Below are 60,948 nucleotides of genomic sequence, written 5' to 3'. Positions count from 1 at the left end.
ACGCACAGAATCTCTCTATTTTGTAGCCGTTTTTTATTCTTTGTAAGGTGTAAAATATGATCTTTTCCACCCGGGCGGAGAAGATCTGGTCTCGTTTTTTTATATGTTTATTTACTTTTTTAATGCTTTTGGAGAGTTGGAAACTCCTGGAAAAAACATGTTTTTTCGCATATAAACACGTTCATTGCAGAAACAAGGGCGAGCTGAGAGAACTCAGCTCCCCGCAGCTTGATTTTGGATTTCTAGTTCCTCCTCTTACCAGTAAAGTGGATAATATCTCACTTCTTTTGTTTTTCTCAATTCTCTGCTCGGTTTTCAAACACAAGTGAAAACTGAAAATCCGAAGTTTTTTTTAAAGAACTCAAAAGCATATAGAACATAAAGGATCTCTGTTGAATCTCTCAAAATATCCCTGTTTTTAGGTAAAAAGACATTTTTTGGATCCAACCTACCCCAAGGGCTTACACTTATAGTACTGCAAAGAGATAACTATCAACGAAGAGAAGTCTATCAAAGGAAGAGGCGTCCACTAATGGCCTCAGTTATAGGATTCAAAGATACACAAAGCCTAAACAAAGGTTCGCATGTCATTGAGAATAAATTTAATAAATCCTATTCCATGAACAGAGTACTTGTCCAACTGATCCTAAAGAGAATCCTTCTTACTGAAGAACTCGCATCAGGATTTGATTATTAAGACAGAAACTTCTATTCTTCACAATGACTGCATTCATTGCCTCAATCTCAGAAGGAAACTGCACAAGCGCCATCCTAACTGGGTCTGGAAATGATTGCCTGCACAAAATTACCAAACATAGGTATGTACCTGATTTCCAAAATGACTTCAAGGTATTAATTATATAACAACGAATTTACCTGAGAAAAATATGAAGGCTTGATGAATTGAAGTCGCAACCACACAAGAAGCGCTCAATATCCTCTGGCAATGCATTGCGAGGAAGTCCCTGCAACAACACCTGATAAAGACAAAACAAGTGATCTGGAAATTAGGTTTATGGAATGTTGGCAAAAATCACAAACGCAATAGGCAATATTAAATATTTATTTCTATATCACACAGTTTTTCTGCATATACGATGCACCACTACCAGCTATCATTGTAGATGTACAATTCTAGCATTTACTTGCAGCACCAAGGAAAATAACAGATCCAGGACGAACCCAAACAACATTACATAACAGCGACAGTGAAAAACATAAGAGTAGGAACTTTCGTCAACATCCACAGAAGAACTACTACGTTAAAGCAAAAATAACTCCACAAATGAACCTGGCACTGTCAACTTGAGGTGGCACATAGCAAGGTAACATTCATTAGCCTCATCTCCTCCTTTAATTGTATGTAGAATGATGTCCCCAACAAACTCATGCAGCCTTGCACCATTTCTGACTGCAACAATCCACATCATTCCGGCCTGCACCGTCTCTTTTGAGTTCTTTGAGGGAAAACCTATTAACAGCCTCAAATCTTAGTCAAACTTTTTTTTGGGATTGGTCATACGCAAAGGCTTACTTCTGCAGCATTCACTTATAAAGCTAGTTTTCCTTCAAATGTGGCATCGTCCCAGATTATTCAACGAATTAACTAAATCCCAAAGCTCTCTCCTTCCAGTGGATCAAAACAATTATACTCGGCATAAAGAAACGTCATACGTGGCAAGATGAATGCAAACAAAAGGTCAAACAATGAAAGCATGGTATTGACCAACCTGTGCTTTCTCCAGTGCAGAACAAGTCTTTGTTTAACTTTTCTTGCTAATATAGATTGCTGATGTCACAAAACGAAACATTTCACTAAATTGTAACTAACTAGAATTGGTGACAGCTTAGTGAAGTATTAAAATCTTGTAACCTTGCAATTACTAGAAGTCTAAACAGATAAAATTAAAATTCTTCCGACATTTTGACACAAATGTTGGTCAAGAGTGTCAGACAGAGCTAACGAGAAGCCTGCAAAAGGATCTCACCTCTACTTTGCACATTTTATACTCTAGTAGTCAATTTGTAAGCATCTCTCACACACAGTATTTCTCTTTCTACACCATATTCTGCGAACTTTACAAGATATTAGAAATACAATAAAAGTATAAAACAAAAAATCGTGAGATATATAATCCAAAATCGGATTCTGCAGTTCTACAGTACCAAAAAAATTTGAACGTCCACCCTCCACAATAGAATACCAAAGAGTGTTTAACAGTATTACAGAATAAAATCAAATCAAATGACAAAGGAGTGGTGATTTGCTACCGAAGAAGGCCTACTGTTCTTGAAATACATACAACCAAGACTTAAGTGCATGCACAAATCTCTGGCTAGCCTTCATCAGAACATAACTATGACCACCCAAGCAGGTAGGAACCACCTCCTCTGAGGCAAGATAACCCATAAAACCGAATGAACATCCATCTTTTAGTATTTACATATCCCCACATGGAAGCGATTCAAGCTTCCCAGGTCCAGACCCGGCAAAACCCTTCTTTCAAGTCTACCCCTAAGGCCATCTGTTCTTCATTTCCATTTGATGATCCTCACCAGCTTTCCCAGCAGCTAGCTAGCAACCTCAGAGGGTTAGTATGCCCCACTAGAAGCTATTTCACACCCTTCACCAGGAAGAAAATACTTAGTTCAACATCTAGCAGCGACTGAGAAAGCATATACTACTCTTCATCCCTCTACTCAATACTGAGACCAAAGAAAAACAAACATGGAGTTTAGCTGATGGATTTCTCTTTGCCACCATCCTTTGGATAATCTATTCATCTTCTTCCTTCTGGTCAAAATGGGTAGTTTCATCCATCTTGATCTCCAAGAGGCCAAAACAGTCAGTCCATACATAGATTTTTCTTTTAAACCAGGTACTTCTTTCCATAAAAGCAATCCAAGCATTGGCATGCCAATCCACTCCCCAAAACAACAGTCCAACACACACCCCACCCTCCCCTCACAATTCCTCCATCTGGACGTAAATCTATCAATACGATTCAGCAATGGATTATTTGATCCTGCAAACCAAGTAAAAGGGCCGTGTCCCATCAACATATCCACAGTGTTATTACAATTTAGACATTAACAGAGCCTCCCATATCTCTATCAACTTCCAAATTGCCACTTCTTTCCCATTTGTACTGTTGTAAATTATCATATTCACCAATGCACTAGATCCTCATACCAGTCTAACATCTTCCACCTCCTGAAATTGATCCTCACATACGTAATCAGCCTGCCCGTAGATGTTGAAGGTTAAACATCAGTGTTGCCCCTCATTAACGACATTTAACTGTACGAGAAAAAGTTGATTGTACTTCATTCACCTACACAAATCCTTTATGCCAAATTTTGACTTAAATAGGAAAGAGGAAAAATCACAAATAGAACCTTATGCGTTAATGCTATTAAATGTGACTTGAAATGCAACCTTTAATTACCAATCTAAAATTCTACATTAAAAATACAAAACAAATGTCTTCAGGTGAGTAAAGAATATATCTGCTTTGTAATGAATGTATCTGCTTTCTAACGAGATGCCTTTCCTCGCTACAAAAGACCATGGAAATATATCCCAAATAGCTATTATACAGTAAAGTAAAAACACACTGAAACTCTGTAGATAGTACATGCTACATACCTATACAATGGGTCCTACCCTACCCCTGATTCTCCAACAATAAAACATGACAACTGAACACTTGACTTAGACTGATAATCTAAGTAAACAATAAAATGATTGATCTACACGAAACACAATCCCCCCCCCACCCCCCTCCCCGCAAATTTTAAGAGAGGTGTCCAGTGGCCTACTGGTCAAGACTTGGGAAGTTGGCCCAAGGTCTTAGGTTCGATTCCCACCTTCACGGGGAAAAGGGTATTAGGGAATAAAATAAAATTTATAACTAAAGAAAAACAAAAAAACAACAAAAAAATGTGTAAATCATGATTTTACAGAAAATATTATGGTATCTATGTCCTATGAGTTTCTAGTTTTTCCCCAACAGTGTCCTACTTATTAAATATGATTATGCTTCATAGATGTATGTGTTGTAACTCCAAAGGAAAGTATATATTTAACATATAATGATTAATACTATTAATCAAAACTAAGCAATCTCTTTTATTTCCCCACAGAACTCTTGAAGGCTCATCCAGACAACAGCAACAAAATTGATGCATGGAAAAACAGAGTACACAGTAATAAATAAAAATACTTCTAATCAGAAGAATAAGCTCAAATAGCTAAAATAGTATTGGTAACACACAAGAGAATCCAAGTCAAATGGAAGACATATCACTATCATTGGAAATCATCTACACGACTCTCCTATTTATAGCTTACCACTATGCCATTATCCAAAAGGCACGGCAAATTTTACGGAAAACATATTGTGAAATGGAATGTTCTATGCCATCCCATTAAGGATGATATCTTCAAATGATAAATGATATGTTAATGGGAATAAATCCAAATTATGAACAAACCCTTGTTTGGAAATGACCTTTGGAATATAGGGAAGAAGTTAATAATATTCGGCGTAAGGTGATAATACTCAAGTACCACTTGGAACCATGTTTTCCAGATTGGAAAGATCGACATAGTAATGTTTGTAATCACTGAGGGGAAGGAAAACTCATAAGCTTTGGAATGACATTTGGTTTAGCAACAACCATTCACGCATCTCAAATAGATATTTCTAAAATTTCTAGAAACACGAGGGTTTTTGCTGATGAGTTTGTGAGACATGGTGAGTTAGTTAGTTTGAATCATCTTTTTGATGCGAAATCTTAAAACTGGTTGGAAGTGTAAAATAGATTTCACATAGTAATTCACAATTGGACATTAGGGGGAGACAGTAGGAAATTTTTCCTTGAGAACCACTTCTTTCAGCAAAATTTATTTTATTACGATTAACGATTTGTTAAAACAAGATAGAAAAGACCAAGTTAGAAGGAACTATATACCATACAATAAGCACTTCCTCTTAAACCATACCAACTGTAGACTGGTAGATCGTCCTTATCTACAACAATCACATGGTACTAGCACAGCCCTATTTAATTAATTCTTCTTGGGGATTCTTTTCAGGATCACATCTCTCCATACGGATTCCTTGATATTCGCTCCAGATTGACCATACATTCTGTCTGCCTTAATATCATCATATGTTTCACTGTCTTCATCTAATTGTCCATCAGATCTCACTTTGTGAACCACATGTTCTACACTATTAAATCTCAGTACTCCTGGCTAGACAAGAGTCGTTCTCATAGCAAGCTGGACAGTTATTTGAACCAGTTAGCATCTCACCATAGCACGTGGATAACTTCTATTTCCTATTGCATTGGCATTTCACTACAGCTTGTGGAGAAGGGCGACGGTACTCCCAATGAAGTTTAACACTGTAATGGAGGTGGTTGAACAGATTAAAAGGGTCCTTTTTCTACCAGCAATACGGTTCCCACAACTATCATGAATTTCTTGAATTTGACTTTACAATCTAGTAACTTTATCCTAGTTAACACAGTCCACATAGAGATAGCCATTCTCCTAGTTAACATAGTGCATGTACACAACTTAGTTAACACAATGCACGTCAGATTGAAAACACTGAACAAATTAGATTTCTACTACTTACAGTTTTCCCATCATAGTACTCAACAGAATCCCACAATCTGCGATCCGCCTGTAAATTCAATAAAAAAAAGGTTACTCATAACAATCACAATTATCATTTTTTTTTTAAAACATAACCTCGTACAAGACAGAAAATCATCATACCAATTCCAACCGGCACAACCGCCCCTTCCTACTATTAGCCTTTATAGCATTATCAAACGCAGACCGATTACAAAACTGCAACGCCCTGTATAAAAAAAACACAATATAAAAAACAAATACACAAATAAATAAAGAAAGAATAAAAAATAAATACATACATTCCCTCCGGTTTAAAATTAGGAGCATAAGAAACTCTAATATCGTGAGGCGAAAGATGAGATCCTTCCAGTAAATGAATAACATCATTCTTCGTTGTATATTTACCAATTTGGAAGAGTTTGGCATACACAAAACCTCCTTCTAAAACAAACAATAAAATAAAACGTTAAACACCAATAAAACCCTAGCTTAGAATTACTAAATAATTAATATACCTGCATTGGGATTGAGGGACTGAAGAAATGGGTCCACCGAGTTTTCAGTAGGCGGCTGTTGTGTGCAGAAATGATTGTGGAGAAGGAATGATGGAAATGGGTTTGGCTTTTTGGGATGAGGATTTGATTTTGTTAGGATGTTTTTCAGCAGTCCGCTCATCATTCTTCTTCTTCTTCTTCTTGTTTTTGTTTTGGACTAGATTCTTTTTTTTCAGTGCAGGACTAGAAGTCTAGAACTGTACGTCGATATATATCGGAAAATCAAAGTCCCGATATGGATTCGATGGGCTGGGCTTCTTTAGTGGGCTTACATCTTTTAATACTTTAGCTTATTTGTCAAAGAAAAACAGAGTAAGTTATAAAGAATTAATTAGTCAATTGGATATTCGGGAGCCAAAAACCTGTTAAGTTAATTTGAAAATTTATATTATACTATATTAGATTAGTTATTAGATTTTTAATTTTGATGAACGTCATTTCGTTTTCAGCAATTCATAGAATAATTAATTGGGAACATACATATCAATATGCATGGATCATACCCTTCGTCCCCCTTCCAGTTCCTATAGCAATAGGGAAATTTTTTTCCAGTATCAATGACCAGTACCAATGAATTCCTCGGAAACCCCCGCCCACATCACCATTCAATATTTCTTAGCCCACTATTGACCAAACCACCTGGGCACTAGGTCCAATGTGAGTATGATCACTTAGCCATGCTTCATAATTGGAAAACCGGGCACCGTGGAAATACATGCCACTTAGCCAAAGAAATATAATGGAGAGTTGACCGAAATGGGCACTTTCTTTATTCTATAGATACAGATACAAATTTTATCCGTTTTACACACTAGCTAACAGTCCGCCCCGGGCTACATCATATGCACACTAGGAGCGTAGATAATTGTAACCATATACATATAAAATAGCAGCAATGGAGTGCCAATCCTCGGGCTTTATTTGTAAAGTTTCTATTCCTTGGTAATCGAAGCCCAAAGATCTATGAACTAGCCTACGCTTGACTAGCCAAGCAGACAAACGACCCTGCATCTTTTTGATCTCCCCCAGATTGAAATTTGTATAAATAAATTAAGTCGAAATGCTTCATAACCCTATTGATTGACCAAACCGGGAAAAAAGAAGTTACCCTTTTTTTTTATACGTTCCTAGTTGATCGAGAAATTGCAATAGAAAAGATAATATTTGCTACTATGAGATATGAGATATGAATATTATATTATATTAATTGCTCATTCAAATTTCTTGTAATGTGAAAACTCCACTCTCCATAAAAAGAAAAAACCCATCCATGAAAATCATCGTAATCGGTTTTGGTTTTGGTTCGGGTACCCATCGGTTTTTTACTATTCAGTTCAAATGGTTTCGGTTCTTGAAGACCCACTTTTAATGGGTCTAACATTTTAAGACCCATAACTGCTATAAACGATTCCGATTTCGGTTCAATTTCTTGTAATTGGGTACCCATGCACACCCCTAAGTTCAATGCAGTTGTATAATTTTTCCGATTTACCGTTAATTATTCTTTATGGTTCTAATTTTCCGTTAACTATTATTTGAGGTTAGTTAGTTCAATGCATTTGCATCTAGTTTTCGATTTTCCATTAATTATTTTTTCAGGTTAGTTCGATGCAGTTACATCTAGTTTCCGATTGCATTTGTATCTGGTTTCCGATTTCCTTTTAATCATTTTTCAATGCAGTTGCATCCAGTTTTTTATTTTCTGTTAATTATTCTCTGAGGTTAGCTCAATGCAAATGCGCCCCGTTTTCAATTTCTCGTCCATTAATATTTGGGGTTAGTTCAATGCATTTGCATCCCATTCCCGATTTTTTGTCAATTATTTTTTGTGGTTAGTTCAATGCATTTGCGTCCAATTTCCGATTTTCTATTAATTACTTTTTGAGGTTAGCTCAATGTATTTACATTCAGTTTCTGATTTCTCGTTAATTATCCTTTAAAGTTTGTTCAATGCAGTTGCATCCAATTTACGATTTCCCATTAATCATTCTTTGAGATCAATTCAGCGAAATTGCATCCATTCAGTTTTTGAATTCCCGTTAATTATTCTATGAGGTATCCATTTTTCGTTAATTATTCTTTGAAGTTAATTTATCAATGCAGTTGCATCCAGTTTCTGATTTTCCGTTAATTATCTAAGATAGTGTGTAATACCAACTTCTAATGATCATTTTGTAGTGTCTTTACAAACATGGCACCAAAAAAAAATTTATAAATGATTCACTGTATGGGATCAACAAAGATACTCTAATTTCTGATTTAAATTACTAATACTACATTCCCATCTAGTGATAATATGCATCAAAGGCATAGGATTCATGTGCAACTACATTGTCAGGTACGTATCATGGCTGCATGGTTCCCCTGCTTTAATGCCGAAAGCCCGCACGCCCAATCTAATGGTGCATGCAGCATGTTGGGGAGTTGGGGTTAGAACCATCCTTGGCAATGCAAAACATTTGGTTTGTAGTGTCATTCACATTCATTCGCCAATAGTTACCCAGATCCACTACATTGGAAATGAAAGCATCGACTACTCACTTTTGTGATCCATACTATATTGTTACTGCCACATACAACTATATCCCCAAAGATAATGATATTGAGCAAAATAATCCGTTTTGTTAAACATCAAGTATCCTATTACTTAACTGTTCCAGTAAAAGTAAGATATTTGTCAAATTATTGGGCCAATCTCTGTTTTTTTCCGCTATCAATTATTGGGTCAATCTCAACCTTTATATAGTTGAAAATCAAAGCACATAATATTTACAATGAATCAACATGAAAAACCTCAAATATTTAATTATTAGAAATAAGCTCTCATTCAATGTTAGAAACCCTCTTAAATAAAGGATATGATAGTTTCTACACCAAATTAAGGTGGGGAACGTTGAAAATGTTTTGCTATATTAGCTTCATATCTAGCAGAACGTGAATGACATAATATTAGGACAAAAGTAACTTATACTTGATAAACTTCTACGTCAGTTAAAAATGGGATTATACTTGTTGCATGTAATATTTTTGCCTTCGTCACAACTGCCCTTCCATTTTTCAGTGGAGGACCAAAGCCTTCATCGTTTAAACTCTCTACTTCTGGCCAGATTCCGGTGTCCATGACGCCCACTATGACGTTGCTCTCGTAGCCACTCTTTCCCCATTATGTACTCGAACCCCATGAAATCTGATGATCTTGTCGTGTGAAGACTTATTGTTCTACTCAGAAAGACGGATACAATCCCTCAATGCCTAAAGATGCAAATGTGTCAAAGATATCACTTGAATAATATAGCATGCAAGATGCTATGCTTTAATTATTAAAATCGAATTTAAGTACTATACTAATTGTCAAGCTTTTTCCTCTCTCTATCAGTGAGTTTGGCTGCAAATCCATTGAAACTTCTTTTGTAGCTATGAACCAAGGAATCTGAGAGCGAACTGGAAACCCAAACAAAAACTATAGAAAAAATAATCACAGGTGATTAATCAGGATACAAAAAAGTAGAGAAATCGCCAAGTAATGTGAAGAATTAATTAACTAATACACTGTAGTGGCAGGATGTATCAACGGAATAAGAATAGTGAGTTAAATTTTGAATCGGTAACCGAAGTCCGCGATCCACCGATCGGCCGACAAAGATGGGGTGTGATACGGAAACCCTACACATGGAGCTAAGAGGACCACGAGATGGAGAGCGGTGGAGGGCCATGATGGATGGAAAGAAAGGTATAAAAAGGGTAATAGTGGGTGAGAGAGAGAAGGGGAGGGATTCATTAACCTAAGGGTGAGAGACCAGAAGAGAGGGTGGTGAGTGAGAAATTTGAAGGAGGGAATAGTGTGTAAGGGTCGGGAAATAGGCTCATAAGAGAAAAGGTTGTAACATTTTAGCGCCGTCGTGGGGATAGTAGAAATGGCACCAAAAAGGCCGGGTAGGCCACGAAAGATAAGGGTCCCGAGCAGATCTTGGGAAGCGGAGGTAGAAGAAAGGGGAAGGGCGAGAGGAGGGAAAAGGAAGAGGAGGCGGCGGCTTATGCGGGGAAGAGATTGAAAGGCTGAGGGAGGAAAATGAGGAGCTGAGAAGAGAGAGAAGGAGAGGGTAGAGGAGGGACCGAGGAAGAAAGCGAGGGAAAAACAGAGAATGAAAAGGTGGAGGGCGAAGGGAACAAGGACCAACCTTGGTGGATAATCCGGTGATCGGGTTAACGGTGAACAAGTACAACAAATGATTAACGTGTGACCGGTGGCGAATCTTCATCAAACAAGGGGTCAAACAAAGCGGTACCAAGTGGTGGCGGGGCTGAACCGCGAACCCCACTTGCAGATGCGATATAGACTTCGGAGGTACCAAAACGCTTTAACCAGCCGAGATTTGAGAGATATGATGGAACGGGGGACCCGGCAGATCACATCCATCATTTTAGACAGCAGATGCCTCTTTGGCAAGAGGCGAGGTATGATGGTCTGCGGTGCATGATGTTCTCGGCCAGTCTTAAGAGTGGAGCTTCCGACTGGTACTACCGGTTGCCTTCGAAGAGCATAACCAATTTCCAGGAGTTAGAGCAGGTGTTTGTTGACCACTTTATACATAAGAAAAGGAGGGTTGTGGACATCGCTGCCCTATTTAACGTCAGACAAAGATCCGCAGAATCGGTCAGAGAGTACTTGTGTTGCTTTAAGGCAGAGACCCTAAAGGTAGAGAATCTGGATGAGAGGACGGCGGTAATAGCATTCGAAAGGGGGCTGCGACTTGGAACAGCAGTTCACCAGTCCGTGGCAAAGAACGAGATAGCAACACTGCACGAGTTATATCCGAGGGTAGATAAGTATATAAGATATGAAGACACCATGCAGAAGGAGTCGAAGAAAGGAGCCAAGACAGTATCGGCGGTAGAGAAAGGGGGTGAACGCAGAAAGACCGAGGGAAATAGCCGAGGCGGGGAGAGCTACCGCGGACAGTCCTCGAGGCCAGAAAGAGGAAGGGAGATAGCGCGGAGAGAGCAAAGGGAGCGGAAGCCATACCGCGAGGTGGAGCACGTCCCGTTGGTGAAACCATTGAGTGAGATACTACCCCTGATTAAGAATGTGCAGGGATATGAAGGGCCGCGAACCATTCCGGCGGAAATGCCCAACAAGCCATACTGTGAATATCACCAAGTGCGCAATCACGAAACCAATGATTGTTATGCCTTGAAATGGTTAGTCTAGAGACTAATAGAGAAGGGGATGCTGAGGGAATTCGTGGGGGAAAACCCAAATCGGGAGCCTGGGCCTGCCGCGGGGCGGATATTGGGGACCATAAATGTTATCTTCAGCGGGGAAGCGCTGAGTCACAATGCTCACCGGGATAAGGTTAGAAGGACGGCGAGTATCCAGCAGGTCAATGAGACCCATAGCGGGCAGAGATACAAGGCAGATTCAATGAGCGGGGAGGAGAAAATCACGTTCTCCAAAGCAGACCTTCGAGGTGTGGATACGCCACACGAGGATGCGTTGGTTATTACAGTGGCGATGGGCAATTATGTGGTCAAAAGGGTCCTGATAGACGGTGGTAGCGCCGTGGATCTGCTATTCAGAGGAGCTCTTGAGGAGATGGGGATCAACCCGAGGCAACTGAGGCCTCCGCGGACAAATTTATATGGATTCAATGGGAGTGTGAGAGAGCCTATGGGAGAACTTCTGCTGCCGGTAACAACGGGGCCCGTGACAGTATTCTCAAGGTTCATGGTGGTCGACTCCAATTCCTAATACAACGCAATCTTGGGAAGGAGATGGATACACGAGATGAGGGCGGTGCCGTCGACTTACTATCAAGTTATCCGATTCCCCACCCCAACGGGAACATATGAGGTCCGCGGAGATTAGGTGGCATCCAAAAACAGTCACCAGAATACAATCAAGAGGATGGCCCGCGGACCAGAAGAGGAGTCGACGAGCTCTAGGAAGAGGCCGTCATAGCAATTACAGTGCGGGGCCGTGGAGGAGGGAGGGGAGGTCGAGGAGGATCCCAAGACTTTAGATGAGATAGAGATAGTAAACTTGGGAGAGGGCGATGAGGAAAAGTTCACATCGATAGGGTCGAGTCTTACAGAAGAATGGAAGGATAAGTTGGTCCAATGCTTGATGAGGAACAGAGACGTCTTTGCGTGGGGGATAGAGGATGTCACTGGGTTAGATCCGGAGTTTGCGTGTCATCGCTTGCACATGAGGGAGGATGCGAAGCCAGTGAGACAGAAGATGAGAAGCATGAGGCCCAAATATGCAGAAGGAATCCGAGAAGAGGTGGCGAGGCTAAAGGGTGCGGGGATAATAAGGGAGGTGGAGTTCACAGACTGGTTGTCCAATGTGGTCGCGGTGCCGAAGAAAAATGGAAAGGTACGGATGTGCGTGGACTTCACGGACGTAAATTCAGAATGTCCGAAGGACAGTTATCCAATGCCGTGAGTGGATGAGTTGGTAGACAGGACGATGGGGTTTAGCTTCTTCTTGTTTATGGATGCATCTATGGGGTACAATCAGGTGGCAATGTATGGGCCTGATCAGGAAAAAACGGCCTTCATAGTAGAGGGGGGCACATACTGCTATACCAGAATGCCATTTGGATTGAAAAATGCGGGGGCCACCTTCCAGCGCTTGGGGGAGAAGATGTTTGAGGGCAAGATCCAAAAGGGCATTGAGGTATACATTGATGATATGGTGGAGAAAAGTATGTCCGAACAGGAGCACTTGGAAGGGTTGGAGGAGACATTTCCGGATACTACTTAACGACAACTTGAAACTCAACCCCGAAGTGTATGCGTTTGGAGTCACCACGGGGAAATTTCTGGGGTATATTGTGACACAGCGAGGTATGGAGGCCAACCCAGAGCAAATAAGATCGTTGGTGGAGATGCCATCACCCAAGATGATGAAGGAGGTGCAACGATTGGTTTGGAAGGGTCGCGGCTCTCAACAAAGTTCATATCAAAATCATCCGACAAATGTAGGCGGTTGCATACGGACTATTGAGAAACACCACAGATTTGGATGGACGGCAGAGTGTGAAGCGAGCATTTCGAGTGGTCTTAAAAGGTATTTAGAAGGTATGCATTTGTTGTCGCTGCCCGAAGAGGGAAAAATTGTATTTATACCTGGGGGTCATAGAGTATGCAATCAGCTCGGTCCTCGTTCGAGTAGTGGATAAGATAGAAAGGCCAGTATACTTCCAGAGTAAGGCGTTGTTGGATGCGAAACCCGGATATCGGGTGGAGAAGTACGCCCTCGCCTTGATATTTTCAACTCTGAAGCTGAAGCCCTATTTTGAAGCCCACGCAGTGATCGTGGTCACGAACTTGCCTCTGAAGCAGGCTTTGAGAGCAGAGAAGTCGGGAAGAATGCTAAAATGGGCCATGATGCTAAGTTCGTATGACATCCAGTATCAGGTGAGAACAGCAGAGAAGGCCCAGGCAGTGGCGGAGTTCTTGGCAGAGTTTCCCGCAGAGGATCCTACATGGGGGGAGGAGATGGTTTTGGAACCAGAAAGGGAAGAGGAGCTGGATAGCTTGAACCCCTGGGACGAACGAAACGGTTGGAGAGTGTTTGCGGATGGGTCAGCGACGGATGCTGGCAGCGGAATTGGTGTAGTATTGGTCACGCCAAACAACAACAGGCTAGAGCTGACAATGAAATTGGGTTTCGCAGCATCCAACAACGAAGCGGAGTATGAGGCGGTAATCGCCGGCATGAGAATGGCAGAGGGCCTGGGGGTGAAGGAACTCGCTGTATACTCCGACTCCAATTTGGTAGTATGCCAGGCGAATGGAGGGTAAAGGCAAGGTGTCCCAGGATGGCGAGATATTTGGGAGTCTTGCGAAGCTGGGCGTCGAGGTTCACAAAAATCCGCTTTGTATATTTGAATCGAGGGGAGAATCGCCACGCAGACGCTCTGGCGTATGTAGCGGCAGCCATGCCGGGGTTCGAGGAAAGGACCCTCCAAGTAAAGAAGTGGGACAGGCCGAGTGTCGAGGAAGCATGGGGAGTGATGAACACCGCGGAGGGTGATGATGGATGGATGATGCCAATCAAGCGGTTTTTGACAGGGGGTGAGGGGATTTGCCCCAGAGAAAGACGAAAGCTGGAACAGATATCACGAAGATACATATTGGTGGGAGGGGAATTATATCGGAGGAATTTCAATGGACCTTTGTTAAGATGCTTGGGGCCGAAATGGGCTCAAGAGGTGCTCAGTGAGTTGCACGAAGGGGACTGTGGGAGCCACTCGGCAGGCAGGACAACGGTACACAGGTTGCTAACACAAGGCTACTTCTGGCCTCACATGAAAAGAGACGCCGTAGAATTCGCCAAAAAATGTGAGAAGTGCCAGAGGTTTTCTCAGTTGATATTGGCCCCAGCAGAGCCGCTGCACAGTGTGTCTAGCCCGTGGCCGTTCGCGATGTGGGCCCTTGACATAGTGGGACTGCTACCCATGGCTCGCGGTAAAAGGAGATTCTTATTGGCCGCGACGGACTATTTTACAAAGTGGATCGAAGCGGTGCCATTGCAGCAGGTAAAAGAGGTGCAAGTGATCAAGTTCTTGTGGGAAAACATCATATGCCGTTTCGGGGTGCCCTATACTATCATTGCGGATAATGGAACCCAGTTCACGGGATCAAGGGTTAAGAATTTTCTGCAAACATATCATATCAAACAGGGGTTCTCGGCCCCCTACAACCCCGAGGGGAACGGGCAAGCGGAGTCCTCTAACAAAACCATACTTAACAATCTCAAGAGGAAACTGGAGGGCAAGAAGGGGACCTGGGCCGACGAACTAAATCGGGTGCTTTGGGCATATCGGACAACACTGCGGACCTCGACCAAGGAGACCCCTTTTGCATTGGAGTATGGAGTAGAGGCCGTGATACCGACGGAAATGGTGGCAGCAACCACTAGGACCGCGGCTGTAAATGATGGATCAAACTGGGGCATCCTGGGAAGAGACATGAATCTAGCGGAAGAGAGGAGGGACACTGCGCGCGTCAAACTGAAAGAATATCAGCGCCGTCTGCAAAGGCAGTACAACAAGAAATTGAGAGTGAGGAAATTTATGGTGGGAGACAAGGTGCTTAGGCGAGTGACACCCAGCACCAAGAAGGCCAGCGAAGGGAAATTGGGTCCGACCTGGGAAGGGCCATACGTGGTGGTCGAGGTGGGGGGAACAGGCACTTACAGGTTACAAACTGTGGAGGGCACAGCTGTGGATAAGCCGTGGAATGTAAGGTTGCTGAAAAAATTTCACGAGTAGATATAATGGAAGAAATGGGGAATGGTGTGAGCTATCTGTACATATATAAAACCATAACACTTTTGAGTTAAATATTATTGCTTGAGTTTTCATTGCCCCTCAGAGTGAAGGGAAGGGAGGGGGTGAGCCCTCCAAGGACGAGAGGTCCAAATTTTAGTGAGGCACAACTAAGTGCCTCGCGAAGATGAGTTCCCCGCAGTGCCGGGGTGAGAGGAGTTGCCCCGGACCTATGTGGGATAAAGGCGAACGGAAGCAAAGAGGCTTCCACGCGCCGCAGGCAGAGTGCCTGCCAGAGTTAGAGAGAGTGGCGGAGGCCTGGTCTAGGCGTGGGGCAAGCAAATCAAACATTCCCAACCAATGGGGGCGAATACACTAATAGAGTCCTGTTATTGCTCATGCACGAGCAAGGGTATCAACAGAAACACTCCAGACAAACAAACATAACATAATATAAACATCCCAACAAGAGGGGGTGGAAAGACAGCAAACGGTAGCAAAAATAGTGTTACAAAGCAAAGATCAAAGGAAAGCCTAGCGGGGCAAAAACAAGCTAATTTCAAGCCGCAGTGCTTTCGCGGATCACGGACTCGGCGGCCTCGGCTATAATTTCATCCGCCGCCTCATCTATCGCCCCAGAGACCAGCTCAGCGACATCTTGTATGGCAGGAGGGGAGTCCGGGATGGGCACAGAGACCTCGGGTAGGGGAGCAGCGGCAGGGGCTTCGGGAAGGAGACGACCCTCTTTGGTGAGCCGGTCAAATTCCTCCTTGACCTTCTTGGCCACCCTCTTTTCGGCCTGGGCCCGAAAGCTGTCCCGGAGCTCGTCCATATCGGCTTCGTGTTGATTCAGGAGAGCCTATACCTCCTCTTGATGCTTCTGGGAGAGGGCGCCCGAGGGCGTGTTTCACTTGGAGGGTCTCGCTGATTACTCAGCGGTCGTTAACCTTGTCCATGTAAGCAAGGTGGGCGGCTTTCGCGAACTTTAAGCTCATCCCGGCCCCGAGCTTGTCCATGTCCGCTGCAGACTTATCCTTTTCCGGCGGGCGACCTCCTTGTCAGGTTCATCGATCCGCGCCGGCACCAAGAGGCCGCGGATCATGAAGGAGATATCCAAACTCATCCGTGGAAGAGAAACGAGAAGTTAGAATACTCGAGGAGAAAGGGAAGGGAGATACTTGAGTGAAAAGAGAGGTTTACCTTCTCCCGGCCATTAAGAACGAACTAAGTCCGTGAAACTTAAAGGTGCCACCCTCAACAGATGCCATATCTTTGGGGAGATGAGACCCAAAGAATAGGGGAGGAAGCCACAGCTGGGTTTTCAAAGCGCGAGAGTCGTTGATGGTGAGATGGCGGTTCGCGGGTTTGAAAGCGGGCAGAATGGAGGAACGGACCGCGGCCCCCTTCGGTCCGGCGCCGCCCTCTTTCCCCGCACTACCACCCGAGGAGGAAGCGGTAAGTGGGAGAGGCGTTTGTAGCTGGGGGACCCTCTTCAGGAGCCAAGGGCCGTGAACGTTGGAGAGGGGGGGAGAGAGGATGAGCAAGCGGCAAGGGGGGGGCAGTAATGGGGACGACATCCTCGTCCGAGTCGCTGTCGAAAAGTTTGCGTTTGTTGGCACCCATGTCTGAGTCTTGAGAGGCGGTGGAAGGGGAATGAGAGGATGAGTATTGGTCTTCCCAGGTGGTCAGGGATCGGTAAGGAGTAGGGGCCGTGGAGGAGAAGCGGTTCTACGAGCGGACTTGGGGACGGAGTGGGGGTTTTCGTGGTATGGCGTTTTTCCCTTAGTGGGTGGATTGTCACGTGGTTTTCTTTCTTTGGGAGGAGGAGGACGGAAAAATGGGGCAGTATTTTCCTATGGATTTCAATTCAGGATCGGACAATAGGGAGTGGCGGTGGCGTGGTCAATCCTTAAGTATCACGGCCCGAAAGGTGTCCTGTGTCGCGAATTTTCTGGAAGGTGGTGGAGGAAATGTGGTCGTAAGGTCGCGACTTGGAGTCGGGGCGCCAACCTGAAAAAGAGAGCCATCAAGTCAGTTGAGAAAACAAAAGATATACATCAAGGGGTGAAGATAAAGAGAGAGACTCACCACTAGGAAGAAAAGCCAAGTGGTTAAGATTCAGTTCGGATGGAAGATCTGCGGAGAGGAAGTTGCCTGAGATATAAATAGGGTAGTGGTGCCACAGTTTGTCGGAGGAAGTGATACGAAGAATAAAGTGGTGCTTTCTAGGACGGACACAGAAGGAGTGATATCCGACACCGACCTCCTTGGTGCTCTTTTTAATGAAGAAGTGAGCGGTCATATCGCGAACCGTTATCTTGGGTACTTCAGAACGGTTGTAGTGGTTCGCGGCATACATGACCCTCCAGAAGTTGCCGATGCCTTGGCAAGGGGGGATGTTAAAGTGATTGCACACCTCGACATCGAGACGGGTGAGGGGCAAACGCAGGCTGGCAACAATTTGTCCTACCGTGGCCACAAGGCACCCCGACCTGTAGGGAACTAGATGGGGGAAGTGAGTTAGGTCAGGCACATGTTCTAGGATGACGTCAGCGGGTATCCCATAAGCCGCTTTAACAGCCTCAAGATTAGGTCTACGGCCGCGCGGTGGAGGCGGCGGGAGGGTAAAAGCTTGTCCAGAGGTTGAAGGGGCCTCGGTCTGGTCGGGGAGAGGGGGAAGCAACGGCTGGGGACGGGAAGAGGAAGAGGTGGCGGATCTCGCTGCCGACATCGTGGTCGGAGTGGAAGACAATCAGTCACAACAAGGCGGAGAAGGAAGGGAAAATGAACAGACTCTAACGCCAAGAACCAAGGAGAAATGCGCAATATATCAATTAAAGGGAGCTAGAGAGAAGAGAAAACCAACCTGAGGTAAGAGGAAAGTAGCCGGAGTAAGAATTTCCACAGAGGAAACCGGAGAAGACGACCGTGAGAGCAATCGGTGCTGGAAAACAAGAAGAAAGGTAGAAGGAGAGGTTGAGAGGAACTGAAAGGCAAGAGAAAAGCTAAGTGAGAGAGGAAAAATCGAGCGAGCTTTTTATATGAGGAAGGGGTAAAAAGGTAATTTGAGGGGAGCTAAAATCGAGAGGACACCAAAAGGAACCAGCCCATGAAGGACGCGTGGATGCACAAGAAACGAGGGGGCGTCAGCTGCAGTCACATGGAAACTCGTGAATCCAGCGGTGAAAGGAAGACGGAAGGCTACGGTTGAAAAGGTGAATGTGGAGAACTCTCGATTCCCCGACTAACATACTATCGCGGACTCGAGAGGGGGCATCTGTAGTGGCAGGATGTATCAACGGAATAGGAATAGTAAGTTGGGCCGAATCAGCGTAACTCCGAAGTCTGCGATCCACCAGATTGAGCTGCCAGCATGGGGTCGCGGTACGGAAACCCTACACATGGAGCTAAGAGGACCGCGAGATGGAGAGACAGGTGGAGGGCCATGATGGATGGAAAGAAAGGTATAAAGGGTAATAGTGGGTGAGAGAGAAGGGGAGGCAGATTCATTAACCTAAGGTGAGAGAGACCGAAGAGAGGGTGGTGAGTGAGAAAGCTGAAGGAGGGAATAGTGTGTAAGGGTCAGGAAATAGGCTCATAAGAGAAAAGGTTGTAACATACGCAATAATTGTACCTGTTCTCAAGAACTTGTTCTAGAATGGTCTGGTGGTGTGCTAGAGATGAATATGCGCTCTTAGTGAGAGTTCCCATATACACAATGTAAACCTTCATGAAAACAAAATTAAAATTTTCACCATACATTCATACTTGATCTATCTTATAGTCTTCTTGTAAACATTTAAACATCCATGATAGAGAATAGTCCATTCTTTTTCTTTTTTTTTGGTAAGGCTGGCTTAGGGACTGAAAAATCCATACCATTTCACATAAAAGAAAAGAAGGGACAGACAAAAGATGTGTTTGAAAAAAGCAAAAACCAAATGGCGTATTAGGGAGAAGTGGAGGACAGAGCAAAGTGTTACCTTGCGATCATCAACAAAGGCAGAACAATAGACGATGCTTAAGAAGGAGATTAGAATAAAATAGTGAGTACTTAATCAATTACATCATACTAAATACATTAAGCTAAAAATGCTGGTGAGATTACCCACCAAACTGAAGCCATTGAATGTATTGCTGCCTGTTGCAAATGGGGAGGGGGAATTGAATCAGGGTATTCAAGGCAGAAGCGAAAGAAGTTGGATAAATTCTGTCATTGAACTGCTAACTTGTCGGCACACCCATCTGCCTCTCTATACCACCACTGTAATGTTAACTATCTTGATTAACTACAAATCTTTTCAATATCCATAAATAGTGGTTGAAATGACGAATGTACCTTTTGAATTTCTCAGTAGCAAAGCAAGCATTATCGATGATAACTATGAGAAGCAAAGCGGTCTATTGTAGACACAACTCCAGCCATGCATTGCCATAGGAAAACTCTCCACTCATAAGGCAAGTTGACCTTCCAAATTCTTGAGTTCTCTTTAGCAACGTTCTTTCTAAGAGCCTAATAATAATTGGTATCCAAGTTTCGGACTAATGAGGGCCATCACACAAACAAACATAAAGAGAAAATCCACTTGAATTGTTTTTCGACTAATCTGTGTTTCAGACTATTCAGTTTAATATCAATTTTTTCTTCCTCCGATAACAGAGCATAAGACCATCAATCAACATGGAAAAGCAATCGTACTTATAACTCATTTTTTAGGAATACAATATTCTATGCTATCTAGAAGTAAACTTACTGGTTATGGTATTAACTTCTGCCTTTCTGTAACAACTTTGCACTTGTCTTCTCTTAGCCTCGTAACTATCTTTCATCCTGCAAATGCAATCCACATTTCTCAATGACTTTCACATACAAAACTGTTGAGTGAGTTATATTATTGCAACATGCACCAACAGGGACCAATACTCTGCAACACTGTGCAACGTAGCATATATAGAGATAAAATATGGAGGTGGTTTGCCTAGGGAAAGGTAGGCTTATCAGAAATAATTCGCAGATGGAAAATACCTTAGAGTAACCACTTTCAACAATCAATCAGAACAGAAAAAGGCTTTTAAGATAGTGTCGTGATTCATATAGGTGATATGCTTAATATAATGCACATATTGGTTGAGATGGTGTCTCATATGCAGTGTATACTGATAACAATCCCCATTGTAACTGCAAATGTTGAGGATGAGAAGGACACAGAGTCCAGCAACATAAGCTGGAATAAATCTACTTTGTTCTTTGAAATAGAATTTCATATTGTGCCTCTCCAACCAATTCAAGCCACCCATTAATAAGTTTACTTGGAAATGAGATGTAACTGCAAATGACTGACAAACCTTATTTAGCTTCGTCTCCACTTTTCTTAGCTTAATTTTTAACTCCTCAATATCCCCGACCAGCTTGGATTCCCCCTTAGCCTTAGCTACTCTCCCATCATCCACAATTTTAGTTATGTTCAACTCTTTGACATCCTGTTTCAACTCCTGCACATCCTTGAGTACTTTCATGTTCATGGCAACCTACCAAAAGGAAAAAACCAACTTCTATATAACGATTTCCTATAAGAGATATAAGTACTCTAATATAATATACATTACAAAATGAAAAGATCACGAGATATTAGTCATACTGGAGAATGGGATCAACTGAGGAGAACGACTCTCAGTTTGATCTCATCAATTTGATGTGTCTTTCATTATCTTTCGTGAACTGTTAAAAAAAATGTGAAAACAATAAGAGCAATGAAACAAACCAAAACCTGAGAACTTTTCATATTCACCAATCTACTGGTGATTTCCTCCTCTTTCATCCCAGAGAAGACTCTGATACTAATCAAAAGTCCTTAGTCCTTACGAACCCCTCCTACTGAACATGCATCCAATCTATTGTATTACTCAAACAAAGTGAAACCAAAGAAAAGAAAATAATAAGTATATAATACTGAAACACTAAAGGAAAGATAAAGGAATAAAAGTCATATAAGAATTGATGAAACAAACCTGAGAATTGCGAGAGCGAAGATTGAATGGTTTTTTCTGGTTTTACCACATCAAAGGACTTGGCTGTAGATAATTGAAAGCAAAACAGAGTTTCAAAATAACGTATTTAAAACAAACTCAGCAAGACATTCTAACAATCACTTAAGATGTAGTAACATACTCAAGCGCTCTTCTACTCAGCTAAAGATCCTTCCGGGATACATAGAACCATAAGATAGATCAAGTCGAACAAAAAACCTTTTCTACAAACAAAAAATACTAATAAAGTAAAGTCTAGGTATGTTATTTAATTTCTTCTAAACATGCTACTTTTCAAACCCAGTGTTGAATAGCTTATTGATGTGGTAACCACACTGAAAAGCATATTGATGTGTCTATATTGATTTGAATGTGCCAATCAAAATTTTCAAGTATGTCGATAGTGCATGTCAATAGTTCATTAAACAAATTGTGAAATCTGGACAACATACTAAAAAAATATGTATATTGTGGTTTTCCTTGGTTTTACTTTAGCCAATCTGCTCCAAAACTTAAAGTGTCTAAAATGATAGTTTAATCCAAAAACATTTTAAACTATCAAGAACTATAACTCTTCTCAAACTATCTGAGTGAAGATAAACCTGTAAGCATTGATTTTGTAGTAAGTCAAAGTTAATAATTTTGCATAGTACTTAATCAAAAAGATATTTGTTAACCTGATAGGGCGTACATATTCGAAGAATTGAGCGTAGAATTTGATATTCAGTAATTCTTCAAGATAGGGCCAATGGTATTCATTTAACATTGACCATCTTTATTCAAAGTATGTGATTCTAACGAAATATACACATTTAGAAAAAACTGGAAGAAGAAGAAGAGAAATACCTTATTAATTGGATAATTTTAAATCAATGATTGTGGCTTGTGCAGAAATCCCAAAAAGATGGAGGTACCCGTTCATAATCGCTTATCATCGTGAGATTGAAGCCCTACAATTGCATAAAAGATCATATTCAAACAATTCATATATCTAAGACCAAATCAGAAAGTTTGATAATGACACCTCAAATTTGTAAATTTACTATAAATAAGGTTCATATAATTTACTTGTATGACGTGTTCATATCAAGTGTGCATGAATCCCGATGTTTTAGCCAACATTCACATAAAATATAATATTTCAATCAATTTATAAAATAGGCATTTGGATAGAATGTTCCACTTGATCTAGTATATTGGTCGTGGCTACTGGTATAGTTTTATTACCATTGTCAAGCTTTGTATAACTCTAAAAGAATATCAAAGAAACTAAGATTGTAACCATTGTGGCGAATATATCTCTTTTCTTGAAGAAAGCATAATCTAAATTGTATCCAATGACTTTTAGGGGGTATGGTGAGAGCAATTTAATACAATTTGATTCTAGAAAGTTTCACCATCTATAAGTTTTTCGAAGACACAAACACAGGAAGAAGCTCTGTATACGATCTGATATCTTAACCTATCACTACAAAGTGAAAACATAAGCTTAGAGTGGCACCATCATCATCATTTGAAATTGATGCTTATGAAAAAAAATGCTTAGTTGTTGAACTGCCTAGAACCGCATTGGTGCCTTCATCTTGATGGAGAAACGTCATTGGAGGAAGTTATGTTGTTGGTATTAATGATAAAGCAGTCCATGGGTATTGACCAAATAAGAAAAAGGGAAAAAGAGAATTGATAAAGATTAAAGTTTTAGTTGTGAAAACCCATGTTTGGGTTTTCTATGTGAACTTTCTAATTTGGGAGAGAGTTCGGGAAAGAGGTATCTACGCCTAATTTTTTTCCATTTTGGAGCAAACTTAACATAAGAAAAGAGTAGAATTAACACCTGATTCATTACAACACTATATTAGAAAAGAATTCTTGTACTGTATAACCCTATAGGTTCATTGTATGCTTTCATATTCTCCACTGTGCTAAAGTCGAATTTTAAACCTTAGCATGTACATGAATCACTTTTCATCTGAGCAATCAAGTTTGCAGAATCTCGATCACCTATGCGACATAAGATTATGTAACCATGGAGATCGAGTCTAATATTTTAACCTCTTAGATGGATCTTGGTCAATGATAGGGTCCACAGGTAATTGTGTCTCAGTCTTTTGCTGTTTTTCAAAGATGTTCTCTGCTTCAGACGTTGAAGGCACATAACCTTTTGGGAATGGTGGTGGAGGAGGGGCTGGTCCAAGCTGTGTTAATATAATATATTACACAAACCACAATTATTCTAATCTTAATATTTAGCTAGCAGAATTATGATAACTACAACATTGATTATTGATTTACAACTAGAGCAAAGTTTAGATAACAGGTAAGAAAATCAACTTACCTTACGTTGTAATGATGCAAGAATGTGGTCTACTCGACCTTAGGTTCAAAGGTAGCAGTTTCAGACTCACCATCAACTGCAATTAACTCTGTAAACCTATGTTAGTAGCCCAATTGCAGTTAAAAATACTGAAAATAAAATTAACAAAGATCAATTTTTAGTATCAACCTATATTAAAATTTGTAAACTATCAAATCACAGGGCGATCCATATCGTTACTCAATTGGCATTAATATCATTTTTGTGAGTATGGGATTATATGATTAGTTAATCTACTTGAAGGTACTCTGTAAACATTAATGCAGCTATTGGGTGCAGTTGGAGTTCTAATCTTTCTTTATCTACCTCATTTAGCTTTGCTCTACTTAAAAAAATTAATGACAAAGTGGCTACTAAGAAGTCCCAATCTTGTGCAAACGACATATATCTGCCCAATGGAGATTGAGATTTTGTGAACTTACCCAACTGTAGAAGCCATTATAGAGCTAATAGCGTCACACTTGATATAGATGAAGAGTCCGAGCTGAATATAAACCTTTAAAAACAACTGAGCTACCATACCTGAAAAAAGAATCGAGAATGAAAGCTTGTAACAAATGTCTTAAGGTCGTGAGGCTACCGTTAGCAATTAAAGAAAGTATTACATTGAGACTACAAATGTATTTGAACTCCTTAGTTGTCCAGTTGTCTATCACAAAAAGGATCTGAAAAGTCTATCGTAAGTGATCTTATTAATGCCAAATGAAAACTTATAATGTAACAAAGCCTTTTCCAAAAGAATACTTACTGGGATTTGTAAGTTGAGTAGATAGTGATCTAGCAGTCATAATGAAATACTTGTGGAGAAAAAGCTAAATTAGTGCGACACATAATGGTCACTTGGCCATAAACAATGGTGCAAAAAGAGAATGACATCGGTACATAACGCAACTAAGTTGGTAATTGCTTTAAGAGTTCTATGTGCGCCGAATTTAATATATATTATCATATATAGTATATATGTTATCATATATAGTTGGTACTTGTTTCTCCTCCCTAGGCACATTCTCATATATTATCACAGTCAAGCCTAATAACCTGCAAAAAAGTAACATTCAATCTAGTAAATAATACAACCATTCTTGTCGATATTTCCATACATTAAATTAACCCAAAGATATTTCCATCAATATGAAAGCATATTGTTTCGTCTAATTTAAAAACAAACACGTAGACTATAAACGTTAAAAAGATTGGTGACTCTTGGGGACTATGGACAAATTGGTTTAATAACTATAAGGGATGGGTAATGTTAACTTCTATATATTAAATCACCAGGAAGTTCCAAGCAAAGACTTCTTATCCTTGTCAAGCATAACTTGTACTAAAATCCCCTCTCCCCCTCCAGTAAAAAATATTATAAGATCAAAATTGGACTAAAACATAAGTGAGCTGAGAGATCATCGTTCCAGTTTCTTTTCATATATTGTGTTGCAAATATAGAATGGTTCCGTGAATAGTGTCATTTTCCAATTATACCCCTAAATGGGTTCTATTATTACGGTGTATGTTAGAAGTTAGGTTCGTAATAATGTATTTGAGTGAAGGGTAAAATGGGCAGTTGACTAGTCAATTTCAGACGTTTCTCCTAAATTTTAGCACATTGCCATCCGTTTTGCAACAAATTACATTGTTTTGCCATTGTCTAAAACAACTGACTTATCCTCAGTTTTGCAAATATTTGCAAAATTGCCACTGCCCGGTTTTTAGACTTTTGTGCTGCCCGGAACAACCCCCTATGCTTTTGTGTTGACCTATCCTTAGTCTTTAAAGTAGTTAGATTTACAAAACACCCCCTATGCTTTACCTAAATCACAAAACAATCCATAATATTTATATTAATTAGTGAACAGTCTCTATATTTTGTCTAAAATTATAAATATACCCCTATATTGTAAATTACGAAATTACATTTTATTTATTTATTTTTTAAGAATGTAACGGCGCATCGCGCCGTGCCGGAATGCTAGTATGTTATTAAAGACTTTAGCAAGGCAAAGAAAGAAACCAAATATTTTGTTGTGTGTTAGAATAAAATTAATGAGGAATAGATCTTACAACAAAATGCCATCATGAAAGGAGAAAAACTGCAGTTGGTGGTCCAAAGCATCTTTTGCATAAGTGATAATTCGAATTCGGTCCTAACACCTTCATGTTGTTTGTCCTTCATCTGTTATTTCACACATTCAGATACAAATGAGAATGAATAGCTCACATCAATGACTAAAATAGGTTAGTTACTCCAATATCACATAATTGTAAAACACTTGTCAACGGACTTGAAAACCTTAGGAGCTAAATACTTAATTTTCAAAAGATAACAATAGGAGCTAAACACTTTTAAGGAAACAATCATATTCTATAAGCTTACTTCTGTCATTCTAGTACTATGATGATTTGCCACATACTTAAGTGAGAAATCTAGCTCCATTAGACTCTTTAACACGCGCTAAAACCATAAAAAGTGCCAGGCAATCTATCTACATGGATCGAGAAGACTTATGAATAACAATCACAAAAATTCTAAATTGAATAAAGTCCAATTATGAAAAGTTTTGATTCACAGAAAGCCAGTGTAACAACAAACCAATAAAATTCTAGATTTATAAAATTTGTAGTGTATCAACAAACAACTGAAAAACTCAAGGTTTGTGATCATCTAAAGCTATCCATGTCATAGTGATTTTTTCTTGAGTAAGTGGATTGTATGCACCTACCTATATAGAATCACCGTAAAACTTTGATTATTTCGTTTGCAGTGGAGATATCAGTTAGAATCGGTCAGGGAAAGTAGTCAAGCAGCCTCCATTCATGGGAGAGGAAAGTCGTTATAAGGGTTTTAGAGAGTTCGATCGGTTTATTAGCTGCGTTCAGGGTTTTTTTGGGATGCATGATTATAGTTTCTAGTCACGGGCTTTTTTGGGTTTTACTTTTCCATTTAAGTCGGACACATCCTCTGATTTTCCGTGAGTAAAAAAATGACATGGACACACTTTTTTGGGTTTTACTAAGTACATGCATGTGACAATGACTCACGTTGTTAAAGGAACTATGATTATTTGAAGTAAAGTACCAAAACCCCCTTTAGAAAATCATTTTTGCATAGCAATTTAGGCAACAAAAGCAGAGAAGGTACAATAAATGAATTTTTCAATGAAATCATAGCACCCTTGTAAAATGTAAAGCATTTGATGCATATACTCTTGCACCAATTATTTAAAAACTTCAAGTTTTGTAAAGATTTAAATCCGATAAAGGCTAAAGGACTTCCCCCGAAAAATGCATGCAAGTTTTTACGAAGATACTCTGGGCGTATGCTGGAATAGTGAACTTATAATACTGCCTGAGATGTTGCAGAGAAAAGATAGTCTCCTCATTTCCTGTGGTACTGTGAAGAGAAAAAATTAGCACTCACTCGATTCTGCAAAAGCCATAAAGAATGATCTAATTCATTAGCTAATTTTATAAATCTCTTTTTCCATATGTTACTGTTTTAAAAACATAAATTTGGACTCCAGAAATTTGGGTCATATCAGCTTTGTTTAATTTCTTGCTCCTGCTACGTATGACATTTCTCTCTTCATTTGTTACAAATTAATTTTCTTTAGATTAAATTCATTTAATCATAATAGAAGTTCATACTCATTCATTAGACAATTCATATATAGTCTGATATAAATCAATAGTAGGTATGATACTATAATGAGAGGCTAATAACACATCCATGCATATCATATATATATATATATATATATATATATATATATATATATATACAAATCCCCCGCTCCATTCAAGTAAAACATCCCTGAAGACCCCCACATTCAGCAACCATACAAACACAAAATCACACACATACAGAAAATGTAAAAGGTACTACATAGCCGGAATTTATTAGTGCAAAAACCATAAAAGCATACCTAAACACATTTGACCATTGCCATAGTGTATGGATGCAGAGTAACAGGTGGGACTAAAGCCTGTTTTCACACGAAAAATATCATTAGGAAAAATGTATCCCATAGCCACAAAGGAAAAACAAAATGAAACACAAAACACAAAAGTTCCAATAAAAAAAATTATATGTTTTTTTGGAACATGAGGAGCTACATAGGGTAGTGTTCAAGGTAATCAACTTGAAACTGAGAAAGGCTATCCGCGTAAAAATGAATTGAAGAAGAAGAGTATAAAGAAAGTAGAGGAGTCATACCTGATATGATCGGATGTAACGGGTAATTAGAGAAGGGTTTTGACTTTTGAGTAAAAGAGAAACTAAAAGCTCGAGCTCCTAAAAGTCCTTCGCTGCACAGAGACACAAAGAATCTTTATATTAAGTCGTGGGATACAGATAAATAATTCGATGAAGCTTATGATGCCAAATTGACATAAGAACCAAATCTTAGTTTATAACAAATAATGTCAGAAACCACTAACTTTTAGGTAGTAAACAAAAAGGTCTGCACTGATCAAATGATTAAGTTGTAAAATGAAGCTTACTATTGTTCAAGGAATAGAAACACGGTAACCTCATTATCTAAAAATCACGGTAAGCTCATTATGATGCCAAATTGACAGTTTAATATGGCACGTAAAGCTCAATGCAAATCGGTGTATAAAGCATATTGATGATCAAAGTACAATGGTGCGGAGAGCAACAAATCATTAAATCCTTAGCAAGGTTCAAATTAATTGTCCCAAACAGGAGAGGTTCTCTTATACTTTATCAGGTTCTTAAACTAACTAATTCCAAGTCCACGCAGAAGAACGAAATCTTAGTTTATAAGAAATAATGTCAGAAACCACTAACTTTTAGGTAGTAAACAAAAAGGTGTGCACTGATTAAATGATTAAGTCGTAAAATGAAGCTTACTATTGTTCATGGAATAGAAACACGGTAACCTCATTATCTAAAAACCTCGGTCGGGGTATTAATTTGGCCTGAACTAAGGAAACATGTATAATCATGTACAGGAAAAGGAGCAACGCCTCCTAAAGGACCCGGTTCTAAATCATTTAAGCTCCTTTTGAAATCAACATTTGAAGTTGGTAAGCCATATCTCATTGACATCATCCTATGTAAAATTAATGAAGGTCCACTATCATTAAATAACCTATAGAGAAAATTAATTTCTAATGCAAACAAACCTATTGCAAGTCCAAGGGATCTCCTCCTAAGGTTGTAACCCCTCCGAAGATGAAATATAGAGTCCCTATATCCTTGTGGTTAGTTGTGAACAGCCATCGGACCAGATTTACCTACTATTATTTTTAGGCTGCTCCTTTCTTGCTTTCTTTGCCTGGCTTGCTTGTTTGTGCTTAATAGTGAGTAATCTACTCTAGAAACAGCAAATAGCAAGTGAGAGCAACTCTAGGCCTAGACCCATTCCAGTATAAGTGAGTGCATAAACGTCTTAGTCTGGCTCTGGATCTTTATCTTGATCTCGACAAATTTCGATTACCAAACTCTTAACCTCTACCAGGTGGGCCAACCTCTCCTGCTTCTGCAACATATCAAGCTCCAAGGTAATCTAATTAATGTTCTCCAGTAAGCAAACGGTGAAGAGCTCGACCGACCAATCGAAGGGCGAAGGTTCTCAATTGTGGTGCGGTAGCTTGAGGCAGAATAAGATCTCACTAATAGCGTACTCGAGACTATAAGATCTCACTAATAGCGTACTCGAGACTGAGACTCGCTAACTACTATCATCAAGAACTATTCTCCAGAGGGGGGCCCTCTTCTTAGGGGAAGATAAAGAGCCACTGTGATTATATAATTCATTTTGAAAGAGAAAGAACAACTATTTAAGTATAGTTTCATTAGAGGAATCTGAGACGTGGGAGTGCGAGAGAACCGGTGTAGCTTCTGCTTGCTCTTTATCTCTTCATCCATTAATCTCTGCCAGCTAACAATTGAAGGACCAATTTTAGAAAACTTGGGATAACCCTAGAATCAACCGGAGAAGTTGGAAAAGATATCTTGCCTAACCAAAGAACAACTTCCTTTCTTAAATCAGTGTGTCTTGCGACCATCTCAGTTTGATGATCAAAGAGAAGCACCACAGTGGGGATGTGAGAGAGGCTGTTGTGAGAAGGTTTAATCGTGCGACCACCTCAATTTTTTCCTTTTTCAGAGTTTTCGGTCTCGGAGTTTTGAGGGACTCGTGGGGTTTATAATCTTATTTGTGGTTACTCAATGTATAATTCCCTTTTTCTCTCCCTTATTTCCTTTTTATTTCTCTCCTTACTCCTTATTTTACGTGAGTAATTTTTGCCTTTCCTGATTTCTCGTGAGTAAATAGGGTACTTAAAATTAGTCTACGTGGACACCCTCACAGCACTCCAAAAGGGACTGCTATTATATATATATAAAGATTATAATATATTGGGAAATTATAGTGTAACACAATGTGTTATACTGAATGTATGACACAAGCCACTAAAGTCATGCCACGGGAAAACAATAGAACTTGTTGGACTGGTAAACTAATAAAAGCAAGGCCTAAAATATCGCCGATATATATCGTTTTTTTGGTGCATCGACATGGATATATTCGATATATCTCAACCGAATATTGAATCCTTTTTTTCCGGATATATATCACAATTTTCGATATAACGATATATATCGACCGATATATACGATATAAATTGTTGACTTTGATCGATATTGTTGACTTTGACCAAATATTGTTGATTTTGACCGATATATTGACGATATTTCTGATATAATCGACGATATTCCCGATATATCGACATACAAAACAAAATTTTGACTGGTCAACAAAAAAATAGATATCTCCGATATTTCCAATATATCCTATATATATATATCGGTTTTTGGGTAGATCGAAATATTCACCGAATTCGATATTTTGGGCCTTGGATAAAAGAGCAGTCTTCCTTCATCAATCACCACCACCTCCACCGCCATCATCGTCGGATTCGTCTCCAATGGCAACCACAAGAGACTTATCTCATCCTCATATCTATCTTTTTCTCTCTCATTCTCTTCATTCTTATTCTCTGTATTTTCTTATTTTTCACACCCATCTTCCTCTCTCTATAAACTTAACACTCTCCACCACCACAGTCATCACCCACAAAAATGAAAGGGTTAATTTTTGGTTTAATGCAATTTACTAGTTAAATTGATTCGTGTGTTCATGGGCTTTTAAGATTTAGAATTAGAAATGCAATTTAAAGAACTTTGTTTAAATTATGGATTATGATTTCATATTATATGAATTTAGAAGAATTGATATTTCTTTTATCAAAGAGATGGAGGGAGAGATAGAAAGGACTTTAAAAGGTGCGGGTGTGTCTGCCAGCGGACCGTACAAAGAAGAAGATAGTGGTATGGTGATGGTGACCGTGTCATTTCTCTCTCAAATTTTGTTTTGTGCGTTTTGTTCTTGTGGTTAGTAGGTTGTATAATTGACGTGTCAAGTTTTTATTGGACTGTGTTACATTAAAGCGTAACTCCGTGTGTTATATTAGAAGGACTCTAATATATTTTAGACTAGTTTGTAGGCCCGTGCATATGCACCGACTCTTTTGAAAATATTTATATTTTTTTTAGAAAATTGGGACTATCGTTTTAGTCGCTAATCCGATTTTATTTTTTAACAAATTGTTTTAAATTAAGTTTTAAAAACCCGTTTTTTCAATTGGGAGAGAGATTCTATTTTAATAGGATAATGATTCTCGTTTTAATTAGATATGCTATATTTCGCTTAATTTTCAATAGGGGAGGAATCTTTACATATATATTATAGCTGTACCATCTTGGCTCTATTTTTTGAGCATTCATAGAGTCTCCAATAGTTATAAAACTCTTTGACTAATTACTAAAAGTAGGAGACTAATATGAAAAATCAGACAATTGGAGCACTAGACTCCAGTTTTTTCTAAACTCTATTACTAATTAGTAAAAAAAATATGATATAAAGAAGTAAACAATCCCATCTAGATTTTCATAGATTCTCCAACTTTTTCTAAACACTATAGCTAATTATGAAAAAATATGAGATAAAAAACTAAATTGCTAAAAACAATAATTTCCACCGAAAACAATTTTCCTAAAACCCTTACGCCACGAAAAATAGTTTCCACACTAATCTTAGGTGAAGTTTAACATAACAAAGTTTTTTTTTAGAAAAAGACAATGAAATAACGAAGGAAAAAATAAATTGAGTTGCCTGAACATTTACTTTCTACATTTGTTAACCACACATGTGACTGGGACAAAAAGGAAAAATAAAAGTCAACTAATCATAAAATAAATAACAGTGTACACTCAAAACTAAGCGGACAACAAATAAAGTTGTATTGTATGCACTATATGTCTATATGGGCCTAAACAAATAAAGTTTGATAGATTTAATGCATCATCCACTTTGGGATTTAGACATTTAGTCATCGTTAAGGATTTCAAAAACCACAGTAATTACGACATATTTCAATTAAATTTTTGAATTTTTGAATTTTTTTCAACACTATAATGTAATTTCTAATTTTATAATATATATATACCAAACCAAAACAAATTACAGTGGAAAATTAAATTATATAAAAAATAACATCACAAAACATATAATAGAAAATTTTGCATTCATTCTAATACAAGCTCACATGTATAAAAAAAATTAAAAAAAAAAATAACAGCAAACCAATAATGACAAATATTTTAAAATATATATAATACTATATGAAACTAAGCTCAAAGAACAATTAATGGGAAACCGAAAACTGGATGCAAATGTATCCAACTAACCTCAAATAATATTTAACAAAAAATTGGAAACTTGATGCAAATGAAAACATTAAACTAATCTTAAAAAGTAATTAATGGGAAATCGGACTATGGATACAACTGCATTAAACTAACCTCAAAGAATAATTAACGGGAAATCAAAACTTTGATGCAAATACATCGAATTAACATAAAAAAATAATTGTCGGGAAATCGAAAACTGGTTGGAAATGCATTGAACTAACCCTCAATGATTAAATTAATGAAAAATTAGAAACTGGATGCAACTGCATTGAACTAACATCAAAGAAAAATCAACTATAAATTAGGAACAAGATGCAAATGCGTAGAACTAATTTTAAATAATAATTAATGGGAAATCGGAAACCGGATGCAACTGCATTGAACTAATCTCAAGAAATTATTAACGGAAAATTGAAAACTGGATGCAAATTCATTGAACTAACCTCAAACAATAATTAACGGAAAATCGGAAACTAAATGCAAATGCAACCTTATCGAATAATAAACGAGAAATCAAAAACTGGATGCAAATGCATTAAAATAATGTCAAAGAATAATTAACGGGAAATCGGAAATTGGATGCAAATTCATTGAACTGACCTCAAAGAACAATTAATAGGAAATTTGATACAAATGCATTGAACTAACCTCAAAAAATAAATAACGGGAAATCGAAAACTAAATGCAACTGCATTGAACTAACATCAAAAAATAAATAATGGAATTGAAAATCAGAAACTGGATGCAAATGCATTAAACTAACTCTTTTTTTTGCTCGGTAAATGTAAATTGAATTAAGAAAAAAAACGAAATAAAAGAATTGTACAGGAGTGGTAGAACCTACATGCTATACAATGTAGGTTCAAGATATTCTAAAATAGCAACCATATAGAACCTTCCATTCATATAGCCATGGGGGTCTGCCATTTAATACAGAAGCCTCATTCTCAGTTAAGAAAGATCCAAATTTTGCCGCCTGGTCTGTGACTAGGTTAGCCTCTCTCAAGTTGTGCTACACATTCAAGCTTTGCACCTTCGTCGTGCAAATTTTCCATCTACATAAGAGTTGCCAAGGGATGCCCCATGAGTTAAAAGCTGTGACAGCTGCTGCCAAATCTGATTCCACCCAGAGATTGCTTCATCCTTTTGAAAGGGCAAGCTCCACACTCTCCAATATAACCATGCACTCAGCTATATAGTTGTCTGCAATTCCGATACCCTTGCTCAAGAGTAAGACAAAATCGCCATGAATATTTCTAAAGGATCCACCCAACCTAGCTGGACCTGGTTCCCTCTAGAAGCCCCATCTATGTTGACCTTAATTTGATTACCAATTGAAAGAAGCTTTAAACTAACCTCAAAACATAGTTGTGTTATATGTTGTAGGAATGTCTCGATAAGTATAGTTTTGCATTTAAAATAGTGTTTATCTTATCTCTTTTCGTATGATTGGGAACGTCTTGCTATTCAAGTAACTTCAATATGAACTTCGCCTTATTAGGCAATTTCACAAAACTTTAATCAAACTTCTATTATTAAACAACAAAATGAAGTTGAAGGGTTTTATCGATCAAGGGCGAGTTCTTTTTTTTTTAATGGATAGTGGGGTTTTCACGTTATAAAAAATTTGGATGAGTGATCAATATAATATTCATATATAATAGTTCTACATATATAGTTGCAAATATTTTTCAGAATAATTAATATAACATCACACGTTCGTAAATAATCTTTGAAGATCCCACATAGTGAGTCATGTATAATTAAAAGAATAATTAACTGAAAATCGGGAACTAGATAATTTTTGATGATCTCACATATTAAATCAAACATAATTTATTTTTATGTCCTATTTGAAGTTGATATTACACACCACATTGGATAATTAAAAGAAAATCAGAAAGTGGATTCAAATACATTGAACTGAGCTCAAAGAGTAATTAAAAGGAAATCGGAAACTTTATGTAAATACAATAAACCAGACTCAAAAAGTAATTAACTAAAAATCAGAAACTGGATGTAACTGCATTACACTAACGTCAGAAAATAACTAATGATAAATTAGAAATTGGATGCAAATCCTTGAAAAATATTTAATCGGAAATTGGAAACGGTATGCAAATACATCAAACAAATTTCAAATAATAATTAACGGGAAATCGAAAACTGGATGCAAATGTATTGAACTAATCTAAAAAAATAATTAATAGAAAATCAAAAATTGAATGCAACTGCGTTGAACTAACCTCATAGAATAATTGGCGGAAAATCAGAAACTAGATGCAAATGCATTGAAATAACCTCAAAGAATAGTTAAAAAAAAATCAGAAACTGGATGTAATTGCATCGAACTAACCTCAAAGCATAAATAATCAAAAACTAGATGTATATATATGAGTAACCTCAAACCTCAAAGCATTTGCATGAGGAATATATATATATATATATATATATATATATATATATATATATATATATATATTTTATTTATTTATTTATTTATTTATTTATTTATTTATTTATTTATTATTTTTTATGGTTGATGCATATATATTGAACTAACCTCAAAGAGTTATTAACGGGAAGTCAGAAACTGTATGCAAATGCAATGAACTAATTTCAAAGACTAATTAACGAAACATCGAAAAATGGATGCAACTGCACTGAACTAATCTCAATGAATAATTAACAGGAAAACATAAATTTGATGCAACTACATTGAACTAATCTCAAAAAATAATTAACGGGAAATCAGAAACTTGATATTGAACTAACCTCAAAGAATAATTAACTAGAAATCGAAAATTGGATGCAACTACATTGAGCTAACCTCAAAGAATAATTAACAGAAAATCAGAAACTGGATGCAATTGCATAAAACTAAAATCAGAGATTAACTAATGGTAAATCAGAAATTGGATGCAATATATTGAGGAATATTTAATAGGAAATCAAAAACTTGATACAAATGCATTGAAATAACCTCAAATAATAGTTAACTAGAAATCAGAAATCGGATGTAACTGGTCGAACTAACTTCAAAGCATAAATAACCAAAAATTTGAAACTAGATGCAAATGCATTGAACATCGAACTAACCTTTAAAAATAATTAACTGGAAATCAGAAACTGGATGCAGATGTATTGAACTAATCTGAAAGAGTAATTAATGAGAAATTGGAACCTGGATGGAAATACAATGAACTAATCTCAAAAACTAATTAAAGAAACATCAAAAATTGGATGCAACTGCACTAAATTAACCTTAATGAATAACTAACGAGAAATCATAAACTTGATGCAACTGCAATGAATTAACATCAAAGAATAATTAACGGGAAATCGAAATCTTGATGCAACTGCATTGAACTAACCTCAAAGAATAATTAATGGGAAATCGAAAACTAGATGCAATAACTACATTGAACTAACCTCAATGAATAATTAATAGAAAATCGGAAACTTGATGCAAATGCATTAAACTAACCTCGAAACATAATTGTATTATTTGTAGAGGGAATATAATGTCTCAACAAGTATAGTTTTGCATTTTAAATAGTGTTTATAATAATTCTTTTATTATGATTGAGAGTGTCTTACTATTCAAGTAGTTTCAATATAATCTTCGCCACATTGAGCATTCTCATAAAACTTCAATTGTTAAACCTAACAGCTAAAAGAAGTCAATAAGTTTTATCAAGGGTTGGTGTTTTCTTTTTATTGAGAGTAGTGCAAGAAATTTGAATAAGTGATTAATATAATTATCATATATCTCTCATAGCTATGTATAATTGCTAATATTTTTTAGAATAATTTAATATAACGACACCCGTTCGTAGGACGGGTTCGAAAACTAGTTCTCATTTTAATAGGAGAATGATTCCTGCTTTAATTAAAAATGTTAGAATTTGTTTTAATAGAAGAAGAATTCTCGTTATAATAGAAGAGAAATTCTCGTTTTTCAAATAGGAGAGAAATTCTCGTTTTAATAGGAGATGACGTGGAATTTTAATAGAGCTCAAAAAATATCCCTGGAGGAGCTTTAATATTAAGACTAGCTTGTAGGCCCGTGCATACGCACCGGCTCTTTTGAAAACATTTAGATTTTTTTTAGAAAATTAGGACTACTGTTTTAGTCGCTAACCCGTTTTAATTTTCTAACAAATTGTTTTAAATGAAGTTTTAATTAAATTTTAAAAACCCGTTTTTTCAATTGGGAGAGAGATCTTGTTTTAATAGGAGAATAATTCCCGTTTTAATTAGATATGCTAGATTTTCTCTTTTCAATAGGAGAGGAATTCCCCTTTTAATAGGAGAATGATTCTCGCTTTAATTAGAAGTGTTATAATTATAATAATAAAAAAAAATTCTCATTTTCCAAATAGGAGAGAAATTCCCGTTTTAATAGGAGATGACATGGAATTTTAATAGAACTCGAAAAATACCTCTTGTGAGAGCTTTAATATTAAGATATGGTGATTCCATTGGGCACTCATCAAATTGGATTGGGCAAGCCCTAAAAAAAAGAAATTTTACAAATTTGCCATATTACAAGTTTGCCATCAAAGCCCAAGCCCAGCAACCAATTCAACCGGTATCACCAAAACGAACCCTCCGGGTCGTTTCTGTTTACACTCAAACGACTTGGACAAGTCGTTTGAGTGTTAGTTTGAGTTTGAGTTACACTCAAACTACATGGCCAAGTCGTTTGAGTGTATACTCAAACGATATGGACAAGTCGTTTGAGTGTTACTCACACTAACACTGAAACTATGCGGCCATGTCGTTTGAGTTTACACTCAAACTACACGGCCTTGTCGTTTGAGTGTGCACTCAAACTACATGACCATATCGTTTGAGTGTACACTCAAACTACATGACCAAGTCGTTTGAGTGTATACTCAAACTACATGGACACGTCGTTTGAGTGTTACTCACACTAACACTAAAACTTCTGGCGGCCATATGGTTTGAGTGTACACTCAAACTACATGGCCATGTCATTGAGTGTACACTCAAACTACATGACGGCGTAGTTTGAGTGTACACTCAAACGACATGGCAGCGTAGTTTGAGTGTTAGTGTGAGTAACACTCAAACGGCGGTCCATGTAGTTTGAGTATACAATCAAACGACATGGCGCGTAGTTTGAGTGTACACTCAAAGCGACATGGCCGCGTAGTTTGAGTGTACACTCAAACGATATGGCGTGAAACGATATATGGCCGCGTAGTTTGTGTGTTAGTGTGAGTAACACTCAAACGACTTGGACATGTAGTTTGAGTATACACTCAAAGCGACTTGGTCACGTGTTGAGTGTGTACACTCAAACGGCGTGGACACGCTTACTCAAAGCGATTCCAAACGCACTCAAAGCGATTTCAATTGAATTAGAAAAATTGAAATCCGATTTAAAAAATTGGGTTAGAAACAACACAATTACATCAATAAAACTACATGCACTCTGCACTCTTTATCTGTTATGACATAGTATCTTTATAACCAAGTTAAACCATGTAATCAAACATGCTACATGTAATCAAACATGCTAAAATCTAAAATAATAATTTGTTTTATATCTAAACTTGTTATTATTATTATTTTTTCAATTGTTAATCATAAACTAGTTTGGGGTTTGGAGTTCAGAGTTCAGGGTTTAGAAATTTCGTGACATAGTATCTTTATAATCAAGTTAAAACATGCAATCAAACATGCTACATATAATCAAACATGCTATAAAATCTAAAATAATAATTTGTTTTATATCTAAACTCGTTATTATTATTATTTTTTCAATTGTGAATCATAAAGTAGTTTGGGGTTTGGAGTTCAGAGTTCAGGGTTTAGAAATTGCGTACCAACATATTTCACTTAATTATTTGAAATAATAATTTGTTTTATATCTAAACTTGTTATTTTTTATTTTATTTTTAAAATTGTGAATCATAAACTAGGTTGAGATTTAGGGTTTAGGGTTTAGAGTTGTTTACAAATTTCGTGCTAACATATTTTACTTAATTATTCAAAATAATAATTTGTTTTATTTATAAACTTATTATATTTTATTTTCTTTTTCAAATTTTGAATCATAAACTAGTTTGGGGGTTTGGGGTTTGGGTTTAGGGTTTAGGGTTTACAAATTTAATGCCGACATAAAAAAAAAATTTAATTTCAAACATATTTCACTCAATTATCCAAATCTAAAATAATAATTTGTTTTATATCTAAACTTGTTATTTTCCATTTTTTTTATTCAATTGTAAATAATAAACTAGTTTGGGGGGTTTACAAATATATTTCACTCAATTATTCGAAATATATCAAAATTTCAAATATATATAGAATACTCATTCACTCAGTTTAGAGTTTAGGGTTTACATAGAATACTCAAGTTTCTCTACATACTCAAGTTTCTCTAAATGGAACATGAAGATGAAGAAGAAGTATTTGAGGTAATGTTTGAGGTACAACAACAAATTAGAGAAGAACAACAAATTAGAGAAGGAGAAAATAGAAGATATGTTGAAAGTGAAGAAGTGGAACAAAATGTTGAAGGTCAAGGTGAAGAATTTGAAGATGCGACAAGTCGAGCAAATGAAATGCCGAGAAATCGTCGACGACAAAGTTCAAACCTAAATAATGAGGTAACACTTGATTAAAATGAATACAAAACACTTGATTGATTGAATGAATGAATGAATGGATACAAAATGAATGAATGCAAAACCTGAGCCCAAACGACATGGCTGGGTCGTTTGGGAACACTATCAAATGACATGGTCGTGTAGTTTGAGAACACTACAGAACGACATGGCGGTGTAGTTTGAGAACACTACAGAACGACATGTCCGGGTCGTTTGATTACACTATAGGACTACATGGCTGGGTCGTTTGGTAAAACTATAGAACGACTTCTCCAGGTCGTTTGGGGACACTATAGAACTACATGGCCGGGTCGTTTGGACCCTCTATGAAACTACATGGCTGGGTCGTTTGGACTAAATTTAATTAAAAGTTTTTTTTTGTGACTTTGAAACTAAATGCAAATTGTTTGAGACTCTTGTTTTATTCTTCTATATGTAGAATTCTTTGCCGCGATCCGGGAACCGATCCTCTGCAAACTCGAATGATGTGGATTGTCAACCGATTTTAAGTGATACAACAGAAATTTTTACTACGGAAGAGGTATGATTGAGTAGGCATTGATTTCATTTTTTTTTTTAAATTTTCTAAATATAATTTTATTAGTATATTAATAATAGTTGTTTTTTATGTGTTTAGGTCTTTCATACACGTAGCGAGGCAATCGGTTGGGCAACCGCTAGAGGAAGACAAGTTAATGTTGTTGTGGTCATTGAAAAGTCGGAGTGTGCCAAAGGAAACCGAGTAGCAAGATTGAATTTGGCTTGCGAGTGCTCGGGTGTGTATCGGTCACACAAGAAGGAAGGCGAAGAGAGGGCTAATAAGAGAAGGTCGGGAACCAAGAAATCGGGATGTCCATTTAAGTTAAAAGGTGTTTTCCAACGCGGCACTGTCGATAGTTGGAAAATTGTCATTCTTAATGGTGTTCACAACCATCCATTGGCGAAGACCCTTGAAGGACATGCATTTGCTACTCGACTAACCGTTCCAGAGTTCGAGTATTTGTCAGAGATGAGTAAGTGTGGAATAAAACCTAAACAAATATTGGTGGCCTTTTGTACAGTTTGTTGGGGTGACTTCAACGTGGAAATCTTTCACCGTGTGTCAGGTGCTGCTTCAGTCTGAAATAACAGGCGACTATGAGTGGGCCCTGCATTATTTTAGTAGCTTGCTTGGTGACATAAGCCCATCTGTGATCGTGTCTGACAGGGACTTAGCCCTGATGAGTGCCGCTGACAGAGTTTTCCCTAACGCACACAAGCATCTATGTAGATGGCATATCGCTACGTGCATCCTTTCAAAATGTTACGATATTTTTCCAACTACAGAACTTGTAGAGAAGGCCCAGTTCTCGTGGAACATTGTAGTCAAATCGAAGACAGAGGTTATTTTCCAGCGTAGATGGGATGCTTTGGAAAAATATTACAGGGTTGATTACTCCAATTTTGTTTGTTATTTGCGAGAGACTTGGTTTCCTCACAGGGATCGATTCGTATGTTGTTGGACTGACCAACACATTCACTTTGGGAGTACAACGACCAATAGAGTTGAATGGTCTCATGCTCAGGTGAAGCGTGTACTAGGAAATGCAAACTGTCATGATTTTTTGAGTATGTTTAGCTTAATCCACCCGATTCTAGAGATCCAGATGTCCAAGATTAGAGCTACCTTCGAGAGAAGTATGATTGTAACTCAGCACCACCACCGGATTCCTTTGTTTCGTGAACTCAGAGGCCTTGTCTCATGCAAGTGTTTAGACTTGTTATTTGAAGAAATAGATACCCGCGTAAAGCGTGTTAAAGATGGAGAGATAAGGTGTTGGTGTTATTTTGCGTCACGAGCCATGGACGCCATGTGCTCATGAATTAATTGAGTTTGAAGAGCAAGAGCGGTCCATCCCTTTGACTGCTATCGACCCCTTTTGGAAAACATTGTCTGCTTCTCCCAATATGTCAGTGGGTGTTGGTCCCGATGTTGCACATTCGATGGACTTGTTCATGAATAGGTTTGCAATGGTTTCTGAAGAAGAGCAGAGGGTTATGATTATGAAGCTTATGGAGATTGCCGTACCAGAAAGTACATGGCTAGTACCGCCTTGTGAGGAAGCAAAAACCAAAGGTCGGCCGAAAGGTAGCTGCAGTAGAAAGCTTCAAACTGGAGATGATAACTCTTCAAAGCGAGATCCATCTCATTTTGAACATTTTCAACATGACCATGAAGAGTGGGTCTCGTCACAACCAAACACTATGCCCACCCAAAACACCCACACTACACCAAGAAAGAAGTCTTCTCCAAAACTACCAACCCAAAACATCCACACCACACCAACAAATAAGCTTTCTCCAAAAACACCAAAAACAACCACACCAAGAAATAAACCTTCTCCCAAAACACCAAAAACAACCACACCACGAAATAAGCCTTCTCCAAAAACAGTCACACCACGAAATGTGAGAGATGGCTTAGACTTTGGAAAGACGAGGGGTCCTAAGGATTACAGGTTGGATATTCCTGAAGAAATGCATAAATACATTGTTAGAGTCCATGACCCGTTGGCGATGGCAAGCTGCGGTTATAGAGCTTTCTGCATTGCATTAGGAAGAAGTCAAGAAGAATGGCCATGATGAGAAGGGAGTTATGCGAAGAGCTTATCGACAACCTCTCCCTTTATTGTACTTTGTACAATCAAAGTGAGGTTTTTATTCGATGAAGGAAATCCTACATGAAGAAGGTTACGCACCCTTAAATAAGGGGATGAACATGCCTTTTGCTGGATACTTATTTGCTTCAAGATTTAATATTGTCCTTATGCATTTAGGAGCTCGTCAGTGCTTCCTTCTCATGCCGCTGAGAACCCAAGCAAATCCTGAGAGAGTGACTCAAGTGTTGGGTAGGTATTACATGTTGGTGGAAATCATTTTGTCAATGTTGAACTTGTTGAAGATTGTCCGGTTCCTCCAGTAATGCGCCAATGGCTTAGAGCTCGATATGATATTGCTAACAGTTGGAATTTGGCCTTGACAGCAAGGCAATTGCAATTTATGACATTGAACATTCCCAATTTAATATGGGAAAAGGAGCTCGTTGAAGACCCAACAGTACATGTTATCGACTAAGTTGTTTGTATGTTGTCAATATGATATTTTGGTGTAATTTGGAACAAGTGTAATTTGATTTGATTTTTATGTTATCAATGTTAGGGCTTTTATTTGATTTGATTTGGAAATCGAGTAATCGACTAAGTTGATTCGGACGGCAATCGAGTGATTTTGAAATCGAGCGATCGACTAAGTGATATATTGATGTAATTTGATATTTTGATGTAATTTGGAACAAGTGTAATTTGATTTTATTTTTATGTTATTTGGAAATAATGTTAGGGCTTTTATTTGATTTGATTTGGAAATCGAGTGATCGATTAAGTTGATTCGGACGGCAATCGAGTGATTTGGAAATAGAGCGATCGACTAAGTTGATTCGGACGTCAATCGAGTGATTTTGAAATCGAATGATCGACTAAGTTGATTCGGATGGCAATCGAGTGATCGACTAGTTGATTCGGACGGCAATCGAGTGATTTGAAATAATATTCGTATGTTGTCAATAATGACCGAAACTACACGGTCAAGTCGTTTGGCTTTAATCCCAAATGACCCAGCCACATCGTTTGGGATTAAAGAAAAACGACATGAACAAGTCGTTTGGCCTTTAGACCAAACGATGTGGTCATGTCGTTTGGCCTTTAGACCAAACGATGTGTCCATGTCGTTTGGCCTTTAGACCAAACGATGTGGGTGGGTCGTTTGAGATTAAAAGAGAACGATTTGCCGTGGTCGTTTGGTATAAAGGAAAAACGATCTGCTGAGGTCGTTTGGCCTTTATGCCAAACGATGCGGCTGGGTTGTTTGGAAAAAAAAAATTTCAAAATTCATTTTGTTTTTACAACACTTTCATATTCATCAAATTCCACTTTTCCATTCAAACATCAAATATCAAACACTCTCATTCATCAAATTCATCCATTCATATTTATCAAATTCCACTTTTCCATTCAAACATCAGATATCAAACACTCTCATTCATCAAATTCATCCATTCATATTCATTAAATTCCATTCAAACATTAAACATTATTCATCCATTCAAACATCCAACATTCATGCAAACATCATATCCATCAATTCATTCGAAGTTAACAAAATTACAAACCCTAAACTGAAACAAATTACATCCATCAAACTAAATTACAAAGTTACAAAACCTAAACTGAAACAAATCAACTATAGCGCCCACCAATGTACTTGCACCTAGTCAAGTTGTACGCCTGTTCGAAGGAGGACCTTGCTTCCTCGGCATATCATTCCCAGCCAATTGCGACCTCTCTCTAGCAAACGACTGGTTTCATCGATGACGCCGCTTACGAAAAAAAGGAAAATCAAGATAAGTTACCAATCGAATGCAAAAATCACGGTTAGAGAAAACTCAATTAAAAATCACAATACTTACAATCGGTGAACGGTTAGGCGGTGTCTCGGGGAGGGATGAATAGGAAGAAGCTCGGGGTTCACCAAAACTACATGATAATTCCTCGCGATACCAAGTCATGTAGTTTTGATGACACTCCCATGGATAAGGCGAAATAGGTCCTCGGTTGCAGAGTTGGATCACGTGATTCGCGCCACGACTCGATAAAAAGTGGCCCAATATTGGTCCAAATTTCACCCCATACCAGCGTCCGCCCGCGGTTCTTGTTCTCCAATTTGGTATTGGAGGATCTTTAGGTATAAGTTGCACGTGACCCTAACCGACGCACCACCTTTGCGACGTAAAAAGCTCGACAATGTTGAAAAACATAGCAATCCCTCAAAAATGCAATGTCATCGATCGGGTTTGTATCTCGATATTTTTGTAGGGATGCCAAACAACCTGAAACAAAATCAAATGTGTCATTAACAACTCTAATGATCAATTACTAAAAAATAAATATAAACAAACTTAAATACCAAATTATCATTGAATTTAATACTTACATTGAACTCATTCAAATCATCAATTATCGCTCGATAAAACTGCAATGCATACGTTGTGTCGTAATAGTGTGGAGCGACTGGGATGTGTCTATGAGCACGCGGCTGAGACGAGATATAGTTGAAGTTTGGGACTGTCATGAATACCGGAAAATACTCATAGATCCATGCCTAGATATACATAAATAGTTAACATATTGATAGAGTAATAAAATTAACATTAAAAAAAATAAACTCTAAAATACTCAAGTTTTACCTGTAGAAGAGTCATATAGTCTGTAACCCCTTTCACCTTCGCACATGTGGCAGCCCCGAGACCTCTATATAAAAACGCCAAAATTGCTGCACCCCATGCATACTCTTCTATCTCACTGAATTTCAACAACGGCCTCAGATAACATATAGGCACTCCAGTCCCAGACTTGTCAGTAAAAACGGCACATCCAAAGAAAAACAGAATAAAAGCTCTAAACGGTCCGTTGAACATCCGGAAACTTCGAGGCCTTCTCTACCACATTCAAAAGCGTCACATATAGGGCTATCATGAACCTTGTTCGCAAAATGCTTCCGGATGAATTCTAGCCTTACTTTTGAAGTGAACCTGCTAGCTTCCATCTCCGCCCTAATCAAATCAATAGGGAGCCCCATACCAAGATGTAAGAGATTTATCGATTGTTGTAAGTTCAGCTCACTATCCCCTTGCACCGCTCTTCCTCTAACTGTGACTCTACAGATTTGGACAACATCGTCCAAAGTCACAGTCATCTCCCCAACTGGCATATGGAAGGTGTTGGTCTCCGGATGCCATCTCTCCACAAACGCAGAGATCAATGGTGGATCCATATGCTCGTGATAACCTTCCACGAGATCAAACAACCCGATCCTTCTGGCTGCGCACGGCAAATCTCTGGGAGACCTTTCACATTCATTTTGAAATTCCATTGGGATAACTTTGCTAAGTGTGAAACACACTTCAACGCCCTCCGATCCTCCTGAAACAACCGAGCACGATTATTAGATATATATGAACGAAACAAAAGATTTTGTAAAAGAAAATCAAAGTACACAAGAAAAACAAAATACTACCCCTTCTCTCCCAAACATCATGGCGACATACATGCACCTCATAGTCATACAACAACTCGACTTATACGGGCCTCCCCATACACACCTCTTTGAAACTCCAAATCATCATTGGATTTTCTTATGAAATCCAATACCGGAGGTGCTTCTTCCACTGGTGGTACGTCTTCTACCACATATTCTTCAACATCATCATCCTGCTTATCCTCCTCCTCACTCTCCTCACTCTCCTCTTCTACTATACTCTTCCCTTTGTCCATATTTACATTAGTATCACTATCTACACTATCTTCACTAAACGAATCAACCTCAGGAACCTCTTTTTCCAAATGGTCCCCTTTACGCGCTGATGCCGTTAAGCCATCTGCTCTATGTCTTTTTCTTCCAACTGTGTCACCGCTAGAGGAACCGCCACCAAACAATTTCTTAACACCCTTGAATGTAGTTTTCGCTACATTCTTCACATTCTTTGATCGAGGACCCATCGCTACAAAGAAAAATAAAACAAGTATTAGTAAACCATATTTAAATAAACAATGTACAAAGAAAACTACTAGAAAAAAGAGATCATCCCAGTCGTAAAACTAATATACTTATAAGCTTGCTATGATAACTCCAAGTATATATGAAGAAATAGAATGAGACGTTACACTATCCAAATTCTATCGAATTTTAGGCAGAGTTTCCTTTGTTTAGTCAACATTTCGTATACTTAAACCTGTCATAACCTGGAAATCAATAATGACATCCTTCCAAAAACCATATGTACATAACACCCTATAAAATATTCAACCCACAATACAATTTCTTAGTGCCTGGTACTAGTAGAACTAAAAGTTTTTGAATCTATCCAGCGTTCTTTTCATGATCCTAAACTTTACATAAACTGGTACCTGGTACTAGTAGATATAAAAGTTTTTGAATCTAGATTCTAAATCTTAAGCTAGATGTAGACCACGTCATTTAGATATGGTCCGTAGACATGGAGAGAAGTGAGAACTCACCCCTTCTTATAGTAAGATATTCACTATAAACTAAAAGGAACATTGCATATTTTTCTCCAGATACTAAGTATAGATAGTAGTTGTGGTATCGAAAAGCACATAATCTGATATCTAAAGTACCTTTGTGAAAGTCTTTGAGAAAGTCCAACACACTCGGTGAGTGTGGTGTGTGCCAGAGAATTTATAACCCGCAGAGGGTAATAATAATAAAAGAATAGTTTCAATAACAATATCGAATAAAAGTTAGAGTCGCGGGGACAACGAGAAAGTATCGTGACAAAAGACTAACAACTAAAGTTAATCAAGCTTTTTCTACTCTAAATGCGAGATCCAAGTACAAAGGGAAGTTTAAAGGGAAAATGTTGATATCTTCAAAACTTGAAATTTTGGCCAATTTCCGGTGATAAACAAGGAATCAATGAAACAGGAAGTAATTAACAAGGAATCAATGAAACAGAAAGCAATGAAAACTTGTGAGAACACAAAAACCATAAAAATAACAAACCAAGAAAAACGAATAAATAAATAAGTGTAGAGAAAGCAAATGATACAGGTGTAGAGAAAGCAAATCATCCCCCACCGTGCGTTCTACATGTCCTTATTACTGTTTGCAACATGACATTTATCAAAAAAACAAAAAAACAAAGTTACATGTACCAAAATAAACACTCATAACTATATGATTACCCTACCACAATGGCTTGCAAAAAAAAAATATATATATATTCTATTTGAAGCACTGGAGCATCATATTCTAAAGAGTCCTATTATCAAACGAGTTGAGAATACCCTCTGGATTGATAAACCTGCTACCTCAACTTCTCCCACTGTTTCTGATTCACAGCCATGGTTCTTTTTTTATATTGAGTAGTTAGAATTTTAGACAAGTCAGAGATTTACATTATCTGTTGAAAAGTAAATAACTTGATAGTTGACTGTTTTCGTTATTATTACGCACAACAATCATGCAAACAATTATAAAATCTTGTAAATGAAGTGGGACAAGAAAGTGATATAAAGAAAGTATAGCGAAGAATGTAAAACCTCAAAAGAGAAAGCACCTACACAAATCATGCAGGTTAAAAACTACTCAGCAAAATGAAAGTGAATAGGCAGAACTGAGTGAAACACAACAACACAAACATAGCAACGAAAGTGAAATAGTCAATGATTTAATAGAAAGAGAGATAAAACTAAGGGTGCTACACTACTACCTAATGTTTTCTATAGCTAGCATCAAGGACCACACCAAAACTCAAACTGTGCATAACACTCAAACATTAAGGTGATGTGAACGACCTGAGGTCATCACCTTTTGAATTGTTGCTACAATAACCTTCAACGACTCGACCTGTATTGAATATTTCAAAACATGAAAGCGACCTTAAATCTAACCAATGATGAAATGGATCAATACACTTGGGTGAACCGTGAGTGATCTAACCAAGAGAGGGTTCTCTACTTTATATTCCTAAGTCCATTACAGATTATAAAGAGAACAATTAGTCAATAGGCTCTTTGCTCGTATCATAAAATATGCTTTACTAACTCATCCGAGTAACATATGAGCAAACCAATTATACTGTGATTCTTCGACCTACCATACTGTCATTCTCTATCTCAGGGGATAGAACCGAAAATGAGATGATCCCCCCGTTAACTTCAAGTAGGAGGTGTATTTCTAACTCTCTTCTTGAGACACCTAGCTAGTAGCTTGATCTTCTATCCTGATCAAAACTATAAGCCGCCTTATGTAAACACCAAGTAGGAGGTATATTGGCCACTTTACCAAGTGACACTTGAATTAAGCCAAACCATAAAACAAATTCAATCTTTCAAAATCAAGAAAGAAACAGAGTATCTGAACTCAATCTTTCAGGCATCGCAATACCATTAAAAACTCTCACCGAATCCCAAACACACCCACAACTTGCATACATACTCGCAACTCGCAACTTGCATACACACCCACAACTCGCAATACATACTCACAAGTGCATTTTCAACTAAGAACATGAACATGAACATGAACAACTCAAGATATATACCAAGAACTTAACAGACTAAGAACTCAAGATTTTTTGATAGTTCCAAACATACTAATCTAAAAAAGAAACACACAAAACACAAAAACAAACATGATTTCGAGTCTGTTGTAGATGCTCAGGAAATTCAAAATCACTAAAATATTGTGATCAAAATTCAAAAAGGCTACCTCAGAGGGCTAACAATGGCAGCTGGAGAATTAGGGAACCAAGTCAAAACAAGCGACGACAATCGGCAGTGTTGTAGATGCTTTCTCGGAAATTCAATACTCCATTGACAGCCAATTCGTCTACCCAATTTTCAATATGTGTCTACCCAATTTTCGATTAGATTCGATTAGATTGAAAACCGATCTAATTTGGTTAGATTGAAAACCGATCCTGTATGTGTCTACCCAACGAACGAATCGAATCTAGTTTTCAATGACAACTTTCAACTTTCAATTTGGGGTTTTTTAACGGTGAGAAACTCGAATTGTTGGAGATTTGTGGTAATTCAATCGGCACACTTTCGAAGGTTTGCACACCTAATTGAAGTTCGAATTTGGAGTTTTTTGTTAGGGTTTGAAGGGTTTTTGAAAGAGATGGCCGGTAAAGATAGGTTTTTCCGGTTTCAATTTGGGGGGTATTGGGCTTTGTTGTTTGGACTTGGGCTGGAGGCTGCCCGATGTAATTTGAGTGGCGCCCAATACAGCACCCTTAAGATATAGATATAGATTGGGACGGTGGACCGACAAGTGACTACTCAATAGGAGTTCAGTTTTGGTTAATCAAGAAACTCAAATCATTCCAAGCAATTATGTTACATTTGTTACCAACTAAGCAATTGATTAATTTAATCTACAATTTCGACTCAAATTTAAACTCACGAAGTCATCATCAACAAATACTACTATGTGAAACTCCACACTTTCATCTCTCTAGAACGGATTTGCCAGCCTATTCTCAACATGTTATAGAATCATATATATAATAAACATTTTAGTTCAACTAGTTGGATACTTTGATCAGAACAAATTTGTAGACAGGCAACTGTTTGCTGTCAAAAAAATATAGTGCCCCCCGAAAAATTTGTTTTTCTACCCAAAAATTGATTACACCAATGAAAGTTAATGTTTGTAGACAAGCCTGTCACAAATTCGCTCTCTACTTTGATTCGTCCTAGGAATTGAAGATGATGATTCTTTCAATTCGTTACATTGAAGAACAAGTAACTTTACGTAGTTTCCTTTTTCTCGGTAACAACTAGAATCTCGTATGATTTTTGGATGCAGGGGAAGGGCTTCGATTTAATTAGCAAATTATTTGTGTGGGACATGGGAGTCCTAAAATACTTGAAGGTGATTGATTGGATAGCTGGACAGCTTCCTTTCGGGACAGCAAAACTGTACCCCTACTAATAGAGAATGCAGCACGGACGGACATGAAGACATATTCCTCGTATTGTCCTCAGATTTCTAGAATTGAAGGTACCATGAATAAGAAAAGTTGCCATATTGACTGCCTAAAGTCGATCGATCAGGTCATTAAGTGCACAGTTTGATGCCTTTCTCTCAACTCTCATTCTAAAAGTAATGTAGCGGTCATACTCTTAAAAAAACTGTTAAGGGGGACCTGATGCATGATTGATGTCAATAAGGAAGGACTGTGCGCATATTCTGAGGAAGCGGAGTTTTTGGAGCTTGAACAATAGGAATTGTAGGAATATATTCTTCAACATTCTCTGGGAATGACAACCTGTATTGTGCTACATTCTTAGACTACGTCTGGTACCAGGTTTTGTTAGTTAGAAGGAACCTGTTATATCCTCTGCAACCAGTTATGCTTTGATGATATCACCAAAAGACAAGCTCTTCCAGTGTAGTATGTCAAATTTTAAAACTCCAAATGAACCAATGTTTTACTTAAACTGCTCAGCAAAGGAGCTTTAAGACAAGGTATGTCATATTATCATATTAAATTTTCCCAATCAAGTCCCCAACATATGACAGGTTCAGTGTGAAAAACAAAGTACATTCTAGTTAAGAAGTTAGTAATGCTTTTCGCTGGTGACAATACGGTAATGTATAAGAGTTCTCTTACGTGGAAAAGCAATTTATGAGTATTATTTAGGCTAAATTATTGGTAATGTTTCTGTCAATGAGATCCTAGATTTATATACAAAAAATAATTAACAGACACAATTCCTACTTCAATAATCTAATATTATAAATAAATTATGGCGACATTGATTGCATATTTGCATTTTATCGAAAACCAAAACTCACAGCACCATTGGAGTTTTGAGTAAGGTCCTTAGCTTTCACAAGATTTTCCCCAATTTATAGTTGATCTTGCCAACGCATCCATTGGATCAATACATCTCTTTGGAAGAAGATCGTTTCGGGGAAAAAGATCAAGCATATCATCAGAAGCAAGTATTACAGTCTCGACATCCCTCACCAGAAGAACTTGAAGCGCAATTCTGAAGAGATTTTTAGCACCTTTTATGTCCTCTCTATTCAAAGCTTCCATTGCAGGTATTACTGTGTGCTCCATTGTTGCTTTGTCCGGCAACACAACCTCAAATCCCTGTACACTATTAGGTTAGAGAACTGACGAGTATGACTGAGATAATAATTTTGTTCTAATTTTGAAGTGTTAAAAACAACGCCATACTATTAATGGAAAATGAATTAAATTACTCAACATTGTTAGATGCAAAAGCTTTGAGGAACTGAAAGATCAATTAACAATTATGTAGACTTCATCTATTAAGCAACTAACAAACAAATATTTAAGCATGCTGCATGCCTATGCTAGTATGCTTGTCAGAAGTCTTGTTGTCAAACCCCAACAGGACAGTGCTGAAACCAAATATTATAGTGAAAGAGAGCCTTAAATAATGCAGAGTGTCTTCAGCTTGACATGCACCTCTTGCATTACTCTGTTCTAAGCCATTTCCCTGTTAAACTCTGTTCTAATGTTGTTTGCTGTATTGTGATATAGTACTCTTCAGCCTGAGATATATCTTATGCATTATTTACAGAAGCTAAGCTTTAGCGAAGCATGACAAAGGTAATAAAACATTAAAGAGTATTTATCAGTTCCCCAGTTGATTCCCTTTACCTTTGGTTGCCAACATATATCTATTTCAAATGCATTCAACTCTTTTACTAAGACGTAACGAACTTATGGCCAAAACACCTTTCCATGCATCAATTAGTAATTACTTACCATAATTTCTGAAACTAGAACTCTCTACAAATGCCCTTGGTCTCCATAAATTAAGAATTTCACATACATTGCTCAGAACTCAAATCTGTGTACAGCTAATTCAACTCTAATGCTATGAGGATGAGAAGGCAGATTGTAGCACTTCTTGAGGTACATAATGAATATGGTGCAGGGATTATAAAGAGGATAAAGACACAGTCGCTTGATAAAAGGATCCAATTGCAACAACAGACCCATTAAAGCAGAAAACCTAACAAGAGCTTCGAGTGAACGGAGAGTTTGGAGTCTTTCAGAAACAAAAAAGGATAATCCTTAAGTATACAAGAAAGACAACAAGATTTCATCAGAAAGAAACAGATCTATCTATTCATTACTAAATTCAATATATGTGTAATATGTAGGTAATAGAAGTCCTAACTTTGAGTTAGAGCTCTTTAAATGTCTAAAGTCTAAATGCTACAGCTAAATGATGATGCCAAGTACTCAAAGCAGTTTCAAAACATAAAGTTTTCCCACCAAGACGAACTGTAACTACAGGCGGACAAAATTTATAATCTAAGCTACCTCATTTTGGAGTTTTTCTTGATAAAATCCAGCTTTTAGAGTTACATGCCCAGCAAGCACCCCAATACTCAGGCTGCCCCCAGCCTCAAGTGTTTTCAAATTTGCTTCTTTGAGCTCTTTGGCAACACACTCACCCACATGAAGGAAAGGCAAAGAGCACCCCTTGGAGATCTCGTCATGCCAGACATGTGAGATATTACAGGGCATAACAATGCAACGAGCACCTGCTTCCTCAAGAAAAGTCACCTTCCTCCTCAAATTTTCCAAAATTGGAGTAGGATCCAATTGGGTATGAGATTGTTTTGTATTGAGAATAGAAAATGAACTCCTTTCATGGAACAAAAGTTTCTCACTTAACAGTGGATCACTGCAGACAACAAAAGGAAGAGTTTCTTCTCCATTTGAAGTCCATCTCAAAAGCTTCTCCAAGAAATTCAAAGTTGAAACTGCGGATACACCTCCAATGATACCAATGGTATTAGCACCCCCGAGGAGACTAGTTTTCTGACTGTTACGCAAAGCTGAACATGAAATACGACATTTCTTATAAACAGGAGAATCACCACTTCCAGTATTGGTTTGCCTGAGATGTGAAGATAGCTGTATCGAAAATGTTGGTTTTAGACTGACTTCATAAGCTACTGTATACTTAGTTGTGCAACCTAGAAATTGAGATGGGCAAATCAAAGTTTGTAAAGACATTCTTGTACTTGCTTCAAACATACTTATCTAAAGAATCCATATCTAAAACTCTCCAATTTAATAAACCTAAGAATCCCCAACACAGCCGCAGAGTCAGTAAATCTCTATGAGTGCCTCTATATTTCAGTTCTCATACGAACAAAGCCTGCTACCAACAAGAAAAACTCCACATCATATGTTTCCTATATCTCAACACTTCCAACTCTAAAAACCATGAAGTATGGTTATCGAACCAAAAGCAAGATTTCGATTTTCGAACTAGTTTCCTGTAATGTGTTTTCTAGACTAAACCCAACATCTATCTCTAGAAGAGTAAATCTTAGCCAAAAAACTAGTATTGGAACAGGCTCTCCAAACTTCTATTATGCTAAAACCAGTATATAATTTCCTGGTTATTCTCTTTACTAATACAACTCAAATACAGCAACTGCAGATACTTGGAAGTTGGAATCAGACAACCAACCACCAACATCAGTTATAAAATGATCTTCCAATCATAGAGAAGGAATGCCAAATCCCAAAGGCTTTTATATTCACTCAGCATTTAAAAGATCTTCCAATCATAGAGTAGGAATCTACACTCTAGTGTTTCTACCACACTTTTCTTTTCCCACCAATTTGTTTCTTCTGCATCTACCATCTTACCTAAGCAGATTGTTTTATCTATAAGCCAATAACACTAGTACCATGTTAAAAATAAATTAATAAAGAAAACCGAAAAGAGACAAATATTTCTTACCTGACTTTGCCTGCATAATAAATAATAAATCAGTCCTTGTCTGATTAAGACAGAAGAGTTTGAAACGACTAGGATGGGAGTTGAGATGGGAAATTGGACCCCATCGGCATACACTGTTAGTAATTGTACCCCATCTGTCCTTGTCTGTTACATTATTCTTATCTTCTAATTCTCTTCTCAGTAATTGGACGATAGGAGTACACTGCTGCTACTGATTTTGATGTGTTATTTTATCCATAAATCATCATTATACTTGAAGATTCCACATGAATTCGTCTAGCTATTATTTGCCAATTGGGACTGAAAGATTTCAGAGTGTGACTTGCCTCACAAAACACCGTTTTATCAACGTCTTGATTTTTGCAAGTTCAAAGTCTTGGTTTTTATAAATGCTAAATCTACCGTGCGCGAGATTTACCGAAACTAATGGTGCGCGCGTTTTCTAGCCACACATTTGTGAGGTAGAACCGAACAAACCGGGTGAACAAGTTCAATGCAACAAAAAAGTCACATAAACTAATATTCCGGATAAACAAGTTAATTCAACCAAAAAGTAACAAAAAGTGACATAACATTCGAGTATGAATATCTATCAGTGATTCGAGCGCTAATAATATATACTACCAAACATATAAAACTCTTATTAACATATATTATAAAAAGTGAGATAACTCTATCTGTGATTCAACTACCGAACGTATAAAACTCTAATTGACATATGTTATAAAAAGGGATATAACATTCGAGTATGACATATATAGTGTATTAGTGTCATACCTATCAGTGATTCTAGCGCTAATATATACTACTAAATGTATAAATTGAATGCTTGTCGCATATATTATAAAAAGTGACATAACATTCGAGTATGACATATATAATGTCATATCTATCAGTGATTCTATAGCTTATGATATACTACCCAACGTATTTTATTGACATATGTTATAAAAAGTGACATACAATTCGAGTATGACATATATAGACATATATAGTGTCATATATATCAGTGATTGTAGCGCTTATGATATACTACAAAATGTATAAAACTCTTACTAGCATATATTATAAAAAGTAACATAATATTCGAGTATGACATATATCTATCTGTGATTGCTACGCTTATGCGACCCAACGTATAAACCTCTTATTGACATATCTTATAAAAAGTGACATGACATTCGAGTATGATATATATAGTCATATATATCAGTGATTATAGTGCTTATGACATACTACCAAACGTATAAAACTCTTATTGACATACTATCCTCTTAAACAATTGTTTTACATTGTACCATTGGACCACCCATAAAATATGATATACTTTCTGTTTATAGAACTATTAATTACATACTACAGCCTATATGACATTTTTTATAACATATATCCATGTTTTTATAATGCAATCTTATGTACCGGGTAGTAGGTCACGTACTCTGTACTCTATGAAATTTTGCATAACATACTATACTATGTATGTTACTCTTATGAGTAAAACTCGTCACACCCTGATTGTCTCTCTACACACGGCAAGTTTATTCCAAAAAAAACTAGTGCTCTCTCCACACCCCATTTTCTGTTAATATGACCATTATACCCTTAAATAACTCTCTCCACACCCCATTTTTTGTTAATATGACCATTATACTTTTAAATAACTCTCTCCACACCCCATTGTAATTCAAACGAGCTCTTCACCGTACTTAGTACTCCTACCACTCATGCTCTCTGAAATTTCTCCTTCTTCCTCTCTTGTTCTCTTAGGTTAGTCTTGAGTCTCCCACAAAATTGTTGTTATTCCCACAAAATTTTCACTTTAAGAATAGACTAATGTGCTGGAAGCAACATTCAAGATAAATTCTCCCGCCAAAATCAAAATGATAACTTTCAAGGTTCTCCAAGTGACATGGAATCAGCTTTAACACTACTGCAATCAAATTATTATTCAGATGATGAACTTTACAACAATGTTGAAATTAGCTATCCCGATATGACCGAATCATTTACAACAATTGAGGTAATAATTTGAAAGCTTGTATTTTTTATTTATTTTATCAATAACTTAGCAAAAAAGCAATTTTCGTCAATAGTATCTAAGATCAAGGGTTTACTTGGGTTTTGAAGATCGTCACTCGTTGATCCGATGGTGTTCGGCGGTTGGTATATTTGTTGGAGTTGTGGTTGTGATATCAAGGTCCGATAATTCGGGACTTGAAGACCTAGAGTTTTTCTTGAGTTGCGAAAGGAGTGGAAAATTTAGACAATTAAGTAAAGTCGAAAATATTGAACAAAAACGAAAAGAATATAGGCAATCGGTTCAAAGAAATGTGGCTATCCATTTGTGTTGAAAGGGGAATTACTTAAACGAAGGTGGATGGATCTTTGAGTGTTATGTGTGGAACTCATAATCATACTATTGGGGAGCATCTTATAGGTGGCGTGCATTCGTTAGGAAGGTTAAAAGTCAAGAAAAATTGATTGTTCGGGATTTGTTTTGAGTTGTGTTAAACCGCGTGAAATTTTACCCCTCTTGAAACAGAGAGATGACAATAATTTGTCAAACAAAAGCACTTTATACAATTATCGTCACAAGAATCAGTTGGTTCGGTTGAGTGGAAGAAACCAAATGCAAGAATTTCTAAGAAATTTAGATGAATTTGGTTACATAGAGTTTCATAGGGATAATCCAGTAATAGGTGAATATAGAGATTTGTTGTTTGCACATCCCCAATCAATTCATTTGGCAAAGTGTTTTCCCGAGGTCATTGTCATGGATTGCACGAACAAGATGAATGTGTACAAGATGCCATTGTTTGAAGTTGTTAGGTTCACATCCACGATGAAGACATTCTGTATTGCTTTTGGGTATTTGGAGAGTGAGAAAAAAGGTTCTTACCTTATGGTTTTGAAGAGGTTGCATGATATTCTGGACTACAAAGCTACTTCTATAAAGATAATTACGACTGATTGTGAGTTGGCACTTATGAATGCGATAGCTATAGTGTTTCCTGAAACTGCGCACTTCTTGTGTCGAGTTCACATCAGGAGGAAGATCGAGACAAAGGCCAAAAAAACATTTGAGAAATTTGTTGAGTATGAATAATTTATGTTTATGTTCGAAACAGTGATAATAGCTCGTACTGAAGTTGAGTACTTGGAACACCTACGTTGTTTTAAACTTGAGTACGAAGATCATTATGGTGTGGTGGAATACATAGAAGACCAGTGGCTTTTGAAGTACAAAAAAAGGTTTGTCTCAGCTTGGATAGATCTCCATATGCATTTTGGTACTTCGAGCAGTAACCGAGTTGAAAGTATGCATTCCTCTTTGAAGAGGCATTTGCGTTCTAGCAATAATGGTAACTTCTGCCGAAACTTTAATTTGATTAATAATCTCCTGACAAACCAAGTGACAGAAATTGAAAGTTCTTTTAATAGGAGCTTGAATATCTGGGATCATCGTTACAAACAAAACACATATGTGCAACTTAGAGGGTACATTTCTAGAGATGCATTGGATTTGATAGCAAAAGAGCTAATAAGGTCTGTTAGAGTTGGGACAGATGAAATTCGTTGTCGTTGTGTTTACAAGAGTATGTATGGGCTTCCTTGTGCACATGAGTTATGTGAAATTGTTCTAATTGGTAGGGGAAGCATCCCCTTATCTTTGATACACCCTAGGTGGAGACAGCTTAGTAGCACTCCGATTGATCTTCCTAATGGGTCATTTGATATTCAGCCCAAGCTTGCATAGATTCAGAAGAAGTTTCAGTCGCTCTTAGATGAACAAAAGGTTTTGATGCTGAAAAAGTGTGTAGAACTAGGTGATCCAAAGGAAACTTTCATGCGAGAGCCTCGGGTTAACACCAATGTGAGGGGTAGGCCACTTGGAATAAAAATTGGTGTGAAGACTTGTAAAAATAAAAGGGACACAAAGAGAGAGCCTTCAACTTTCGAGTATGCACAAACAGTTGAGGAACAAATTGTAACTCAAGAAGGCAAGAATAGTAAAGCCAAGAAGTTGGTACCATGCAAAAGAAAACCAAGAAGAACTCATATTCAAGTGTTTGTAGATTTACCTGAAATTGGGTCTAATTGGGATGATGGGCTATGTGACTTAAATCCATTGATACGAGACTTTATTGTGGATTGGCAAGATGTTGAACCGAATGGACATTGTGGATTTAGCGCAATTGCACGATGCTTAGGCTCTAATAGAGATGATGCATGGATTACTGTGAGGGCTCTTATGTTGACAGAGTTGATTTCCTATGAGGCAGATTATACTTTAATGATGGGTGGAGAAGAACGAAAATAAGCGATCAAGATAAATCTATGATGTACAGTTCCATATACGATGAACCCCAAAGAATGGTTTGAACTTCCTTCAATGGGATTTTTAGCACCGATATTTTTTTCTCGCGGTGTCCTTGTCGTCATTGGAGAGAAAGAATGTATGTTATACTTTCCTTTGTGGACTGCTCCTGATCTAACTCGTGTCCAGATAGCGGCAATAGGCCACATTGGAGGAGGCACACATTTTGCGAAACCCGTGCTTGAAGATGATAGTCCTATTCCGCCACTTGCTCCAGGGTGGGAGTCATTTGCATGGACAGAAGCTTGGGATTGGGCAACTATAATAGAACCAAGGATCATGAAGTGGTATAAAAGAGTTCCAAAAAATGTTATGCATTTAGACCTTTCGTAACTATCCTTGTACTGACAAGATTTTTTGGCTTTAATATCTATTTTGTGTATGTGTATATACTGTCATAAATTGCAGAATGTATTAGAATTAGAATATGTCAGAAATGGTATTAACTAGTTTTTGTTTAGTGCTCTGTAAATAGTATTAAAATGTCAGAATATAGTAAGTGCTTTGTCGGTTTAAGGTAGGAACAAAATGCATATCGAGCTTCAGGTGAGCTTTATCACTTGTGTTGTGACAAAAGAACACCAGCTGCCTTTACAGCACAAAGTGAACGAGGGACTGATGGGTTCTATGACAAGCTATCTTAATTCGTAATAAGAATTCAGGACTGGCGAACTAGCAAGGATATTCCTGTCAGACAGTAAATGCAAAGAGATTTTTTTTTCCTCTAGTAAACATAAGTCAGAGTATGTTTATGATGCTCTGCAGTGTACTCTAAATCCTATTTCTATAGCTAATTTTGGCACTTGTTTGAACTTGCATTAATTTAGTGAATTGGCAATGGAACAAGCAACCCAGAGTCCAATACACATCTTAATCTCTGACAAATGTTTCTTAATCACGTTTTGCACAAACTTTTGTTTCAAACATTCTCTTATAACATTTTTTATAATGCTTTGGGATATCATATGTAGCAATGACTTTATGGAGATTACAATTATCATTAAACCCTAACTATCAATGTTCTAACCGTCATTTTAAACATGCCTCCACGAACACGAGGAGGATCAAGCACCTAAACCCGAAAAAGAAAATGTAACGAAGTGCCACCAATTCCCATTGTTGACAACTCCTCCACTAGAAATTTCATTGCCAACCATCGTAGGTTTAGAGTAAGTTCATCTCTCTTTCATTTTGATTTAGTTATGACATTTTTCATGGTTGTTGAATGTTCTTAGAATTTGTTGTTCTCTGCCAAAATTTTATAACTGGTCGAAATATATTTTATACCCTTATCTTATCTTCAATGCTACTCTGTTGTCCTCCATACTACATAGTGGACATTAAGTGTTCATACTCCACTAAGTATGAACACTTAATGTTCATACTCTCAAACAGGGGGGTATCTCAAATTGACCCATGAACATTCAGTGTTCATAGTTGATGCAGTACAGTTTGCCAATGCATATGTCAGTGAACTTGGCATATGATGCATATGTTAATAATGAACTGGAAAAGCGGCATCAAAGTCGGAAAGACATGGATGCGGACATATTTGATTGGAAACGTCAAAATAAGCATAACCCACGGTGAAGCACCACCCCTCTCGGGACCTAAATCCATCATTTAGGCCTTCAAAATCACGTTTTTGTTGTTTTAGGAAAGTTTTGTTTTTGCTATATCTTTTGATAGGAGAGTCCGTTTTTGATTTGGTCAGTTGGGTTAGTTCTATTTTGATTAGTAGTTTTTTAATATATGGTTATCCCAAAACTTTCCATTTTTGGAAAATTTCGAGTTTTGTGGTAATTAGGGTATTTCGCCTATATAAAGGCTGGTAGTCTGTATTAGGGTTTTCCGTTTTGGTTAGAGTTAATAATATTAAGAGTTACTTCTCTTGTTTCCATTGTTTGATATTCCTTGTTTGTGAATCAACAAACCTTGAAGCCATTAATCCCTGGTATTTCACAAGAAATCAACAGGCTTTAGTGTAGGTTGTAAAAATTTGCAACTTATAAGTTCTTCTCTACATTAATAATCCTATTGGACTATGAACAATGAATGCTCATACTCTTGTTTGACTATGAACATTCAGTGTTCATACCATCGAATTATGAACACTGAATGTTCATACTCTTGTTAGGCTATGAATATTCAGTGTTCACAATCCTATTGAACTATGAACATTCAGTGTTCATAATCCTATTGAACTATGAACAATGAATGTTCATACTTTTGTTGGACAGCTTATACATTGTCGTATATAAACTTTCTTTGTTATATAGTGTCGTGAACAACTTATACATTGTCGTATATAAGATTTACGAGTAGATATGACACTATAACTGTCATACTTATATGTTATGTCACTTCTTACAGAACTGACGGGTCGATATGTCACTTTAAGTGACATACTTTCGCATGGTAAAAACTCCAATCGTTGACATCTCACTGCATAGGTTTAAAATGAGGCATAATAAATAGCATGCTTCCACAATGTCATTTCTAGTTGCATATATTTGCCTCTGCCTCAACAATATCAAATTAGTCAACCAAATCTTAAACAAAAAACATCATATTAATCGATTCACTCAACAAAATCAACTAAAAAAAATGAAATCACAAAGAAACTTTAGAAAAAGTTTTCTCATTCTCTCACAAAGAAAAACAAATTTGTTTATCTTGATAATCCCTTCTATATTGGTTTACAAAATTGACGGGTTGATATGTTATTTTAAGTGACATACTTTGGCCGAGTAAAAACTCCAGTGTTGACATCTCACTGCATATGTCACAATGAATGTCATACTTTCATAATGTCATTTCTAGTTGCATGTTTTTGTCTCTGCCTCAACAATATGAAATTAAGAGTAACCAACCAAATCTTAAACA

The 60,948-nt window shown here is 37.6% G+C and overlaps 5 protein-coding genes across 6 annotated transcripts; 2 read left to right on the top strand and 3 right to left on the bottom strand.

Annotated features, from left to right (window-relative positions):
• Window positions 1-374: 374 nt before the first annotated feature.
• On the bottom strand, window positions 375-6,397 carry LOC147510302 (uncharacterized). 2 transcript variants are annotated; one of them, XM_086602310.1, is made up of 6 exons: window positions 6,169-6,397; window positions 5,953-6,091; window positions 5,795-5,879; window positions 5,652-5,699; window positions 877-977; window positions 375-795 (listed from the first exon to the last, which is right to left on the bottom strand). In XM_086602310.1, the coding sequence occupies exons 1-6, from the start codon at window positions 6,329-6,331 to the stop codon at window positions 663-665; spliced, it is 669 nt and encodes a 222-aa protein (XP_086458436.1). In that variant the 5' UTR covers window positions 6,332-6,397; the 3' UTR covers window positions 375-662. The 2 variants fall into 2 exon arrangements, with proteins under 2 accessions (XP_086458436.1, XP_086458435.1); XM_086602309.1 differs by having other exon boundaries at window positions 5,953-6,094; window positions 6,169-6,395.
• Window positions 6,398-12,331: 5,934 nt separating this feature from the next.
• On the top strand, window positions 12,332-12,652 carry LOC147510301 (uncharacterized). The gene has a single exon (XM_086598083.1). It carries the CDS (start codon window positions 12,332-12,334, stop codon window positions 12,650-12,652), a length of 321 nt encoding a protein of 106 aa, XP_086454209.1.
• A 406-nt stretch (window positions 12,653-13,058) lies between these two features.
• Window positions 13,059-14,016, top strand: LOC147510300 (uncharacterized). Its single transcript, XM_086598082.1, has 2 exons — window positions 13,059-13,279; window positions 13,365-14,016. Exons 1-2 carry the CDS (start codon window positions 13,059-13,061, stop codon window positions 14,014-14,016), a joined length of 873 nt encoding a protein of 290 aa, XP_086454208.1.
• Window positions 14,017-44,167: 30,151 nt separating this feature from the next.
• On the bottom strand, window positions 44,168-46,587 carry LOC147510299 (uncharacterized). The gene is made up of 5 exons (XM_086598080.1): window positions 46,539-46,587; window positions 45,468-45,901; window positions 44,588-44,839; window positions 44,335-44,502; window positions 44,168-44,230 (listed from the first exon to the last, which is right to left on the bottom strand). The coding sequence occupies exons 2-5, from the start codon at window positions 45,897-45,899 to the stop codon at window positions 44,168-44,170; spliced, it is 915 nt and encodes a 304-aa protein (XP_086454206.1). The 5' UTR covers window positions 45,900-45,901; window positions 46,539-46,587.
• A 3,954-nt stretch (window positions 46,588-50,541) lies between these two features.
• LOC147510298 (aspartate-glutamate racemase family) lies at window positions 50,542-53,585 on the bottom strand. The gene is made up of 2 exons (XM_086602308.1): window positions 52,244-53,585; window positions 50,542-51,034 (listed from the first exon to the last, which is right to left on the bottom strand). Exons 1-2 carry the CDS (start codon window positions 52,964-52,966, stop codon window positions 50,759-50,761), a joined length of 999 nt encoding a protein of 332 aa, XP_086458434.1. The 5' UTR covers window positions 52,967-53,585; the 3' UTR covers window positions 50,542-50,758.
• Between the last annotated feature and the right edge of the window lie 7,363 nt (window positions 53,586-60,948).

Source organism: Coptis chinensis, chromosome 3, assembly GCF_015680905.1.
Source record: "Coptis chinensis isolate HL-2020 chromosome 3, ASM1568090v1, whole genome shotgun sequence".
Lineage (NCBI taxonomy): Eukaryota > Viridiplantae > Streptophyta > Magnoliopsida > Ranunculales > Ranunculaceae > Coptis > Coptis chinensis.
Note: the sequence above shows the minus strand (reverse complement) of the source record. Positions and strands in the feature narration are given on the sequence as shown.

Bases quoted from the DNA above. Each gene is read 5' to 3' on its own strand.
- LOC147510300 (XM_086598082.1), top strand. From the start codon at position 13,059: ATGGAGGCCAACCCAGAGCAAATAAGATCGTTGGTGGAGATGCCATCA. The intron at 13,280-13,364 runs GTATTTAGAAGG...GTATGCAATCAG, and splicing joins ATTTCGAGTGGTCTTAAAAG to CTCGGTCCTCGTTCGAGTAG.
- LOC147510301 (XM_086598083.1), top strand. From the start codon at position 12,332: ATGAGGAACAGAGACGTCTTTGCGTGGGGGATAGAGGATGTCACTGGG.
- LOC147510299 (XM_086598080.1), bottom strand. From the start codon at position 45,899: ATGGGTCCTCGATCAAAGAATGTGAAGAATGTAGCGAAAACTACATTC. The intron at 44,840-45,467 runs GTATGACTATGA...TGAATGTGGTAG, and splicing joins CCCGTATAAGTCGAGTTGTT to AGAAGGCCTCGAAGTTTCCG. The intron at 44,231-44,334 runs GTAAGTATTAAA...ATTTTGTTTCAG, and splicing joins ATGATTTGAATGAGTTCAAT to GTTGTTTGGCATCCCTACAA.
- LOC147510298 (XM_086602308.1), bottom strand. From the start codon at position 52,966: ATGTTTGAAGCAAGTACAAGAATGTCTTTACAAACTTTGATTTGCCCA. The intron at 51,035-52,243 runs GTAGCTTAGATT...AATAGTGTACAG, and splicing joins AAGAAAAACTCCAAAATGAG to GGATTTGAGGTTGTGTTGCC.
- LOC147510302 (XM_086602309.1), bottom strand. From the start codon at position 6,331: ATGATGAGCGGACTGCTGAAAAACATCCTAACAAAATCAAATCCTCAT. The intron at 978-5,651 runs GTAAGTAGTAGA...TGTCTTTATCAG, and splicing joins AGTACTATGATGGGAAAACT to GTGTTGTTGCAGGGACTTCC. The intron at 796-876 runs GTAAATTCGTTG...AATTTTGTGCAG, and splicing joins AGCCTTCATATTTTTCTCAG to GCAATCATTTCCAGACCCAG.